Here is a 72,089-nt window from a genome sequence, read left to right on the forward strand (position 1 = left end):
AAATTTGTTCTTGTACTGTACATGTATGTGAACACCTTTTTGAAAATTTCTACATCACATTGGGCTTGCGTCACCCTACCAGTACTAGTACTAGTTTTACCATTATCATTTTTAGATTGCACATGCCATGTGGCATGGTGCAGTGTTACATGACGTGTATATCAGTGGAAATTAACTCATTTTGTGTTTTAATTGGATTATATTTCATGAAGTTGACAGGACCTATGACAGTCCTTAAGTACAAGTTTAAGTATAGAATAATAGATTGGGGTAAAATAAACCGAAATGCAAATGGTTAGGTTAAAGTTTAAAAAGGATCAAAGATCATCGGCAATCTCCTATGCAGAGTTGTCGTTCGTTTCTCTCTCAGACACTGAATGTATTTGCCGATGGTAGAGAGTGGATCATCGGATGCCACAATAAACGAATTTCACATTCTGAAGAGTTATCTCCCGTTGTCGACATTACATTCAGTTACAGGCACAGATCCGGGAATTTTTTTCCGGGGGGAGGTGGGGGGGGGGGTCCACACCTCGGTCCAAAAAATCCAGTCCAGAATTTCCTGAGGAGCAAAAACAAACAAACAAACAAACAAACAAAATAAAAATAATGATGGTGGTGTCCATGTTTTTAAAGGGGGAGGGCATCCAGAGTCATTTTTTATTTGCTTCTGTAAATCAGTATATAGACCTATTTATTTAACTCTGCAAATTCCAGGGGGGGGGGGGGGGTTCCAATCTCCCTAGCCGCTCCCTGTCCCTGAAATGACAAATGATCAAGTGACTCCTAAATAGTAAAAAACTTGATTTAAGGTTATGAACCCCTGGAGGTCATCCCCACTCTCTTAATGAACTGGAAAGTTCATAATATGACTACCTACATCAAATTAAATAAAAGTGCATCAATGATAAGATTACTTGACATTTCATTCATGAATTTGGGTCAACCCATGTACCCTCCTAGAATTAGGAATGAAAATCATTCAAAGAGATGGACCATTAAACTATTTGTATATATTCACATTTTTTTTTAATGTCAAACCAAAGTATTAGACTAGTTTGCATACATGAACAAACAGGGGTCTGGGAAGGGGAAGGGGCAAGGGGAAGGAGTTATCTCTTTACGTCTTAATTGTTGAAAATTACTAAAATGAATGTTAACCTCAAATCCGACTTGTACGTCTTCATTATTTTTAAGTGGTGGTGTCTCCGTATGAGTGAAAAATTCCCAAGAGGGACATTTAACAACAAACAAAAAAAACACAATATACATGTACATGTTTATTAGTCAACGGATATACTTCTGATCATATCTCTAGTTCTCCCTTGAATCAGAAATGATGATATAAATATTTCAAGAATGATTAAGAGTTGAAAAGGTCGTGCATTTTAAAATTGACTAAGCTCTGTGGTTGAATTAGCTATACCAGTTAAGCTTATTTTGCTACTCAAAGCACCTTGATTAACTATTTTTAATCATACTGTTTTCTGAAATGTGAAGTTTTTTCAACATGGATACAAGTCATACCTTTTCAGCTTCTGAAAACAATGCATGAAAAAAAAACTGCTTTTCAAATACTGTAACTCTTTCCAAGTACTTGTGATCATCAGTTTTTAGCTCACTTGAGTTTTCCTGGTTTTCTGATCACATTTTGTTTGTCATCCATCTGTCCACCTGTAAACTTTTCACATTTTTGTCTTCTTCACTAGAACCGCTGGGCCAATTTCAACCAACTCTGCCACAAAGCATCTTCGGGTAAAGGGGATTCAAGTTTGTTCAAGTGAAGGGTCACACTCTCTTTCAAGGGGGGGGGGGGATAATCAAGAATTAGTGAAAATTTTGTGGTATCATTTTAAAAAAGTCTTATCAAGAACCACTGACTGGGCCCAAAAAGTTTAAACTTTCTTTACATAGACTTAGTGTAGCTTCAAATTTGTTAAAATTATGACCCACTGGGGTAGGGTGGGGCCAGATATGGGGATCCAATGATTTACATAGAAAAATGCAGGGGATTTTTTCCATCATAAATCTTCTCAAGAACAGCAAGGGCATTATTGTCGTCCATTTTCACAAAAGTGACCTAGGGGACATTAAATCTCATTTGTCAGTCTGTCCGTCTGTCACAATAAATTTAACCTTGGTCATAACTTCTGAATAATAAGAGATAGGGCTTTCATATTTCACATGTACATTACCTACAAGAACTTTCTAAACATACCATGATTTTTGAACCCATGACCTTGAAGTTTGACCTACTTTTCAAAAAATTTAACATTATTTTAAATGATAATTTTGAAAGAGAAAAGATAGGGCGTTCATATTTTACATGTATATTACCTGTGACAAGACCTTTCTAAATATATCATGACTTTTGTCTCTGTAACATTGACCTTGAAGTTTAACCTACTTTTCAAAAATGTTATATTTCCTTATAACTTTTGATTGAGAAGAGATAGGACTTTTATATTTGACATGTACATTACCTGTAACAAGATGTTTCCAAGCATGCTATGATTTTTTTACCCCTTGACCTTGATGTTTTACCTAATTTTCAAAAATTTTAACTTTGGTGATTACTTTTGAATGACATATGATAAGGCCTGCATATTTGAAACAATATGTCATAAATAATGGCATCCCATCCACTAGGACACGAAAAGCAGGGGACCACAATTCTTTGAATTTGCTTGTTAGTCATTTTGATATGGAAACATCCTCATATAGTGTAGATTCAAGTTTTTTATGCCCTGTCATGAATATGGCCGAGGCATATAGTGTTTTCATGTCCGACTTTAATAAAACGTCATATGCTGATACATACTGATGTAAGCTTTTCAACTGCATCCAAATTTTTGACCTCGACTTTTCCTTTGACCTTGACCTTACTTTTCTTAAATTAGTGTCTAGATCAGTTTTGAATAAACAATTCAAGATATATTTATCAAACTTCATATGCTGATATATACTGCTGAAAGATATCAATTGCATAAACTTTTTTGACCTTGACTTTTCCTTTGACCTTGACCTCACTTTTTTTAAATTAGTGTTCATCTACGTTTAAATAAACCATTTCTGATATTTTTATTGAACTTCTATGCTAATAGTAAATACATACTGATATAAGCTTTTCAACTGCATCAGCATTTTGACCTCAACCTTTCCTTTGACCTTGACCTCTCTTTTCTCAAATAAGTGTTAAGCTCAGTTTTAATTAAATCATTCAAGATATTTTTATCAAACCTAATATGCTGATATGTATTAGTGAGAGCTATTCAACTGCATCAAAAACTTTTCACCTTGCACTTTCCTGTGACCTTGACCTCCTTTCTCTTTAATTTTTATTTTGCTTAGTTTTAAAGAAACAATCTAAGATATTTTTATGTAAGCATGCACTTATACATAATTTTGTGAGAATTTATCATCTATATCCATTTTTTTTAGATTTCAGTTTCAATTTTAAAGAAACTGTTCAAGATATTCTCATCAAACTTTATACACTCATACAAATTTTCATGTTGCGTAAGTAATATACATTCAGCGGGGCATTTATGTCCTATGGACAAATTTTTATAGTTTTCAAATCATGACCTCCGAGGATAGGGTCAGGCCACAATAAGGGATCAAAGTTTTATAGAGATTTAAAAGGAAAAAAAATCTTCAAAATTCTTCTTTTTAAGAACAACAAAAGCATGATTAATATGGAAACATTCCCAAGAAGTGTAGATTCAAGTTTGTACAAATTATGACCCCATGGGTTAGGGAGGGGCCATTTTTTTCCTGCCCCTATTTGCTATCCACATGGAAATGCAAATTTTAAAACCATTTTACACATCCACAGGACAAAATCATCTTCAAATGATCATGATTTAAGGCTAGTGCATAAAATATAAGGGAAGTTCTGGGAACCAGGATGTTTAAACATGTTAAATATTATTTTTAAAAAATTTGACACCCATTTGCCCCCAGGGGGAAAATAAGAATTCCGAAATCTTACTGCACATCTATAGGACACCACCAACCATCTCCCAAAAGATGATTAGGCTACTGTGTAAAATGTAAGAGGAGTTCAGGGAACCAGGGGCTTTTTGCATAAAAAACGTCATTTTTCGACCCCCAATGGACCCCTAGGGTGAAAATGAAAATTCCGAAACCTTACTGCACATCTACATGACACCACCAACCATCTCCTAAAAGATGATTAGGCTAGTGTGTAAAATGTAAGAGGAGTTCAGGGAACCAGGGGCTTTTTGCCTAAAAAACGTCATTTTTCGACCCTCATTTGACCCCCAGAGTGAAAATGAAAATTCCGAAACCATACTGCACATCTACATGACACCACCAACCATCTCCCAAAAGATGGTTTGGCTACTGTGCAAAATGTAAGAGGAGTTCAGGGAACCAGGGGCTTTTTGCATAAAAAACGTCATTTTTCGACCCCCATTTGACCCCCAGGGTGAAAATGAAAATTCCGAAACCTTACTGCACATCTACAGGACACCACTAACCATCTCCCAAAAGATGATTAGGCTACTGTGTAAAATGTAAGAGGAGTTCAGGGAACCAGGGGCTTTTTGCCTAAAAAACGTCATTTTTCGACCCCCATTGGACCCCCAGGGTGAAAATGAAAATTCCGAAACTTTACTGCACATCTACATGACACCACCAAACATCTCCCAAAAGATGATTAGGCTACTGTGTAAAATGTAAATGTGAGAAATAAGAGTGTGACAGACGGACGGACATGAGTAACAACAATATACCCGAACTTTCTTTAGAAAGTGCGGGTATAATCATGAGATATCTGTAGATACCAGTACCTTTCAATGACTCTTGCCATTAAGGCCCAATCACTGGCTAGTATCGTCAATGCAAAGTTTAATCAAGAACTTTTGGTTGATGTGCATAATTTGGTACCTGCGGTTTCAAAAACATTTTGAAGATACGTTTCACACGAAAATGGGCACAGACATGGATTCAAAGGATAAATCTTTAGAAGAAAAATTGTATATAAAATTTAAGTTTGATAATAGACAAATCTTGCATCCAATTTCTATTAAAAAAAAATTTAATATATTACAAAAGCATGGGATTTGCTATTGTTATATCTATGAATCGTTATGCATTATATACGTGTAAATAATGTATAACTGCCTGTTTATTTTATGCATAGTGTACACTTTCAAAATCACTTCTGAATGCACAATGAATTTTTATTTCAAGAATCCATTAACCTGGGACCACAAATGTCCATTTTGGAAGAGGCCCCTTGCTCATCATAAGAACATGTATGCACTTAGTTTATGTGCTTAATACATATGAACAAGATGAAGATTTTCAAAGTATTAATGTAGTTTCAATGAATTAAATTGACATTATCAACAGAGCCACTGATCCTTGGCAATGTAATTCATGATTTCAGAAAAAACTCCGAATTTCAGATCCTAGGGTAATGAATTTCACAATTTTTTTACAGGGCTCAATGCTTATTACAATTTTAAAAGTTTGTTTGCTTCATGTCCAGATGTTCAGAAGATTTTTGAAGACAGCTCTAATTTTGATTGTTTTCAGCCCAACCCCTTAGGCACCAAGGGCGGCGGAACTATGGAATTTAAATCCATTAACGGCTCAATGGTTCAAGAGAAGAAGCTGGATATTTTAAAAGGTATACGACCGACACACGAAACAGGTCGCATCACGACGGGGAAAAAAAAAAAACGGATAGGAATAGGTCAACTGAGTGACTCAGGTGACCTAAAAAAATCAGGAACTTTCAACTTTTGGAGAAATTATAGCAGAGAAAATAACTTTGAGATAAAATCCTACACCGTTTAGGAAAAAGAATACTTATTTAAACAGCAACTGTAGGCTTGAAAATAATTTACATTGTGCTCTAACGATTATCTTTTAATCATTTTAAAGACCCCTTTAAATCTTCAATATCCTTTAAGGAATAGAACATTTCCTGATCGCTTCACTGGTTAGGAAAATAATATGAATATATTTTTTAAAAATATTTCCTCTTTTTCAGAGGACTTTCTGTTATAAATAGTTTCCTCAGCACAGTCTACAAAAAAATATTATCATTATGATTTAAAGAAGTCATGTTTTCAGGGTGTTTTCAGGAATGTTAGGATATTTAGTATAAATGTTTTGTGTTTATTAATTTTATCTTGAGTGCTTTATCTTATTCTTGAATCTCTTTCTATATATGGTCTGAATTAAGTATAAGTGCAACTTTTAAAAGAAACATTTCATTAACCTTTCATCAGAAGAGACGAAGAAAGGCAGTACTCTAACCCTCCGATAAACCTTGTTTAGTCGTCTATATAAAAGGAACTTTTGTCAATCTATAGACCCGTGAATTTTACTGAAACAAGGGGTTTATACAGACTTTGGCAAAAATTTTACCAAATAGCTAAAAATAATTATCAAAACACATTAAGCATTTAGATTCAAGTGGATACTCCGGCGGAAATTTATGTTGTTGACCCCATCTTTGGACTCTGAACGATTTATTTACATTTAATTGCAGCTTTTTGTGCAAAGAAACGGAGAATTTTGATTTTTAAATGACTTTTATTAGGGGCAGAGATGATACCCTGTCCGAATCACTGTGCGTTGCTGTAGGCCTACAACATGGATACCTCAACTGAGAACACAATGTTCTCTATATTTATTTTTTTTTAATTATAGAAATAAAATGATAAATTAATACGTATGCAAATGAAAATAGTTGATAAACTCCATTCCACTGTATAAAGGCATTTATAATTTCGATAGTGGGTCTGTTTGTACTTGACTTTTAGCAAGGTCTATTTACCTCCGTCACTGTGGACATGGCTTCGAGGCATGTTATGCCTTTTAGACTGACAGCAATGAGAGAGTTATCGAAACGATTGAATGTTTTGATTTGTATTTTTTTTTAATTTAATAGATAGCATTTTAATGAAATAGGTTCATTGAATGAGTATACAAGTTTGTAACCTGCAACGAACGATTCTCCCCGAAATGTTACAAGTTTCGACTTCACACATGGATAAATTCTTTAAAAGTCATTGAAATATACAGCAAAGGAATGCGATGTGCTTAACACTTCATAATTGTTTTTTGCATCCCAGTTGAAAAAGGACATAAAAGTAATGAATCTATATATAGTTAACCCATATTAAAATCTTGTTTTGCTCTCTCTCTCTCTCTCTCTCTCCTTACCTTTGACGATTACTTCAATTACCATTAAATCGACTTATTTTCTAGGAATTTTCTGCTAAAATCAATCAAAACATTAAAATGTAGATGTGGTGGAACTTACGTACATGATCTGTTCATCACCTACCAGAGGGCATGCACTGTCAACATTTATAGTTTGTTTGTGTGTGTGTGTGTGTGCAGGTGTGAGTGTGTGTTTTATAAATCCACAATATCTATTTTGAAATCTCAAACCATACATGTGTTATTCGCTGAAAACGTAAAAATACTTTTAGTATACAATAAACTCTCAAACAATTTTGAAGGATGGATTTTAAAATTTTGTAGGTCACAGCTTCTTCTTATCTAGATATGAAAAACGGGGTGCAGTTTATTCATGAGATCACTTCCACGTGATTTACTTCTAATTAATATTCTTGTGACACGACTTTGGTGTTTTTGTATAGAAATTGACTGTGCTGTAACTGTGATACAGTACACTTTTGAGGGGCGTGTTTTATGCAAATATGGACAAAAGTGTACTGTATCTGCAAAATATCTCTGATACACCACGAACAATGTTTGGATCACTGCTAACATCTCGCGGAAATTTTAAAGAAAGAGACATGTGTAAATTTTTAAATGTTTAATGCAGCTATTTGGCACTGTCCTCTCCGATTTTGAACTGCTCGCACTGTAAACTGTGATGTTCATCGTATCCTCTTAATCCCAAGAGTTTGCATGCATAAAAAATACAGTATGTTGCAACTGCTCCGCGGTTTCTCTTCCAAACACGCCCTTTAGCCACAGCGTTTCCTCATCTTGGGGCAGAATAGCGTCCGCCTGCTTTAAGTCACATCCCAGCCCTTTGTCGATAAGGGATTTCATCCTTGCGTCAACCAATTTCCGGAATTCAGCAAATTCTCCGTTAGACTCATCGAGGAAATTCTTGTCGTATACTCCGTTGTTCTTTAAAAATCGCAAGAGTCCGCACAAAATCAGGTAGATTGATCTGGGTGGATATTCTGTACCATCTTTCTTTCGGGCCTCCATTACGAACCGTCCTAACCAGAAACTCATCTGTTCTGAAGTCATGTGACTTAGCTCTGGAATATCCCCTCCTCTACTGGCCCGCTATTTCTCAAACAGATTCATTGCCCATTTGGTGTTATTTTTCGTATTTACATTTTCTTGATCTTTTATCATATTCTTAATGTCATCATCACTGACCGGTTGAGCAAACCGACTTTCGCTTGAAGCAGTGTCCTTAATTTCGATTTCCATCATCGAGCTGTTGACATTGCCAGGGGATAGGGAGAGGTCCAGCAATCCCTCATATGCAGCATTTAAGAATTCTATCGTCTCACATACTTGCGATAATGTAATGTCATCGATTTCGTTGTTAAGGAATTCATCAAAAGACGGCAAGTCTAGCAAGTCAAAATTGCTACCCAGATAAAACTCTCCTAACGCGTCCACATGTTCCATCGCGCTGCTAAAATTTCCGCGCTCTCTAAACTTTTCTTTATATATTCCACAATGAAGAAATCTGATTGGTTGAACAGTGAAATACTGTTACCTGATTGGCTTGTTCAATCGAGGGAACATTTTAAAACACGAACTCCATTTAGGGGTCGTGTCACAAGTCATTTAGAGTACTCGTTTCCTACTGTATCAGAGATACAGGGCGGGGCGCGGCTCGAGCTGTCGCTCTCGCCTTAAGCCCCGCCCTTTATCTCTGATACAGTAGAAAACTCGTACTCTAAATATAACATAAGATCCTGCATAAACTCGAAATTCAATTTCAAATAATCATTTGATATTAAAATCAGTAGTCTGGTTCATTTATATTTTTCTTCAAGCCTCTGTATTAGTTATATGGGTAGAATTTAATATGATTAAAGTTGACAACTCATAATTCCCTTTTTGTAAAAAAATAAGTATGTCACAATGATGCAGGAAATTGTAGTTTTCAAATAAAAAAGGCGATCGTAACTATTCAAGAAATGATAAATCATCTGTAACTCATGAAAAAGCTTACTCCTGCACCTTTTAATCATTTCCTCATTAAAAATGATTAGTACACCAATTCTGTGCTCTTTCCATCCATAAAGCAATATATTTCGCTTCTAAATTTTCAAATCAAAAAGGCGGTCGCAATTTTCAATTTGGTTTCAATAATCCTGCATTTCCGGTAGAGTATAATAAGGAAAATCAAACCATCGGCGGTAGAACTTTATCCGAGATAGATAGTATATAATTATATATTTGTAAAAATTTATATTTTCTCCATATTAACCTTTACAGAATCTGTCGTAGTTTTAGCTCCAATATGGCCGATATGCAAATAAACAGAATAATCACCATTTCTCCCTATGAATTAAAAGTAATAAATACATTTAATAACTGTGTCAAAAAGTTAACTTGGAATTGAACTTGATAGGTCATTTCATCAAATCCTCCCAGATTAATCAGTTAGTCTGATCACTTACCAAGCATCAATGTTTAATTTTTTTTCAAATATCGTTATTAATTTCTTAAATAAACCTCAGGAAGATTCAGAATTTCTCCGAGGGGGGAAATGAGATTTTACTGTCAAAAAAGAGAGAGGATGTATTTTATAATTGTATAATTCATCTATTGCTCATCAGTCCCAGTGCTCCAAATTGTTAAAACATCATACTTTATTGTATGTATCGATTATAAATGTTTTGAGGCAAGTATGTACAATGATTGACCATGACGATCCGAGGAAAAAAAACTTATTCATGTGCAAAGATAGCATCACGTTTATCGAGGGTATTTCATTCATATTTCTTCAGCAAATGTGTATTTTCATACCTGTGTATCAATCTTATATATATTTTAAGCTTCTATTATAATTGGGGCTACGCATATTCATCTATTAACTATTTCTGTCAATTGAAACATTTTAGCAAATTCCTTTCCTTCATTTTCCTGCTCATTTTTCTGTCCCATTTTTCTTTCAAGGCGCATATTTTGGGAATAAACAGGTTTGTAAACATCATATTGAATGGCAGTAAAATAGGAAAAATAACACCGGGTCTATTTGGCTTTTTGATATATATAGTGCTTTAAGTGGCGTAAATTGTAGTGCTTTAAGTGGCGTAAATTGATTATCTGAACAGATACCACAAGCAGGGAATTTAATTCTTATTTCATTATGAAATTTATCGGTGAAAAACATCCCTTTACATTTAAACAGGCAAAATATTTTTTTTCAAATACTAGTTAATATGGTTTGACTTTTTTGTCTTCCAATACAGGTGTTGTTCCTGCTTTGGCATTTCATATTCAACTCTTTTTGATTTGTATAAAAGGAAAATCGAAGATCTGAATATTTCCTTAACGGAAGATAATATGTTGATGTTAAGCATGTACTATCCTTATCATATCAAATCTAAGTTAAGAAAGCAGTTTACTTTTTGCAATTAACTTTTCTTTTTTTAAATTTCCGACTTAATCTAAATTGGAACAGTTTTTTCTAAGAACTATTATTCCCAAAATAATACAACACGATTAGTAACTTCTTTAGATAAATTAAATTATCACAGTTAATTTGATTTTTTTCTCATGTGCTTAATGACATCAACAGAACTATCTGAGGCGCCATGTTTAACTCATAGCACAACATGTTTACTTTAACACAGATGTGCGTAATTTTTTTCTCTATCATTTTGAATTTACGCAAATAATGTAAATCGGTTCTCTTAAAAAAACGATGCAGTCAAGCGCTCGGCCCTCGAAAAGCTTTTCCGTAGAAAATTATAACGCAATATTTAATGACCCGGTCTGTACATACTTCCCCGTCATCAGTCCGATATAAAACCATAAAAAAATCCCTTGTACTTTTTGGTGAACTCCGATGTGGAGATGTTTGCGTTTTACGGTAAGATCAAAAATATTTTTAGTCTTTACTTTGAAATTTTGCATCTCGCGGAATTGAAATTTAAAAATAATGTTCCATATACTGTATTACACAGTTCTTATCGGGTGCATTACATGTCAAAATATTATACATTATCGCTACATGTATATGTATACGTTAATTACAGCGACAATGCCTCTCGCCATCATCTTAAGTATGTACATGTTTTAAGTTGAAAGTATTCACACTACGAAATTTGTAACCAAAAAATCCTCAGTATTTGTCACAATTTGTAATAAACCCTTTCATGAAAGTCATTTCCTTCAACTGATAAATTCTACGTGTACATAATTGTACTTAACTATGGGCAGAAATAAATTATATTGAATACAATTCATTATATTTCGACTTTATGGTGAGTAAATTTTATTGAATGGAACTCGTGTTCTGTGCCATAAGAACTTATGACACACCTTAAAGGAAGGCGTGTTTTTGTAATTGCTAATATACTTTTTGATAAAATGTAGCAGTAATGCACCCCCTAAAACCCTTTGGAAAAGAAGCTGTTGTGATTGGTAAGTCCTTGCAGTAAAGCGGTAAGGCTATCTTTAAAAAAATGGTTTGTTGCCTCCCTCCAGACCGACCGGATAAAAACTCAAAACGTTTTTTAACTTTTTTTTTTTTTTTTTTTTTTTGGAATTTAAAAATTAAGCATTGAAATTAAAATTTTCTGAGGAAAAAAATTCTCACCTACCTATCGACCCAATGTTTTCATCCTGAGTCGGGAGAGGGTAAACAAACAATATTTTAAAGTTGCATGGCCTTAAATGTTTCTATCCAATAAATCACATGATTTATTTAGAGTTGTGTTTTCGTTCGAACAAAACAATTTATTACAGAACTTATTTTGATACTCAACATTTTGCGTGTTTCAGTGGTTGCTGGATCTCTAATCTGGAATATTTGAATAGATGATCTGTGAACTATTGTTCAATATATGGAAATAACATATATCTCTGAAGATTAAAAGTTTACTTCTAGCTGAATAAACTAATGTTGAGAAACATATTTTTGTTCGTCAGGAATTTATATCTCAGCTGATAATCATTCCTTTAATACTGCGCAAATGTCTGACATTTACATGTAAACCGCGGAGGGTTTAGGTTTTACGGTCGAAAAACATTATGAAACGCGAAAGAAAGGTTAACATTAAGTTTGAAGTTTGATAACTCTAATTTATATTCATAAAAAAAGAATTATGTTTTAAAAGTATTTGAATGTCTTCTTATTTTTCTTGGACTGATTCTTTCATTTTATTTTGGGGGGTGGGGGGGGGGTAGGACTTCAGAAGAACAATTAGGTAAACAGAGATTCAGGATGATTTTTTTCCAGATATATAAATCATGTATTTTGAGATGTGATAACAATCTCCCTCCATGATATCTGCCGGCTAATTGAAAAAGTGTTATATGACCTACCTTCGTTTAAAATACCACAGAAGCTCCCAATACATGACTCTCAATGTTTATCGCAAAAACTGATACTCGACGCGATAAAGAATTAAAAAGATTTATATGTCTTCCTGATATTCTTGTTTAATTGAGGTTCATTTTATATTGAACAACAGGTTTGTCCTTAAATCAATGGACCGTGAGAGTTGCACTTATGAAGATTCCTTTACTTTCTGATAAGAGAGATAACTCTCAAAGGATTTAATGTCTAAAAATGAATTCTTGTTAAAATTATTAAGTTTATCATAAAGTTAAAAAGTTATTCTCTATAATTTTCCAAATAAAGGAATGCTGAAATTGTATCCATTTTATCTGAACATTTGATTTCTTTCGGTAAAAATCATTAGCGTAAATGTAATTTTTTTTATGAGTGATTTAGGGAACGCATGCAACTTAAGCTCTTTTTTAGCTCTACTGGTCAGAGACCAGAAGATCTTATGCGATAGTAAGGTGTCCGTCGTCCGTCCGTCTGTCTGTCTGTAAACAATTTTTCAAAACGCTACTCCTCCTACAGTTTTGGTCTGATTTCAATGTAACTTGGCACACAAGTAGACTACATTAAGATACATAACGTAGTGCATCGGTTTTTGATTTCAATGGACGGTGTTGCCATGGTTACTAAAAATAGCAATTTCTGTGAAATTCCTTTAAAACGCTACTCCTCCTACAGTTTTGGTCCGATTTCAATATAACTTGGCACACAAGTAGACTACACAAAGATACATAATTTAGTGCATCTTTTTTTAATTTCGATGGACGGTGTTGCAATGGTTACTAAAAATAGAAATTTCTGTGAAATTCCTTTAAAACGCTACTCCTCCTACAGTTTTGGTCCGATTTCAATATAACTTGGCACACAAGTAGACTACACAAAGATACATAATTTAGTGCATCGGTTTTTAATTTCGATGGACGGTGTTGCCATGGTTACTAAAAAAGAAATTTCTGTGAAATTCCTTTAAAACGCTACTCCTCCTACAGTTTTGGTCCGATTTCAATATAACTTGGCACACAAGTAGACTACACTAGGATACATAATTTAGTGCATTTGTTTTTGATTTCAATGAACGGTGTTGCCATGGTAACTAAAAATAGAAATGTTTGTGAAATTCCTTTAAAACGCTACTCCTCCTACAGTTTTGGTATGATTTCAGTATAACTTGGCACACAGTTAGAATACACTACGATACATAATATGTATTTCTGTTTGTTTTTTTTCGGTGAATGGTGTTGTCATGGTTACTAAAAATAGAAATTTCCGTGAAATACTTTCAAAACGCTACTCCTCCTACAGTTTTCATTTGATTTCAATATAACTTGGCACAGAAGTCGACTACATTAAGATACATAATTCTATTTATTGTTGCATGTTGCAAAGTTTCAAATCCAAGTGCTACTTTTCTTTTGTTATACATACAGACCAGTAGAGCTACAGTCTCATCAGAGACTTCTGGTTTCTGTAAAGCAAACATGCTCATCAAGGTTACCTGTCCAATTATTAGGACATGTATGTTTTTTCTTAAGTAAAAGGGTACATAGTATTGATCGAACGCAAACAAATTCTCGATAATCGACATTCACAATAAAATCTTTACACTGCATTAAGCTGAGAAAATGATTTTTTAAATGGAGCAGAAAAATCATAATTGAATTGTTAAAATTTATTGCAGCCTATGGATATTTAAACATATACATGTTATTTTAGTAAATTGCACCTTGGCGTATTTTTCAAATATTTAAGAAAGAGCAGAAAGAGAATTATGGTTACACAAATTTACTGATATTAATTTATTTTAACATAAGCTTGTTTTGTAATTGTAACTCTCAAGTTTAAAGCGTCCGGCGATGTTGTCTGAATACTAGTTTGAATCAAAATTTTCATATCAAATGAAAAATGAAAACCGTCATTTTTTTAAAAATATGAAATTCATACAAACCCACTTCCCTAACTGTTAAATATTATAGTTAAGGTAGAACATATGTCGGAAAAGTCTTTGTCACAAGATTTTCAAACTTTTCAAAATGATAAATTAGCACTCGCTTGTCAATCAGATAAAAATATATGGTATGTTTCCTTGTTATTAAATGTAGTACAGCCTGTGCAACTTGGATTGACAATTTACACTGCAACTACATATTTTCAGCCATTTTTAGGGGTACTTGTCATAATGAGAATATAGAAAATCACAACAATACTTCTTCAAACACCGTCGTTTATAGACTTTATCAACTGAACCGAATTAAGCAACATTATTCAAGAATAAATTCTTTTTTATTCAATTGACATAAAAAATGAATTCCACATTTCAACGAATATAGGCAAATGTGCTCAATATTTTTTGAGTCAATTTACCACTTAAATTTGTAAATATTTTTCAAAAGTCTCTGTCAGAATGTTTTCAATCGTTAATATGATGAAGAACATACCCAAATAATTACAAAAAGTGATTAAAATATATACCTTTACCCACAAACGAATGAGAGACACTCTATTTATCAATACTTATTTAGTTGACCTTTCTGCATTACATATATGTAACACAGGATTTAATTATTAAATGACTGTTTTGGGGTTACGTTCAGATTTACAATGTAAATATTTATCAAAAAATGTAAATTTTTTTTGAAAAAGATATTTTAGGGAAACATTTTTATTATACACCAACCATTATGAATAATTAACAAATAATTATGAAAGGGAATGCTCATTCATGATAGACATTACAAAATTTACACACAATTTCTAACAGATCTTTCACTCAGAGACATTTTTATCAAGATAATGTACTATTTAGATTTCTTAGGATTTTTGAGTTCCTTCAAAATAGTTGCATGCCATTCACATTATCACAGTTGTGAAACTTCATTATGAGAAAGTCTTGGAGAAAGTACGGGGAAAAGTAACATTAAATTAATTATGACGTCATAATGGATCTAGCATCAAAAAGACGATCTAAACTGATGTACTTGATATGACGTCATACGACGTAGGTTCTACGTTAAGTATAATTTGCTATAGTATCAAAGTTTTTACTACAATGTACATATAATAAATTAAAGTAATGTTCAAGGTGAATATCGATTAGTTCTAAATCATTTTCTCAATTCCTACATGTGAATTTTTGTATTAAAAATGGATATATTATTTGCATTCGAATCTTACATCGATATAACATGACTAGGAGATATTCAGGCTCTAAATCTCGAAAATGATAAAGAATAAACTTTCATAGTAAATCAAAGTATTAAAGTATTTTCTATAGTAACCCACTGTTAACTAATCCCAATTTTAATTAGGGTAATTTTACAACCTCAAACTTAATCCAATTATTAAAAAGAAAGATCTTCAGGAAATAGGATATTTGGTTGATTCGTGGTAAATAAAAAGAATTATTGTAAAAAAGAGCTTAAATCCGATGATAATCAAAGAAAACTAACTCGCTACTTTTTAATCTATTATGACAGAGTTTAGCTATATAACCTTTAGGTTGCAATATAGACAGAGGGACGGACAGATGGAATGTTGCACGTTTTACGTACATGATTCGTCCCTATTGTTGTACTAGCATTCAAAGAGTATTACATAAGCAATATTAGTTACCTACTGGCAAGTAAAATCTGGTTTCCTTCAAAAATGAAAAAAAAATCGTTATTCAGTCAGAATTTGTCGTATGGGAACCGAAGTTCAAAGTTGATCTTCAACTTGTCAATAGACTATCATGCATAAAACCAGAACAGTATCTACCTGCATGTAGAAAAAAAAACTCGGGGAAACGAACTGACCGACAGAAAAAGGAACAGAAGAGGAAGACGCCTATAATCCCCTATGGTTTAACTTATAAAACCATTAAAAGAATTAGTGGTAAATATAAGAGTAAGATTCAGAGATGTGATTGTATATGGAGAAATGAAATGGTGAATTAAGAATTATTCTATTAAACGTCTTGAAAACTTACAACGAACACTTGCACGGTGATTTTTGGGTATTTCCTATAATTTTTTCAGATAGAAGATGATGAATCTCAGAATCCTGCAGTTTCTTTTGTGTGCGACATGTACTTCCGCCTATGGTAAGAAACTTTGGATATATTAAGTGCATTATTTACGAGGGTTGTCCCAGAAATACGCGAACATTTTCAATATCCTTTGTTTCACTAATACTATAAAGTTAAAAATTGACATTTATCATGATCAACATTTTTTGAATAATGCATAAAAATTTCAATGAAATATTTCTATAAATAACATTTCCCTCCTAGGTAAACGAATCTTACAAATCAGTTGTCGGCGCAACACTGACGACGTCAAAACGTAGGTTGGCGTTTGAGAATTCTTTTAATAGACAATTTTTCAATCCCGATAATAAACCTAACAGTTCGCATTGTTTAACGACGGCCTTCACTTCGGCCTATGAGGTCCACCTCTTGATTTTCAGTTTGTCTTCATTTTTGTTGGTCTACAAAATGCCTCTTCTATCGGATAACCAATCAAGCCATCCTCAAACCTCTCCAACTAAGGATAAACCTGTGTCCGAGATTTATGTTTCTGTTTTTCTATCCTTAACATCTTTTTTATCGTATGGATAGGAGTCATATCCCGCTCAACACAGTACTGCTTAATAATTTGGTGCTCCACATTATCGCCATACGTCACCATTTTTGACAATATTTAATTAAAAGTGTATTGGCGTATAACGTTATATATTAGTCATTAATGATTTCAAATTAATGAATTTTTATACACGAGTACACCAGATCAAAGAGCATTTATGGAGGTAAATTTTGTGACACAATATTTCCTTAAAGCCTGGTAATAAAGAAAACTTCATTGACAATGCTTCTTTTAAAAGTAAAAAAATTGTCTTGCGCCGACCACCAATATTTAACACCCTTTAAATGCTATTTTATATACTTATGACATCACAAGCCTAAAATATTTTGTCAAAATACCAAAACTATAATTTTCCAACAACGTGCAAATAACTATTAGTTTTGGTTGAATAGTATCTGAAATATTAAAAAAGTTCGCGTTTTTCTGTTACACGCCTCGTAGATATGATATCTGATTAAATTGTATATTTTGTGAAAATATATTTTTTTTAATGCAAGGGCATAAATTTAGCTGTTTCGGTTTGTTAAGAAACCAAATACACATGCCTGGGCGACGTTACACTGAGGAGAAATATCAATCGAGAGACGTGACTATACTCATATCTAATGTTCGTAAAGATGAACACAATGACTATAAAGTGATATTAAGTTGAATTATGATCTATTCTATATAGCAAACATAGTTGTGTAATATTTCTTTTGGAGTTTATACAAAAATAATAAAACAAGTGATTTTTTTTATTTTAAACAATCCATTTACTCTATAAGATACAGCAGACAATGAAATAAACACTTCTTACCTTATTTAGCTATGTGGTCTCGTTGAGATAAAAAAAAAATAAGTGAAAACTTCCTGTTAATATTTCGATTATTTTGAAATATTGATTTATAAATCTCTTTGGTATTTTTTTTTAATGTGAAAGTTGATTTATCTCTAGATCGCCTGCACGAAAGGGTATGTTATTGTTTGTAACATACAGTTTAATTGGATTCTTATATAACCTGTACATATAAAATCAAAGTACCCAATCAAGGTGACATCTGTTGTGAATATGATACAAGTTTATTGGCAGACGCAAAAGCGTACATTGATGAAGATAAATGGAAAATCTTTGAATAGCTTTGTTTACTTCACCAAAATACATATGCTTACAAGCATACCTTGAGAAAAATTTTAGCAAAGAAAAACTTTTTATAAGGAGGGCTTTTTAAGTTTTCTCTGTGTGGAGCAGCCTTGTTTTTCCATGTTCTGGTATTATTGTTATCCTGGATATGAACCAAAATTTTCAATTTTCTCTATGGAAGAAAATAAGAATATACATATATGTAAAGTAATATCCCTGAAGTTGTATTTTAAAGTATTTTTGTTACTGATAATTTGTGTGTTCAAATTCAAAATTGAACGATTTACTTGCTTAGACAATTAACGAAAAATTGAGACAACATTGTGAAATTGCCCAAGTGCGAATGGAACACAGGGGAAATCTGATATAAGTGTACTAAACACAGGGGAAATCTGATATAAGTGTACTAAAGATTAGTTAGTACCCAAGGATAAATCTATACAGTTTAAAAATAGGTCCTTTATTCTGTTCTTAAGTCAATTTAGCTCTCGGGAAACCGGCCTGGCAGAAGAACAATTATCCAGGTAAAGGAATAGAATGGGGAGCATCGAAGGCAGTGGATGGACAGTTTTCTGACCGCTCAGCAGGAGGAAACCAGTGTACAATATCAGATGGACAACAGACAGCAGAATGGAGAGTAGATCTACAGGAAGTGGTCAGCATCAGTTATATCAACATCTACTACAGGACGGATAATAATCCTAGTTAGTTTGAAATCAATTTAAAATAGTTCTTTTCATTTTTGTTCATCATTATTATTCATAGCTCTATCAAATATAAAATTACGCAGATACATTTTAAATGCTTCAAATATAAACGTTGTATTCCTTGAATATGATATAGACTAATATGCCATTAAAATAAAAAAATATGTTTTTAACTGAAAGACGGTAACAATATTATTAAGCATTTTACAGAAGTTTAATCAATCCAAAGTGATTCTATAGATTTCTAATGTAAAAAAAACACCTTTAAATTAGTCCAAAAAGGTCTTTAAAAGGTTGCAAAATTGATATTCAAGTCAGAAAGTTTAAAGAGATGTAAAGGTATAAGAATATTCAAGAAGCCAAACATGTTAATAGGCAAAGAGTCCAAAGTAAAGGTCTCAATCGAACGTGTTTTTAATCCAGTAAACAGAGTGTTTTATACTCAAAGGGTATTCCAGTTCCGGATATAAAATCGATTTTTATTAGCTGTCTTTCCATTATCTTTACAAATACGCTGGTCTGTGGATCTGTCAGTTGATCAATAAACTACAAAATGGCAAAATCCTACCATCAAGGACAACACAAGATTGTAATATTTATAGGTTAAATCCATCTTGCAACCACAGGATGTCTCGGTCGCCCGAATGGTGCAGTGATTAGAGGGTGTGCTCTAGAGTCGTAGAATAAGGAATGTATCTTTTAGTCATAGGTTCTAACCTCTCTGCAGGGCATGCAGACCGGTCCTTCGGATGAGACCGTACAATCCGAGGTCCTATTTCGCGGTGGGTTCTGACACGTGAAACCGATCCTTCACTGCTCAAGGGCCGTGATTCATCGATTTGTTGATGTTTTACGTCCCATTCGAGAATATTTCAATCATATAGAGACGTTACCATATACCATAGACCTTTACTCGGCACTCAGGGCCGTTGAGCAGTGAGGGTTCTTTATCGCGTCAACGCCTACCGTGACAGGGGACCTAGATTTGTATGGTCCCATGCGGAAGACCCCTGATTTTCACTTCAAATGCCGGGCGCTTGGCGAAGGAACAATCATTACCTATGTTCACGTCTTAGGTGTGACGCGGGGCGGCAAACGAGAATCAAATCCGGGCCTCCCGATCACGAACCAAACGCCTTACCACTAGGCTACCATGACAGGTCATAAGGCCGTGAGTGGCGAGTACAGGTCTATTATTTGCAGCCTCCCACCGGCAGGTTGTGGTGTCTCAATTTGAGTGAGAAAACTCTCGAAGGGACTTTAAACAAAAACAAACAAACACACAAACTAACAAACTCAAGAGTTCTACATGTAGCTGTAAGCTCTATACACTTATTTTCTTCAGTTTACAGTCTAAATTCTCATTCTTAAATAACTAAATGCGTAATTTGCATTTCCTTTTAAATGTTATTACTTAGAATCGACGGTTTGATTGGTCTCATCGTATCAATTTCATTATTGAACAATTTGCAGTTACAGTTCATCATACCAACATCATATTCCAACATGTTCAATCAAGATAATTATAGATCAAGGAATTGTAATCCCTCTTTTATTTATCCGGTCATCTTATTTTGCAAACAATGTATACCCCTCCTAATTTAAAAGGCTCAAAAGTCCCTACTGAGTTTAACTAGTAATAAATTAATTGAGTATAGCTCACCATCACGTAGAGCATGTCATGGATTTAAGAAATGAATTATAATGTTCTGTTTGTAATAGGCATACATTTTGTACATGTATATAAATTAACTCATTTGCATATTTATGCCCCAAAATAGTCTAATTTTCTAGTAACGCATTTTCAATCAGACATCGTTTTACAATAGAATACATCGTAAATGTCCAGTATTGTTGGAAATACAGATTCTTGTGTTGTAGTGTTTGAGAACGCGAAGCGCCCAATATTTCCTCGCTCGAAAAAGTGTATATTAAATAGTTCGAGACTTCTATCTTAGCAGCTTGTTACATTTCTGATGCCATCTAGATTTCCATATTAGTGGACACTGTATATATCCAACACAAAACCTTATATGTAATCTGTATTTGAATTAAAAAGGAAAACAGTATTATTAGCTCACCCGAAGGCTCAAGTGAGCTTTTCTGATCGAAATTTGTCTCTTGTCTGTCGTTATTGTCGTCGTGGTTTTGGTAAACTTTTCACATTTTCATCTTCTCCTCCATAACCACTTGGCAAAATTCAACCGAACTTGGCACAAGGTATCCTCGGGTGAAGGGGATTCAAATTTATCAAATGAAGGGCCACCCCCTCTACCTAGGGGAGATAATAAAGAAATATTGAAAATTTGAAGGTATCTTTTAAAAATCTTTTCAAGAACCACTGAGCCAAAAAATTGAAACATATGTGAAACATTTTTTACATAGTGTAGATTTCGACTTATTCAAATCATGATCCCGGGGTTAAGGTGAGACCTCAATGAGGGATCAAAGTTTTACATAGGAATACATAGAAGAAATCTTTGTAAATCTTTTTCTCAAGAACAGCAAAGCCATGTTTAGTCATATCAATGTGGAATCACCCTCAGGTAGAGTAGATTTAAGTTTGTTCAAATCTTGACCCCCGGGGGTAGCGTGGGGCCACAATGGGGGAGCAAAGTTTTACATAGGAATGCATAGAATTATAGAACAAATCTTTGAAAATCTTCCCAGGAACAGCAAAGCCATGCTAAGTCATATCAATATGAAAGCACCCTCAGGTAGAATAGATTTAAGTTTGTTCAAATCATGACCCCCGGGGGTAGGGTGGGGCCACAATGGGGGATCAAAGTTTTACATAGGAATGTAAAGGAAAAAATCTTGAAAATCTTTAGGAATAGCAACGTCTCCTTGAGTTATATGAATATGGAAAAAAATCTTGAAAAGTTTTCTTCTCAAGAAGAGCAATAGCGGAACCACATTTATATTTAAACTTTTCAATACTGAACTGATTTCTGCTTTTTCCTAGCCAAAGTGCTCAGGTGAGCGATGTGGACCATTGGCCTCTTGTTTATTATAACCTTATTTAAAACTTACATCTGCGTTTGTGAATATGTACATTTATACAAGTATATTAATTGTTTGTGGTATGTGTCCTAATTTATGACCTTGAATTTTGGTAGGAATTATCTTCCTCTGTGTTTAATTAATAAAACAAATCAATTCTAAAAAAACTTATCTGAAAAAAAAAATGTCATTCTATTTCTAATGTTTTAATGCATCTTAACGCCATAGTATCTGTTGACATTATTATTATTTGAATTTCTATTGTTAAAAAATCGCTTGCCCCCATCAGCTTCTTCAACTCGACATTTCAAAATATTTCATTAATGAAAAATTTATTGTCATTCAAACTTTGATTTGACATGTCCCATTCAACTCGAAATTATAGACATCAACTGATTATTTATTAAACAATAAAGTAATATTATAATTACACGTATGTATATAAAACGGAAAATATACTGTTCAAAATTGGAGTAATATTACGTATGCAAACTATGTTCATTAAAAAGAATTACAATCAGTGTGCCCTCTTTATGGAAGTAACAGTTCTTGAATATTTTCTAGAAAGCTCTTTCTAAACTGAATTAGTTCTTTAAAGCAGTTAAAAATTTATTAAAAAAAAGTGCTAAACAAGGTTGTATAATGAACAACTTTACCCTATTCTCAAAAAAAAAACAAAAAAAAAAACAAAAAACAAAAACAAAAACAAAAAACTAACTTACCTACAGTTCATAAATTTTACCTTAATCTACGGCAAAACTTTGAGGTGCGTTTTCTTGTTAATTACGCATGAATTCTATAAAGTCTCCTTCTGGGCATATAAAACTGATGCTTCAAAACAAAGTGTCGCAAAATAAGTAAAGTTTTACAAAAGAAGTCTCAATTGTCACATATCTGCGACCTGTTTCTTTGATCATCCTGTTTTGACTTATCCAACATCACATATGCAATAATACTTTCCTATCCCCCCCCCTCCTTCATCTATTACTGCATGCACGAGACACCTATCGTGGGAAAAATTGTTACAATGTAAGAATGAATTTTAAAGCTACTTCAGTGATTCAATGTATCACAACAAAAGGAACTGAAGAAGAAAAAATTAAATAAATCGTATTTATCAAGCGCTTTGCTAAACAAAAATCATTGCAATTTTAGATTTCCAAACTGATATAATTCAATTCTATAACATTTGACGTATTCCATCACAACTTCTATAATGACTAAATTCAATCTCCTGACAGTCATCAGATATACTTCATAGTCATATGAATAGCTATATATACATCATAGTCGGGCGCTTTGTACACTACAAATCGAATTGTGCTAAAAAATTCCAAACTGATCTAATCCAATTGCATAACGTCCGACCTGTTCCCTTACAACTTCTAAAATGACTAGATATTTTACTCCTGGAACACGTGTCATCAAATATGTGACAAGTTGCTTACATCATAATACATCTCGTATTATTGTACATGTATATACAGACTCATTGGGCGTGGGAATCTCGGGTGCTCCGTTCCCTTGTTTTCCAAGCCTCATGAAACTGTATATTCAGTACCACTCGACATCTGTGATGTAACCTATACTTATTTGTTCAAGAAATTTTGAAGCTAATTTGCTAGTCCCTGCGGGCGAGAGCAGATGTATATTACTCGATACCTATTCATTTTTAACTTAAATCCGCCTCCTTCAACCCCAGAAGACATTTGGAACGTATAGACTGTGACGTCACATGACGTCGTATGTTCGTTGCACTACCTAAACAGAGTCTGAAAAGTACAAAATTTAAACAAATAACTACAACACACATGATATTAAAGTGAGTTTATTATTTGCTGAACATTTGTTGTTAACACGAGAACGTAGTTAGCTACAAGCTTCATTGGCATTGCATTGTTGGTCTCAAGGTTACTGCGGAAAAAAAAATAATTATTCTTTACGTAAATCCTTTCTAGATTATTAAATAAAATTCAAATGCCCAATTCCTTTTATATAGGAAAACATTTAAATACGATTGTTTTTTTCGGATTTTTAGCTTTAAAGATTTATTCATGAATAACCATCAATCCCATGTGTAAAAAAAAAATAGGAAAAGTATACCGGTGCAGGAAAAGGAACATAAACGGAGAAAAAATTCAATTAACACATTCCCATTTTTAGGTCCTGGTACCTACTACGGTCGATTTGCTGGATTTTTCCTCTACGTTTCTAATACCACGGTGAAGGACGATGGCTATCTTTGTTTTCATGAGATACAAACAGTAGACGGTACACCAACAGAGAACCAGACAATAAGCTGTCCTGTACATGGACGTTATGTCATATACTATAACGAGAGGAGACCGGATGTGACGTACCCAAGTTACTACTCTTTATATGCATACAGTGAATTGTGTGAATTAGAAGTTTATGGTGAGTTCAATAAAGAATCTTAAATGATTGGAATACAGAAAATCCAAATAACTTACTATAACTTAATTTTTTTCTATGTTGAGAATGACACAATGTTAATATATCTAAAACAGGTTGCTCCAATCCACAACTTTACGAAGAAGACTGTAATGAAACATGTCCTGAGAACTGCCAGGACGGGAGATGTAACATCACTACGGGAGACTGTCTGGGTTGTATACCGGGATATAAAGGTCCTAATTGTAGTCAAGGTAAGTGAAAAAAGCAACGTTGCATGGAATATGATCTCTCATTATTTCTGATATTTTTTATCCAAAAAAAAAATAAAGCAATCTTCTCCAAACACATTTAATTTTTAAATAATACATTTCAATGCAAGATTTAAATTGAAACTTATAGATTTGTTCCTCTAATGAACAATTTTTTTCATTGTACAATTTAAAATGATAATAGAGGGAGATTCATGACCTGATTTTAGTTATAAGGATTTGATATTATAACATCCTAGGGATTGTTCAACATTATTTGGAGTATATATAACGCGATTCCTCTTGACATGCAATTAAAACTTCATCTTGCGTTCATCTTCGTTCATCCTTCGTTCACCGTTCACTTTGCGCTCGCGTTCCGTTCGCGCTCTGCGTTCGCTCACCGTTCATCTACCGTTCACCAATTTGCGTTCAGCGTTCACACATCGTTCACTCACCGTTCGCTCTGCGTTCGTTCAGCGTTCGCTCACCGTTCAAGTGGGAAAGTAGAACGTTTCGGGGACTGTAACTGATTAAAAAAATACTGAGTACTTTTCATTCAAGCATGCATTCTTAAAAGAATTGATTTAGTGGCCATTAACACTTTTGTCTTTTGTTGTCAGGTAAATCAAAGTACCATTTAAAGAGCAATGTTTGAAGTACGATATATGCCTCATAAAGAGCTAGGTTCACTTTATGCATAAAATGGCCCTGTCCTTAGATCAATTAATTGACTATCACCCTCTGTCCCATATCATATATCAAAATAAAAAAGAGACTTTGTTCTTTCATTTCCTATAACAAAATTTCCTTTTGAGGATATAAGTATTGGATAACAGGCTTTGAGAAAATGCAATGTTCTTGAATTTTGCAGAAAACATGCGTATTTGACTATCTTCAGCAAAGAATTAAAATATGAGCACAGCCCACGATCCAAAAATTAAAACATGTTTTATAATCTTCAGAAACAGATCTTTCTGTATGTAATTGCATATATTGGATCAGAGGTTGTGCTCTATATGAAATATCGAAAAAATAATTCAATTTTGGGCCATTTTTAAAGGAATTTACAGGATATGGGGAAAATGACGCATTTTATGACGTCATAATGCATTGACTAGAGAGAAAATTACGTCATGTTCAATAGATACACGGTCACCAAGGGTTCAAGTGATAAATACTGCATTTTCAACCAAAACTGAGCAGTTTTGATTTTTCAGAAATTCTCAGGGCCAAAAAAGGTCCTAAGTGGCTCTTGCTCTTTTGTATGAAAAAATATCAGACAGTTTGAGGCCCTATAGCTCCTCAAACTGTCTGATATTTTTTCATACAGAACTGTATTCGGCATATATCCATTACTGAAAAATACAAATAATTGGTGATATTCCAATATGGTAGAAAGAGAGAGAGAGAGAGAGAGAGAGAGATTCCGTTTTAGCCCCCCCTCCTTTCCACAAATGCATGTATACCTGTATGAACAAAAATTCTTATTTTTTTATTTAAATATATCAGGCAGTGAAAGTAACTTTTTTTTAAATCAACAAACTCATTTTGTTTGACAATCATAATCGTTTGTTTTTATTTTACCGCTTCAAGTTCACAGGAAGTCCTGTCATAATAATAATAAATAAATTAAATACATTAGGCATAAACACTGAATTTGAAACATACTCCCTGGCCAATTTAAAATACCACCGACGGCACATGTATATTTTGAACTACTATTGTTTAATGACTTTTTTAGATGCATGTTTGTTTTGATACTGAAATTTGTGCTGCAAAACGCATTAACTTCTTTTTAAATAATAATAAAAATATACTGGAAATACTGACTAACCAACCGATTTAGGTGGAAAAGGGGGGGGGGATATAAAGTTATTGTGAAGGAAAGAATTTTTACTCTCTAAAAATAGACTCTATATATGTAAAGTAGAAAAAAAAATGTAATGTATTACATTTAAATAAATATCTTTTAACCACACTATCAATTTAATTCGCACCAAAGATATTTTATTAAGTGGATATCCTCAGTACTATTTTTAATACTCAGAACTAGTTCTATTATGTATTTCTATATTAATTGAAAAAACGTGTTAGAAATAAATATTTTCGTAAATGACATGGATTATAATCTCTCCATTAACGATTTGTCGTCTTTAACATAACAAAAAGTGGCAGTGCTTGAAGTATCCGTTTATTGCCCGTATTTAAATTTCATTTTTCAGCATCGTTCTACATCCATTCTTTCCAGAGTAATTTATTAAATAGCCTAAAAGCTAAGTTAGAATAATAATAAAACATATTGTAGATAATATTTTCCCATGAAATAATGATCCTTTAAACACGAAATATTAATGTTAATTATTAAATTTAAAATCTTGTAAATCCTTACTTATACAAAAGATAAGTCCTTTCACTTCGGAGTTCCGAATGACAGTGAAGACTGAACGGTAAGTGAACGCTGAACGCAAGGTGAACGCAAAATGAATGAACGGAGAGCGAACGCTGAACGCTTTGTGAGCGTTAAACGCGAGCACACGGTGAACGCATAACGCAAAACTGTGAACGGAGAGGGAACGGTGAACGCACGGTGAACGAACTGTGAGCGAACGGAAAAATGGGAAAGTAGAACGTTTCAGGGACTGTACACAATTATGGGTATTTGAAGTAATATAATTACTTGGAAATGGAGAGTAGGACTGAAATATCCTCAACTGAATGCATAGAGCTCGAAGAAGTGCATTGGAATATAATACAGACTGTCTAGTGAATGGGAAGGAAAATACAGATTAGAATTTTGATTTGAACTGAAAATAGAGAAAATGAAGCTGATGCTGAAGGTATATTAATTTTTAATTACTGGCATTGGGAATAACTTTACAGGTCCGTAGCAATGCTTTTTAAAGGGGAAACCCCCAAAAATAAACTGACAAGCACCCCCCCCCCCCCGAAAAAAACCCGTAAACTGTTTAAACCCGAAAAACCTATATGAGAAGGGGGAACCTTTTTTGTTTTCTACTTTTAGATACATTTTTCTAAAGAAAAATTCCGAAATTTGCCAGTGCTTAACCTTACAGCAACAGAAAGTGTGTATATGTGTGTGTGTGTGTGTGTGGGGGGGGGGGGGGGTTATGAAGATTTACTTTGAAAAAAAAAGAATTACATGTTTAATGGATAATTTTTCAATATAACCAGAAACAGAACTCCTCTGTGATTAAAATGAGAGATTTACCACAGTCAACTCTGCTGTATAAATATTCATTGGTTTCAACCCAGAATAAGAAAATTTCTGAATTTTTAACACTGGATGAAAACAGCACTTGAGGTCAAACATATTTATTACAAGTTCAGAGGGATCGTGTTTGAATCTTTAATTTATTTTATGCCTTCCTATTTCAGAATGAGTCATTTTTTAAATTTCCCAATTCTGTATGATCACTAAATAATATTCTGTTTGAAAAAAATTATGTGCACATACCGAAGATCAAACATTGGTGTTTGCTAAATAATCACACTTGAATTTCTTCTGTTCAGTAACAGTCCAATTTTGAAGGATAATGGTACTGAGACAGTCTGATATTACGATTAATATCAGACTGCTCACTATAATATCGGACTGCCACAGGTAAATTTTTAGACTGCAAGAACAAAAGAATGACATCACAGCAATGTTTTAATTATAATATTGTAAATGTTTCTTTACAAATGTAATTTTCTGTCACTTGTTATCATTTGAATATTTACGTGCAGGAATGGGTTAATAATGGTGATTATTATATAATCTATAAATAGTCCCTATGTAATCTATACAAACGCAAACAGTTCATTAAACTACATATTAACTGGATTTGAAGATGTATTCACCGGAGGGTAAGTGCGCGTGCAGCGGCATTGTTACGTCACAATCACTACCTCTAACAACGTTGAAATCAATGGTTACAACGGCCAGAGCCAGCTGTATTTTTCAACTGAGCAGAAAAATTGTTAGGCAAGTCTATCGCAGGATTATTTTATATAACATTTCAATGTCTTACATGTACACACAGCGAAAGGAAAACACGGAAGTTATAAGCAGTAATCTGGATATTTTATTTATTTTTCTACGACAGAATATCGTTAATGAAAAGGGAATCGTCAAGCAGCGTCAAATGTCTTATTCATTCAAATCCCACCTATATAAGAAAACAATTATGGATTCTTTCGGTGCTGAATATGGTTTGTTATTCACCAGAAAAATATCAATGGTGAATATTCAACATTTAGAAATATGAAATTAAAAAAATATATTTAAATGAATAAAATGGGACCTGAAAAGTAATCTCATGTAAAATTGATTTCCTTACATATAATTTTTCTTTGTAAAAACATCAGTTTATTATTTTATATTATATGTCTAATTGTCTATGCGAATAAAATCAACTATTAAAATTAACTATTTTTGAAAATATTCAAAAATATTTTTTTTATTGTTTTTTTATACGAAAAAAACCCAAAAACAGACAGACATATAAATAAATAAATAAATAAAATAAATAGAAATTAATAAAAAAAAAATAATAATAACATTAAACAGGGATCAATCCAATAAGTTTTAACATTTAAACATGATTACAATTAGAAAATGTTCACCTTGAAGCAATTTGAAAGCCTAATAGAAATGTGGGTTGAATTCAGTTCAGTTAAAAACAAATTAATAAATACACAAATGCTCTATGTGGATGTTATTATCATTATCTTATGACATATGAAGATAACGAGCAGTAATCAAGCTCACAAATCCATTTGAACACAGAGGTGGGATCAGGTCCAACAGAAGAGTAATCACTCCTATTTGATAAAAATATTTCTCGACTTCCCCCTGCATCTTCTCTGAATACGCCGTAAAATAAACGTATATTAGAAACTGAAAGAAAACTACAGTTGTGCGAGTGTTTCCAATGAAGCGAGATGTCCCGACATACCTTGTTTAAAAACTCCACTCAGTGTACAAATAGATATATGAGACTTTTTTTTTATTTACAAGTGCAATGCAACTGGACGGTGTAAAACCTAACCGCAACCATTACAAAATTGCAATGCAGATATTTTAATTATTAAATTAATGGCATCCTGCCTTGTTCGTTTGACTGTACAAGTAGACTCAAAACATCAAACCGTTTAAATTTCTTTGAATATTTGAAATATAATTTTAGCTTGTGATGAACAAATGTATGGTCTTGAGTGCATGTATCCTTGTGGCAACTGTAGTGACGGAGAATCCTGTCACCATGTCAACGGCACATGTCCCAGAGGTTGTACTGAGGGGGTGGAAGGCACAACATGTCAAAATGGTAAGACATTATGGAATTTTCGTTGTGTTTATTGAACTTAAAATTATGCTATCTTAACTTTCTTATTATGTTTTCGAAATATACAAAAAGATTGACTTATTTCAGCAAACGTGTTTGTAAAATTTATTTAGAATTATAGGACAAAATGCACATATACCATGTTTCACTACTAAATATGCTCTTCTAATGCTTGGATTATAACCCTGGACTTATGATTCTTACAATTTTGTGAGAAAACAGTATCATTACTATATTCATTTCGCTTGTCTCCTTGAAGTTTTAAAAAGAAATATATTAAAAGATGCATTTGAAATATATGATCAATAAGCCCAACCTGATTTTTGGTGTCCACCATTTTAAGGAAGGGCTTATATATAGTATAAGATATGTAAATGACAAAACAGGCATATAAGTAAATGATAACTGCAATGATTAAATGATGCGATCTCATTAAGCAGTCTATGCTATCTTACTTGTTTACATTTGCTTAAGTCCTAGTCAAATGCAAGGAGAGAAGCAGGGTGAAGTGTAATCATTTGATAGAAATGCGTGAAAATCGTGCTCATAGGTTTTATAAAGGAATGGATTTTCATTTTCGTCTTTGAAATTGTGTCCTTTATGTACTAATAAAAACTCATTAAAAACCCAGAAAAACATGACTGGGTATGCCTTGTTTGCCCATAGAAAAGCGTGTTAGGGCAGTTGGTATGCACGCAGCTAGGTTAAGGACTCCCATATAGACGTCAGCCTATGCAGAGGTTTGGGAGAGCTATGATGACGTCACGTTTAAACAATACAAATGAATCTCGATGAATAAATACTATAATGTTCTTTTTAAAACACACGAAATACTTTCGTTTCTAATAAATGTTATAAAAATAAATGGATGTGCAACGTATCTTGCCATAATAGCACTTAGCGTATGCAGAATGAAAGCCAGCTTGATCTCGCTGTACTTACTGAGATGACGTCATTTCTTAGTTTGACACGCAGTTTCTCTGTATTTGAGGCGTGGATCAAACTTTTATCGTGGCTTGTAAAAATAAAAATAAATACGAAACATGCGTAGTCAGACAAAAAGAGAGACATATTCTGAAATATATTAATCCACATTTTATTGTCAAACTAAATTGATAATGTGTAGACTTTATATATAGCCGTAGGGAGCACATTTGTACAGTAACGTGCTAGAATGAGGGGCCCAGCCCCTCGAAAATATCAAAAGTTCAACGATATCTGTTTTACTATAAATTCTGAATTTTTAAACACGTATAGCCATTATTACTACTATTCTGAAAAGTGCTGGGAGCTGGTTGTACATTGTTTATTTATTCCGTAATCTAACATTATTCCAATGCGTATTACATTTTTGTCTGGAGTTTATAGAAAGACAGCTAAATTTTAAACAATTCTCAAGCATGAGGAAGTTGCTCCCAGCACTTTCCGGGTTAAGGAATTTGTCTCAAAGAAAACAAAATAATTTTTATAGCGGAAGAATGCCCGTATATCATTGAACTTTTACGATCTTTGTAGTAGTACATATATGGTCCAATTTTAAACCTGTCACGTGACAAACAGCTGACGTAAGCGATGTCACTTAGGCCGAACTCAGCAGAGACCCGATATATACAAATGCAATCACCACAATTCACATTTATCAAAACTACTGCTGTTAAAAAAATATTAAAATTGTATTCATTTTTCCTGAATATATAAAGGCGTATATTTCATGGGTGTCCTTAACCTAGCTGCATGATGTTTTCATGATGTTCCTTTGGAGATGTTTGCTTAAGAAATGAAACACTCAAAAAATGTTTTTTTATTGATTGAAAAGTACTTTGTCTAGATAAAAGAATGTTAAAATGTCCGCTGTGGGTAAATACGACATTTAATAGGCACCACACGACTTTTGCAAGATTGAACCGTAAAATCGTGGCAATCAGAAGTGTGACGGATCGGGTACGGATGCCAAAGCACTAAATGACTAATAAGCGACACCTTAGACATTTTGCTTGATACCGTTCGAGATACAGGGTCACCATCGCTGTTGCTGCATCTCTGACAACTATCTTTAACTGCCAATCTTATATCAGCACACAAAAGGTGCGCAATCGGCTTCGGAAATAGATTGCGCGCAAAGGGGTCATTTGAGGGTGTTTTGTTGAAATATTTACATTCCACATGTATTTTACTTATAAATTGTTTGGAAAGCTACGACATTAAAAATATCATACATTTTACATGAACGGGGAGGTCAAAAGGTTAAACTATGATTTATTTTGATGTCAAAAAAACAATGAACGCCGTTTAAGTGCAACGTCATAAGTAAAAATCAAAACCTTCGCTCACATTGAACATTTTAAGGGTAGAAGCTGTTCCATAAATTGTAAATTACCTGTAGAATTATACAGAGAATTTGAAATATTACTCAATTTGCAGACAAGCCAGAAAGTTAAAAAATGTAAATATAAGCATTGAATTATTATTATAATTTTTTTTTTAGAAAGATGTAGTCTCATTGCTGCAACGATGTGTGCAGACAAATTTTTATAACGCGCTAACACGCGTTTCTCATTTTCTTTGCTCACACCTTTGCAGTTGCAGTATGAGACTACATTTTTCAAAAAATAAGTTTGTTTGTTTGTTTGTCTGTTGTTTAACGTCCCTCTCGAGGATTTCTCACTCATATAGAGACGCCTCCACTTGCCGGTGGAGAGCTGCAAATTTTGTCCTATATCCGGCACTTACGGTCATTGAGCAGTGAGGGATCTTTTTCGTGCCAGCACCTACTGCAACACGGGACCTCGGTTTATACGGTCTCATCCGAAGGACCGGTCTCCACGTCCCACAGTGGGATTCGAACCCGCGACGTAAGGATTAACTCCTTACGCCGCGACTCTAGAGCAGACGCTCTAACCACTGCGCCACGCGGGCGTCAAAAATAACAAGTCAATGCTTAGATAAGACATCGGAAAATTCAACTGTAATAGGCAAGATGGCAATTCAGATTTACTCAGGCAGATGTCGTACTTGCAAATGAAAATACTGAGTGGTGCGTTAGCAATTTTGTCCAGTGTATAAAATGAGATATAAATGGGATAAGTAATCCATGTGTATTGTGTGTAAATAATTTAAATTATATTCTTAACACATTAGAACTTTGTAATATTCGATCAAATTTTTCATAGTATTAGGAGGAGGATTCATACTTTACTACACCAAAAACTCAACGATCAGATTACTCAAAAATGGTTTAGAAAAACTAATAATTCCGTAAAGGTATAACATACAGATTTTTTTTTGGAAAAAAATTCAATACATCTATTTTTCTCCTTTTTGGAAATCATGTATATTTTCCTTTTGATTCTTATGAAATAGAAAAAAATAGTGATGAGGAAGAAAGTACATACAATGTTAATACAATACATTGATGGAAATGCATTGAAAAATTTGTTCTTTCACAATGTTTTTCTATATTTGAAGTGACAGATTGCTTTCGAAACCTGGTTGAACTATTTAAGAAGTAAAGCATTGTTTTTGCTGTAAATGATAGAAATAAGGTTTTTGTAAATATTCAGTGGATGTTGATATAAATTGATACTCTCTCAAGCATGCCAGTCAGGTTACTATGGTAAGAACTGCAGTCAAGAATGCAGTATTAACTGTGGAGTGACCAGCAGATGTAACAGGTTTACTGGGAAGTGTGACGAAGGTTGCAAGCAGGGATGGAGGGAGGACCTATGTGATAAAAGTAGGTTTTTATCTTTGCATGACTTTTATTAAATTTGTCAATAGGATAGAATAGAAACTTGGTTAATGTTATGTTCGTATTTAATTGCTTGCAATATGTAAGATATGGGAAATCAATGAAATGAAAGATTTTGCGTTTCTTTATAAGTATGTGCCCTTTTTCTGTTTTCGTCTTTTTTTCATTTAAAGTTAGACAGTTATTTACTTTTCTCTTTGGATGTACATTAAAGGAGTGGTGATTTATTATCATTATCTTAGTAGTACGTTCTTGATAACTATAAATAATATTCTTAAGAATGTGACAATGGAACCTACGGAATGAATTGTACCAAACTATGTGGAGATTGTCGGAATGATACACAGTGCCATCATGTTGACGGTTCATGTTTAGAAGGGTGTTCTGAAGGACACAAGGGATCTCGTTGTGACCGGAGTAAGAACATTTCTTTTGTTCATAAAAAATACAGTAAACCAATTCACTCTTTTTTTTCTCTAAGGAATTTCAGCTTGAAAAAAGGTTTATTTTCAATCAATCACTGTACATGTACAAATGCAAAACTTTCCTTTATCTTATAAATGGATATGAAAACAAATTTCGTTCTTTTAAGTCATCTTTTGTTATTTAAAGAAAACGTTAAGATCATTGATAGGAAGGAATCGTTTTATCTATAGCACAGATATGCTGATGAATGAATTGTTCAATTTTTAGCTCACCTGAGCCGAAGGCTCAAGTGAGCTTTTCTGATCACATTTTGTCCGTAGTCCGTCTGTCTGTCTGTCCGTCTGTAAGCTTTTCACATTTTCGACTTCTTCTCCAGAACCACTTGGCCAATTTCAACCAAACTTGCCACAAAGTATCCTTGGGTAAAGGGGATTCAAGTTTGTTCAAATGAAGGGCCACGCCTTCTTCCAAGGGGAGATAATTATGAATTCGTGAAAAATTAATGGCATCATTAAAAAATCTTCTTCTCAAGAACCACTGTGCTTGAAAATATGAAACTTATGTGAAAGCATCCTCAGGTAGTGTAGATTCAAATTTGTTCAAATCATGACCTCCGTGGGTCGGGTGGGGCCACAATGGGCGATCAAAGTTTTTACATAGGAATATATAGGAAAAATCTTTAAAAATCTTCTTCTCAAGAACAGGAAAGCCATGACTGGTCATATTTACATGAAAGCATCCTCAGGTAGTGTAGATTCAAGTTTGTTCAAATCATGACCCCCGGGGATCGGGTGGGGCCACAATGGGCGATCAAAGTTTTTACATAGGAATATATAAGAAAAATTTTTAAAAATCTTCTTCTCAAGAACAGGAAGGCCATGACTGGTCATATTTACATGGAAGCATCCTCAGATAGTGTACATTCAAGTTTGTTCGAATCATGACCCCCGGGGGTCGAATGGGGCCACAATGGGCGATCAAAGTTTTACATAGGAAAATATAGGAAAACTCTTTAAAAATCTTCTCAAGAATAGCAAAGCTATGATTGGGCATATTTACATGGAAGCATCCTCAGATAATGAAGAGTCAAGTTTCTTCAAATCATGACCCCCGGGGGTCTGGTGGGGCCAAAATGGGCGATCAAAGTTTTTACATAGGGATATATAAGAAAAATCTTTAAAAATCTTCTTCTCAAGAACAGGAAAGCCATGATTGGTCATATTTATATGGTAACATCCTCAGGTAGAGTAGATTCAATTTTGTTCAAATCATGACCCCTGGGGGTCAGTGGGGCCACAATGGACGATCAAAATTTTACAAAGGAATATATAGGAAAAATCTTTAAAATCTTCTTCTCAAGAACAGCAAAGCCATGATTTATCATATTTGCATAGAAGCATCCTCAGATAGTGTACATTCAAGTTTGTTCAAATCATGACCCCCCGGGAATAGGGTGGGACCACAATGGGCGATTCCAAGTTTTACATAGGAATACATAATAAAAATCTTTAAAAAAAACTATATTTCTTAAGAACAGCAAAGCCATGTTTGGTCATATTTTACATAGGAATACATAATAAAAATCTTTTTAAAAAACTCTATTTCTTAAGAACAGCAAAGCCATGATTGGTCATATTTATATGGAAGCATTCGTAGATAGTGTAGATTCAAGTTTGTTCAAACATGACCCCCAGGGGTAAGGGTGAGGCCACAATGGGTGATCAAAGTTTTACATAGGAATACATAGGAAAAATCTTTAAAAATCTTCTACTCAAGAACAGCAAAGCCATGATTGGTCATATTTAAATGGAAGCATCCTTAGGTAAAGTAGATTTAAATTTGTGCAATTCATGCCCCCCCCCCTCCCCGAACCACTTTTATATTTAAACTTTTCAACCTTTCAAGACTGAACTGATATCTGCTTTTTCCTAGCCATAGTGCTCAGGTGAGCGATGTGGCCCCTGGGCCTCTTGTTAAACCTATGCAAGCTGTTAAACAGATATCAAGAAACCAAATGAAGGTCAACTTGTTTGCAAATTCTACGGTCGTTATAATGACCTTGTTTTTAAACACCACCTGTTGTTTTGTCCTATTTTCTCCGACATGTTTTATACCATTTGTATTTTATATGACTACAGAGTAGCCCGTCTATCTGAACATGTATAGAGGTCACGATGGGTGGGAAAGGGAATGCTTACTCTTCCCCGGCATTTGATCCCCTCTCTGGTGTTCCCAGGGGTCCCACAGTAATGTTAAGGCAGCACCCTGATCATTATACGGCAAATTCCCACTTTTTTAGCTCTACTGGTCAGAGACCAGAAGAGCTTATGCGATAGTAAGGTGTCCGGCGTCCGTCCGTCTGTCTGTCTGTCTGTCTGTCTGTCTGTCTGTCTGTCCGTCTGTCTGTAAACAATTTTTCAAAATGCTACTCCTCCTACAGTTTTGGTCCGATTTCAATATAACTTGGCACACAAGTAGACTACACTAAGATACATAATTTAGTGCATCGGTTTTTGATTTCGATGGACGGTGTTGCCATGGTTACTAAAAATAGAAATTTCTGTGAAATTCCTTTAAAACGCTACTCCTCCTACAGTTTTGGTCCGATTTCAATATAACTTGGCACACAAGTAGACTACACTAAGATACATAATTTAGTGCATCGGTTTTTGATTTTGATGGACGGTGTTGCCATGGTTACTAAAAATAGGAATTTCTGTGAAATTCCTTTAAAACGCTACTCCTCCTACAGTTTTGGTCCAATTTCAATATAGCTTGGCACACAAGTAGACTACACTAAGATACATAATTTAGTGCATCGGTTTTTGATTTTGATGGACGGTGTTGCCATGGTTACTAAAAATAGGAATTTCTGTGAAATTCCTTTAAAACGCTACTCCTCCTACAGTTTTGGTCCAATTTCAATATGTCTTGGCACACAAGTAGACTACACTAAGATACATAATTTAGTGCATCAATTTTTGATTTCGATGGACGGTGTTGCCATGGTTACTAAAAATAGAAATTTCTGTGAAATTCCTTTAAAACGCTACTTCTCCTACAGTTTTGGTTCGATTTCAATATAACTTGGCTTACAAGTAGACAACACTAAGATACATAATTTAGTGCATCGGTTTTTGATTTCAATGGACGGTGTTGCCATGGTTACTAAAAATAGAAATTTCTGTGAAATTCCTTTAAAACGCTACTCCTCCTACAGTTTTGGTCCGATTTCAATATAACTTGGCACACAAGTAGACTACACTAAGATACATAATTTAGTGCATCGGTTTTTGATTTTGATGGACGGTGTTGCCATGGTTACTAAAAATAGGAATTTCTGTGAAATTCCTTTAAAACGCTACTCCTCCTACAGTTTTGGTCCAATTTCAATATAGCTTGGCACACAAGTAGACTACACTAAGATACATAATTTAGTGCATCGGTTTTTGATTTTGATGGACGGTGTTGCCATGGTTACTAAAAATAGGAATTTCTGTGAAATTCCTTTAAAACGCTACTCCTCCTACAGTTTTGGTCCAATTTCAATATGTCTTGGCACACAAGTAGACTACACTAAGATACATAATTTAGTGCATCAATTTTTGATTTCGATGGACGGTGTTGCCATGGTTACTAAAAATAGAAATTTCTGTGAAATTCCTTTAAAACGCTACTTCTCCTACAGTTTTGGTTCGATTTCAATATAACTTGGCTTACAAGTAGACAACACTAAGATACATAATTTAGTGCATCGGTTTTTGATTTCAATGGACGGTGTTGCCATGGTTACTAAAAATAGAAATTTCTGTGAAATTCCTTTAAAACGCTACTTCTCCTACAGTTTTGGTTCGATTTCAATATAACTTGGCTTACAAGTAGACAACACTAAGATACATAATTTATTGCATCGGTTTTTGATTTCAATGGACGGTGTTGCCATGGTTACTAAAAATAGAAATTTCTGTGAAATTCCTTTAAAACGCTACTCCTCCTACAGTTTTGGTCCGATTTCAATATAACTTGGCTTACATGTAGACAACACTAAGATACATAATTTAGTGCATCGGTTTTTGATTTCGTTGGACATTGTTGCCATGGTTACTAAAAATAGAAATTTCTGTGAAATTCCTTTAAAACACTACTCCTCCTACAGTTTTGGTCCGATTTCAATATAATTAGGCATACAAGAAGACTATACTAAGATACATAATTTATTGCATCGGTTTTTGAATTCAATGGACGGTGTTGCCATGGTTACTAAAAATAGAAATTTCTGTGAAATTCCTTTTAAACACTACTCCTGCTTCAGTTTTAGTCTGCTTCTAATATAATTAGGCATACAAGAAGACTATACTAAGATACATAATTTATTGCATTGGTTTTTGAATTCGATGGACAGTGTTGCCATGGTTACTTAAAATAGAAATTTTTGTGAAATTCCCATTAAACGTTACTCCTCCTACAATTTTGGTCTGATTTCAATCTAATTTGGCACACAGTTAGAATACACTACGATACATAATATGTATTTCTGTTTTTTTTATTTGGGTGAGTGGTGTTGTCATGGTTACTAAAAATAGAAATTTCCGTGAAATACTTTCAAAACGCTACTCCTCCTACAGTTTTTATTGGATTTCAATATAACTTGGCACAGAAGTAGACTACATTAAAATACATAATTCTATTCATTGTTGCATGTTGCAATGTTTCAAATCCAAGTGCTACTTTTCTTTTGTTATACAAACAGACCAGTAGAGCTACAGTCTCATCAGAGACTTCTGGTTGTAAAATGTAGCATTAATAAATTAGATAAACTACGGATAAAACATTTACTATTATTTTCCATTGTATAGTCGTAAATGAGTCTTAGAATTAAAGAAACATTCCGCAACGACGTCATCATGTGACGTCTATAAATAGAAAAATATGTATTGATAACGAGTAACAGCTCAACACTACCCCGGGATATTTCATATCTGTAAAAAGAATCATGAAAAAAAATCTCTGAGCCATGAAACGAACTGATAGAATCCTACTCTCTTGTCACAGAAATAATTATTCCACACTTTCGCATAAAACCTTACCATTTTTTTTTTTACATTTTGTACAAATAATCCAAGAATTGTCACAATTTATGCATATGTTAACCATACGATTTTAGCAACACTTCCCAAATACTTAAGAACACAATGTATCGATATCGACGTAATTTATATTTCAAAGTATGCGGCATAATGTTAAACTTTTGATATCTTTCATGTTAAGAATGAAAGAAAAAAAAGGCTGATCGGGATTTCAAACATTGCCTATCTTCATTGTAAGAAATCAATGAGTATATATCTGATTCTTAACTTTTAATTCCTAATGAATCACACGTTCATATTCACTATAAATGCCTTTAAACCCACAATTCATATATTGTATAAATTCTCGTTCCGTGTCATTTCACTCGGAGAATGATCAATTGTTATGACGTCATGGGTTAGGTATTTAACCTCGTTGACAATTACTTCGTTTTTTATACCATTTAAAATGTCCAGATTTAGTTATACATGTATTATGATTCGCATGTTTCAATCTATTTCTATGACTTGAAATAAATCTTTGAATACGAATGTTAAGAATTTGATATCTATACAGCTCACGTCATATAGCTTATTATGACGTCATATTGTATATCACATACTTGCGGGCTGTATTATTGCTCGTTTTGTTTACTGGATTTCTTAGATCAGTAACTGTTCGTTATCTTCACCTTTTATACATTGACACCAGCTCTGTGAAAACAGAGCTGAGTTTATTTAAGAAATAAATTTTAAGTTTTATTAAGAAATAAAGCTAAAAATTATTAAAGTTTAACAACTATAATCAGGGTTTTGTGAGGTTATGATTTAAATTTTAAAAATGCTTGTAACACTGTTCCGTCAACGTTTTACACGGACAAATCATACTTAGGTGAATTTTCAATTAATTCCTTATAATTTAATTTTTACCATTTAGCAAAGAAAATGAACGATTTGTACTTAATAATGACATTAAAATACACAGATTTCTAACATAATGTCAAGCAGATAGGTACTTCTATGACGCAAATAATATAATGACATAGATTAGATAGATCACAGGATTCAAATTATTAAATAGTGCTTACAACCACAATTGCATTATTAACAAATATAATCTGTACGATGTCGTTTATTTAGAATGTGACGACGGAATGTACGGTCACCGTGATAATTGTACTCAAATCTGTGGCAGCTGTCTTTATGAGTCACAGTGTGACGATATCAACGGTACATGTTCTGACGGGTGCTCTGTTGGATACAAGGAGCCTCTCTGTATAGGTAATTATTACTGATGACTATTATGACTAATTTTTATATCACTGAATAAGAAAAATGTTCGGCACACTGTCATTGTTTTTTAACATGAAACTTGTGTGTCTTATCCTGATGTTGTGAATTCCGAAGTCTTGTCTAATACGATGTACACTTTAAGTCTTCTTCAATGAATTCAATTGTAATCCAGAATGTTGTCTAATTCGGCCAGGTCTATGAAACCCGTTGTTTCCTGATTAGACAAGTTCCCCTGTATTTAAAGTAAAATTGGACGACTTGAATAAAAATGAATGTAATACATTTGTTTTCATTCGCCTTAATACATAAATTACAGAATAACATAATTCATCTTTTCATTATAACCGTTCACGGTAGCTCAGTCGGTAGAGCGCTCGCTTCGTGATCAGGAGGTCGTGAGTTCGAATCTCGGCCGCGACAGACCCAAGTCGATAAAATGGGTAGCAACTGTTCCTTCGCCATGCGCTCGGCACTTTGAAGTGAAAGTTGCGGGTCTTTCGGATGAGACCTTAAAAACCGAGGCCCCGTGTCACGGCAGGCGTTGGCACGATAAAGATCCCTCACTGCTCAATGGCCCTGAGTGCCGAGTAAAGGTCAAAATGTGAAGCCCTTCACCGTTATATGGTAACGTCTCTATATGAGTGAAAAATTCTCGAATGGGACGTAAAACAACATACAATCAATCAATCAATCTTTTCATTATTTTCTGAAGGTGTTTTACATCAGTGGACACTATCTTACCAAATATACCTTGTATTGAAAACAAGACAATTAAGGGAATCATACGTTAATGAATTATTTTTTAAAGAATGTGACGATGGGATGTACGGAGAAAACTGCACCCAGACCTGTGGTCACTGTTATAATAAAACACAGTGTCACCCTGTCAATGGAAGCTGTTTTGAGGGATGTTCTGCGGGTTACACGGGATCACGATGTGACAAAGGTACTGGTGTTTAATTTTTTGAGCCAAATGTTTGACTGATCTTTTTTATCAGTATTTTTTTCTAACTTAAAACAGACATTATAATCCTCTCCTAATATTACTTGTAATTATATAAAATATGATACCAAAATAAAGTCATATATATTTCTATGATAGAATGAACGAGGATTGTGACAACTGCTTTCATTTCTCTAATAATCGAATGTTGTCAACAGAATTTTACATACCAATATCCTTATCCAGTTTGATATTTGCCTTAAATTTGAATTAAATTATATAATTATAACACTTTTTAAAATATTAAGATAAACGTCTTTTTTTCATCCACAAATCTTTATAACCTCTCACACCTTCTATGTAATAATTTTTATTGTCATTCTGCTGTAAAGCGTCTTGTTTTGAGTTTCACATTATTTTTTATGCCCGAGTATCGAAGACTCGGGGGTATATAGTTTTTGCCCTGTCCGTCCGTCTGTGTGTCTGTTTGTCTGTTTATACTGTTTGTCTGTTAAAACTTTAACCCTGCCCATAACTTTTGATTGGTTGGAGCTATGATTTTCATTTTTAACGTGTATTCCTTGTGACAAGACCTTTCTTTGGGTATCATATTTGACCCACTTTTGCAAAATTTTGGAGACTTTAACCTTGGTTGTAACTTTTGACAAGTTGGTGCTTGGGGTTTCAAACTTCACATGTGTATTTCTTGTGACAGGACCTTCCTTTAGATACCAACAACTTTGATCTTTTGACTTTGGGGTTTGACCTACTTGTGAAAAACTTTAACCTTTGCCATAACTTTTGAACTTTTGGAGCTAGTGCTTTTATATTTAAAAGGTATATTCCTTGTAAAAAGACTTTCCTTTGGATACCAACCACTTAAACCCTTTGACCTTGACCTAGGGGTTGATCTTCTTTTGAAAAACTTTAACCTTGGCCATAACTTTTGAATGGTTAGTGCTAGAGCTTTCATATTTCACATATGTAATCCTTGTGTCAAGTCTTTCCTTTGAATGCCAACAACTTTGACCTTTTGTGCTTACCTTGGAGTTTGACCTACTTTTGAAAAACTTTAATCTTGGCCTTACTTTTAAAACATTTTTGTTGCTATGGCTTTCATACTTCACACGTGCATTCTTTCCTTGGATACCAACAAATTTGGCATTGACCTTGACCTTGGTGTTTCACCTACTTTTAAAAAAAAACTTTAACCTTGGCCATAACGTGTGAACGTTTGGTTCTAGGGCTTTCACATTTCATGAACATGTGTATCACTTGTGACAAGACCTTTCCTTGGGGCCTCATTTAACTTTGACCTTGAAGTTTCACTTACTTTTGAAAGTAAGTTAAACCTTCGCTATAACTTTTGAACAGTTTCAGCTAGGACTTTCAAATTTCACAGGTATATTTCTCAAGAAAAGACCTTTCTTTGGCTACCAACATTTTTGATCTCTTGACATGGAGTTTTCATCTCAATTAAGAAACTTTAACCTTCGTCATAAGCTGCCATACGTGGGCATCAGTGTTTCAAACACATCTTGTTTCTTTTTAACTTCGTCCAAATGTTTTTTTTTTAATTTATTTTGCGTATATCCTATGAATCGTCAGATTCAACAGTAAGAACCTTTAGAAGTTGATAAATCGTCCATTTACTTCTCCCTCCTAAGTGAATGTTGCAAAGGTTAATATCTTGATTTAACACCGGATTTGACGTGACGTCAATTGACAACTAATGAAGGAAATAATTAATATGCCAAAGGTACAAAAGATGCCTAAAATACCATTGTAAATAGAAGTCAAAAGACTGACAGATGCTTAGAAGAGGAAAGTATTTTCCATGACACTTCCTCTTGAATCGACCGCCACGCTAGATCTACCGGTAAATGTACATGTACGCACAACGGAATGGATAAGCAAATACAATTTGGAAAGTTAAAATATTTTTTTTTTGAAATGGATCAAAACTGGGCATTCTAACACAAGTTGGGAGTGCACATAAAATAAAAAATTAGTGAGAAATTTTTAAATGATTTATGATAATAGATTACCTGAAAACGGGTGCCGAAAATAACGACGTCGGTAACGTTATATTTTAAGATGACCCTTAAGTTCCTTGGGCCTATTGTTTCAAGATACGAATTATTAAAGTTTATGTCGAGTTAGATGATTTCTGTTGAATCAAAATTACTTAAATATCTTTGAAGTACATAACCTAAATGATATGTAGATTTAAAAAGGTTTCTAACGAAATCTTAGTGAAAAATATGATATCTAATTTTTTTTTCATTTTCATGATTTACAAGTATTCAATATACAGGTTGCATGCATGTGTCACAAGTTTTTCCAAGTTCTTTAACAGATATAAATTTATCCCTTAGAAACAAACGGAATTTAAGCTGTCGAATATTAAAAGCAAAGTCCAAATCAATTTTAAGAAAATTACCCCTCTTCGTGCCTTTTTCTCATTTTTATTTGTAATTGACAAGTATTAATGAAAAAATGAATGAATCTTTTTTTTGTGATTTAAAGAATGTGACATCGGAAAGTACGGTGATAATTGCAGTCAAATATGCGGCCACTGCTACAATATTACACAATGTCACAATGTTAATGGTAAATGTTTAGAAGGGTGTTCGATTGGATACGATGGGTCGCTTTGTATCAACGGTAAGAATGATTCATCTCTTCAGAAAACATCAGCTTACAATGATTTCTATTTATAACGCTAAAAGGTAAAACAAAGGTATTTTGTGACTTGTTAAAAATACAACCATTTTTCAGAAAAAAGACATCAACAAATAACATATTGTCTGTCCTTTTTTTTGGGGGGGGGGGGGTTAACATAACAAGTATTTCATATATTTTCTATTGCTTTTAATACAGTAATTATGTATTAAAATACATCAATTATGTCATTTAATAGTTTCAAATGAATATAATTAGAGATTATTGTGATTGCCTCTATTTTTCAATCGATTTGATTTCAATCTAAATGTCAGTTGTTTAACCAAAGTTGCAAGACAGCTTTTCTCGTTAAAGTTTGTCCTTGGTTTGTCCTGTCTGTATGTAAAAAGTTTATATCCTTGACTTCTCCTGATGCAGCCAATTGTAACTAAAGGTAAATCAGAGTATACTTATGTGAAGATGTCTACAGCTGAAGGACCATACATCATTCTAGGAGTAAATGATTTTAAAAAGAAGAAACTATATTGGTTCATTTAAAAAACTTGAGAAGTTGTGAACTATAGTTAAAGTTCGAGTTCGTTCAATATCAAAGTCCCCTTGGTACGGACTCGGTTACAAGCACCAGGGTAGACAAAAATCCCCATGAAGTGCGACTTCAAGTTTGTTACATTATTGTCCTTGGTGGGGCAAGAGACAAATACGGGGTCAAATATTTTTATGGGAGTATATAGGAAAAAAAATGTCAAAAGAACAGTATGTCCATCATTTGTGATATTTACATACAGGCATCTTATACTGAGATTTTGCAGACTCAGATTTGTTCAAACCATGGCTACTGTATAGAACATTTACATAAGATTCTCTTAAAGGTTAATTCTGGAATCTGAAAATGTTCTTTTCAAGAAGAGTATGGTCACAAAATATATCACATTGTTAAGCATTGATGCAAAGTCTAGATTTAAAAAAAAAATTATTTAAACAATGACCGAATATAAGGTGAAACCACAAAAATTGGATGAAACGTTCTGTTATGAAATATATAAGTAAAAATACATATAAAAGAGTTTGAAAAGCCTCTTCTAAAATAGCAATGAACAAATACTTACACCATTATAAATAAATCATATTTATTAACAAATGTACCTTACCATGATCTAGGAATAGGATTTTATTGGTATTGGGAACTAAAAAAAATGGAGAGTAGCAGGACTACATTTCATCTTTTTTGATATGCAAACATACTAAATTATTTAACTGGAGCAAGGTCGAGGTTAATATTTGGGATGAATTCTTTAAAAAACTTGCTCAAGAAGACCAAAGCCCCAATTTCACACTTAAAGCTTCTAAAGTTGAGACAAAGGAACGACCTCTATGATCAGTTTCATGATATCAAATTAAAAGGGAAAAAAAAACATTAATATTTGTCTAAAAATATGACAGAGGTGACTCGGGGGAGGGAAGGGGAGCTTTGGCCCTTTGGTCTTACCTTTCCTTAATAATATTCTGTAAAATTATATTCACATTATGATAACTTTCATAAGATACATTTATGAACAAAATGAATCTTTTTGTAGTGTGTACTGAAATGAGTCCGGACTCCAGATCGTGTTCGAAATCTTCTGAGGTTGGCTTTGACATATACTTTAATAAATCAATGGATAATTATCAATTGAGGAATAAATAATTTTATTTTTTTTAGTATAAATGTTTATCATTTTAGACAACATCGTCGATTCCTGTAATTGCTGGAGTAATTACTGCTGTTGTCTTCTTTCTGGTCGTATTTGCAGCCATTTTAGTAAGACGGTAAGTCAAACTTTGACAAAGCAAGTGTCATACTGAAAAAAAAGCATTTTTTTCGTAAAAATTCTTAATTAAAATTTTATTAAAATTTAAATGTTTTTATATCCCCGCTCCGAAGGAGAGGGGGGTATACTGTTTTACCCTTGTGTGTCTGTCTGTCTGTCTGTCCGTCTGTGTGTCTGTCTGTCTGTCTGTCCGTAACAAATTTTGGTCGCAGTTTTCTCAGCAACTACTCATTGCAGATGCTTGAAATTTTAGCACACTCTTTGTGTATGCCATATGGTGGGATTCATTTTTTTACAATTCCGATGTCAACTTCCTGTTTATCCTTGCGTCTGTCCGTACCATACATAAATTTTGGTCGCAGTTTTCTCAGCAACTACTCATCGCAGATGCTTGAAATTTTAGCACAGTCTTTGTATAGGCATGCTATATGGTGGGATTCATTTTTGTACGAATCCAATGTCAACTTCCTGTTGATCCGTGCATCTGTCCGTACCATACATAACAAATTTTGGTCGCAGTTTTCTCAGCAACTGCTCATCGCAAATGCTTGAAAATATAGCACACCCTTTGTTTAGGCATGCCATATGGTGGGATTCATTTTGTATGAATCCGATGTCAACTTCCTGTTTATCCGTGCGTCTGTCCGTACCATACATAATAAATTTTGGTCGCAGTTTTCTCAGCAACTAATAGAAGATGCTTGAAATTTTAGCACACCCTTTGTTTAGGCATGCCATATGGTGTGATTAATTTTTGTACGAATCTGATGTCAACTTCCTGTTTATCTGTGCATCTGTCCATACCATACATAACAAATTTTGGGTGGCAGTTTTTCAGCAACTACTCATCGCAGATGCTTGAAATTTTAACACACTCTTTGTTTAGGCATGCTATATGTTGGGATTCATTTTTGTACGAATCTGATGTCAATTTTGCTGATTATCACTGTGTCTGTCCATAACTGAACTTGTGTATTCACATCAGGGCGGGGGTATTATTAGTGAGCAGTGGCTCACAGACTTCTTGTTTTTTCTTTTGAGATAAACAAAACAAAACGAAAACTAAATAATCTTCAAACAATTTTTATTCTTTCACCTGAAACCATTTGAGTAATAATATTTTTTACATGTACTATCTCCTGTTGAGTTTATGCTATTTTTCCAAAGTATACATCAAACATGACCAATTATAAGTCGAAAGATCGATTTGTATACAATGTAAATACCGTAGGAACGAGTTGAAAGATCAGCATTAATTCTCTTCAAAAGATTACCATGCGTTTCTTTTTTTCCTTCAAATAAATATTTAAATTTCAGCCATGAAATATTTTTACATCGATTTTGTCGTCATACAATTGTCAGCCCGTCATAAAAAAAACTGAGTGGAAATATAGAACTAAGATTCAAAAAGAATTATTTTTGTTATAAGAATTAGAAAAAAAAATCGTCGTTTTTTCAAATAGGCATTCACAGTAGATAATAGTAGATTTGTTAGTTATTAAAATGTTAGTAAGAAAACAACACCGTTGGAAGAAAAATCATCAAATTTAAATGTTTATGGATTGTATTTCTGTTTGCAGATCGCGAGATTCGAAAAGAAATGACGAGAAAGAAAAGATACGAAGCACAGGTTAAGAGATATATTTATATATTTTATATATTGTGAATAAAACAATTGTTTTTGGAGAGAAACAAACATATTTAAGGCTTAAATTGTTATAAAAATTTATGATCAGTAGAGATAAATTTTCTTGAAATTGGACGTGTACATTGCCTGTCAGTTCCTAGAATCAAAGTTAATTACGAATTTTCTATAGTATCACTTAAATTAAGTTTACCCCCCCCCCAACAATTTCATATCTTTTTTCTCATTAGAAAGTGCTTCAAGAGCAGAAAAAGCGACTTTCACGAATATCTTTTATAACACAGATGAAGATGAAGAATTCTCAAAGAAAAGTGGATCTCGACATACACATAGAAAAGATAATCAGAGTTATGAACTATACAAAGAAACTAATGAGCGGGAAGGTGAGATCGACAATGATGAAAAAATGCATAAAGAAAACCCATACGGATATCTCTCTATGAATGAAGAAAAGATTCCAGATATTGATATAGAAAACTTGGAGAAGGTTATAAAGGAAAAACGGAAAAATGAAGATGATGGCTTTAAAAGGGAGTATGCGGTAACTTTTTTTTCAATCAAAAGTAATTGAAGTTTTCAGAAATCTGCTATATGTTTAATTGTTGAATTGTTCCGATTTCTACGGTAGACAATGCCATACGGTGAAAAATACCCTTGTAACGCTGGAAAACAACCAGAAAACATACCTAAGAACAGATATAAGAACACGTTGCCATGTAAGTCCTGCTTGAGAAGTGTTTATAATAGAAAAAAAAATATTAAATTATCGTTGCTCACATTTATTTTGCAAATTTACATTGTAACTGAAATGATTTTTATTGCAAATCTGCATTATTATCAGTTTAAAGTATAATTTTCTTTCTTGATATAACATGCATCTGTCAAGAAAGTTTTGCGTCAAAACAATCTTAAGCGAAAAGTGAGCAAAATAGATAAAAAAGGAATAACAGTTATTTTAAAAATATACCAGTTCTTGGGAGAGAGTATTGAGGGCAATTATAATGCTTTTGTGGAATACAAAAAATGGAAAAATAAATACTTTCAGACGACCATTCCAGAATCAAATTGTTGAACAGCCAATCAGACTATATCAACGCTAATTTTATTGACGTAAGTAGTTTTCAACAGAAGCCTTTATAAATGTGATGTATGTTTGGTATTGCTATCCATTTTGGTAGGGAAGGGAAACAACAATAAAAGTTATTTGTTTTCTCCTCTTAATTACTTAACAGAATTATTTTAACTGTATCTGTCTTTACAAAATGCTTAAAGTGTGAAGCAATACGGAACGTGACTTCAAAAAGGCTGTGAATCTGTTTAAGGATAGACGTTCTTAAAAAGTATATAATTTTTTCTAAGATTTTATCATCGAAGTATTGCTACTTTAATATGTTTATAGGGCTGTCACGGTTCCAAAATTTTTCGGGTCGGGTCGGGTCTGTAAATTTTCGGTTCGGTTTCGGGTTTTTCGGGTCGGGTATTTACATCTATTTTAAACCTTAATTTAATGAATTTAACATGAAAAATCTTTATTTGTTACATTAAATTTACATTGAAAACGTCTAGACATCGGTTACTTGGCCTACTATTAGTCACAACCTGACCACTCCTGCTCGTTTTGATAATTATCTAACACTTCCGTGACAAGTGTTTTGTCATGGAATGAAGTAAATTTCAGTTGTGACGTTTATTTATCACTGTTATCGTCATCATTCCTTTGATTTCGACGCCATTTTTTGTATTGAACAGACTCTAATATATAAACCAGACCCGAACCGAAATCCGGAAAAATGGAACCGGAACCGAACCGAACAACTTGGACCGCGGTTCTCGGTTATTTCGGGTACTCGTGACAGCCCTACATGTTTACTCACAAAAAATTGAGGCACCTGACCAGACATTTGTGCAAGATACCAGGTGGTTGTTTTCTAATATAATCCTTTTGGAAATTACCAATACAAAAAAAATAACATTTTGATTGTTTAAAGACAATTAGAAACCAGTTTAGAAATCATAAGGTTATCATAATTTTACATTATTTTTAAACGTTACGAAGATATACAAAACACATATCTGAGTAACTTATCGTTTGACCATAATTATTATACTATTTAGCAATGGATCTTTTGTACCATACGTTTGTATAGTGTATTTATCATGAAAAAAGTTTTCCTTTTTATTTTCAGGGCATCGGTAATTCGAATGAATATATTGCCACACAAGGTATCAGTGTTTCTTTCTATTCATTGTAAATTTATTCTCTTTTACTAAACACACTATAATGTTAACAGTCAGTTAGTAAAAAGTTACTTAATAGATTTGTCTCTCTGTAACAGGACCACGTAAGAATACGGTGACAGATTTCTGGTCCATGATTTGGCAAGAGAATGCCCACCAAATTGTTACACTCACAAACCTCAAAGAAGGAAAACAGGTAACCTAAGTTTAATTCGCAGTACAGTTAAGGTGACAAATGGAAATATCGGAGAATTTTTTATATAGAAAATACATTCTTTACAAGGATGGGCGATTCTTTTAAGGACTTTACTATTGTCGGACAAATGTAATGTGGTTGAAAACTACATGTTAGGGACGATAAGATTTCTTATCTAGACTTGTGACGTAATGTGGCAGTCACGTGATTTTAGCAAATATACCTGCAGTATTGAGGTCATCTATAAATTCCAATATTGCAAGGGCATAACCAAGTTAAAAATCTAAGTTTAGTTTATAATTATTTTCAACACTCTTTGTAGTTTGTGAGAAGGGTGCGAACCTATATAGACTCTACTATATTATTGCTAAAATTACGTTTGTTAAACTGTATGTTGAATATTTTGCTGGTCAAGTACATTAAATATAGATATAATTAATTCATTTGCAAGATTTCATCACGTTCGGCGCACTTTTCAAATATCTTCATACCTCTTGAGTTTATGTGTGAAAGCTTGTCATAATTCATTGAGGGTATGCCCTTGCAATATATCGATTTATTACGACCCTTCTATTACCCTTCATTGAATCTGCATACAAATATTCGGCAGTATCACTTGTCTAGGAAATGTACGGGAAGTATATGAATAAAATCATTAAATAGACAACGCATCCAAGTTAATGACCTCTTATATATCTGTAAATATATTTTATTTAATTACAAAATACATTTTTCATTGTATAAAATATAACTTGATCCGCCTCTCACTGCATATAAACTGCATCAAATTTTACGATATGACGTCACATTGACAAGTGCATTGCGATCAGTGAAAATATTTATATTTTGCTTTGTGGTATTTAACCAACGACAAAAATACATGCAATAGTAAGTATTGATGTAGTTTAAAGCTATCCAACAGTTTAAAATAGCATATTATTTCTTTTTATGGTAATTTGAAGAACATCTAATTTTGTGTGATGTCATAGTAAGCATTTCCCGTAAAAATTAGGCCCCGCCTCCTTATTGCAGCCTTAACTGTGCTGCGTTTTCGAAAGTACTGAGAGTGAAACATTGAGGGGAATCTGATAACTCAAATGTCCAAAAAAATTGACATTACTGTAGAGAGATTGGTTGCCTCGAAACATTCGTTTGAAAATATTTCCCTCATGCTGGGATGCCACCAATGGCATGAAAGCCTATACACTTTTACGTACGTTCAACACTTATTGCAAAAGGTAGTAAGAAATTAGTTTCGTGCCATAATGTAGTGCTACATTGCCCCTCGATTTCTGCGGTCCTATCCGAAGAACCTTTGTCAGCGTCCCACAGTGGGATTCAAGACCCACGACGTAAAAATGAATAACTAACTACGCACTTTTAGAATTAAACTTCCTAAAACAATGTACTGTTCTATGAAGATGAATTGTAGGATATGTATTTGCCACAAGATATAAAAGTACAAAAATGTAACATTCGGCTGTATAAAAGCAGTAAAACCCCAAATCAAAAGTCATTTTTTTTCACTTCAAATAGAAGCAGTGACTAAAAAATACCCAATCTTTGATAACTTGATGTTAACTTTACAGTCAAAATGTGTCAGATACTGGCCAGATTTACATCAAATTAGTACATTTGGTGTGATCTCCCTCAGCTTGGACGAAGAGGAAAGCTATGCAAATTATAAAATCAGGAAATTTAGTGTAATTAACAAAGGGGTAAGTAAAAAATACATTTCCAGTAATCATTATTATGTACAAAAGATACAAACAAACTTTCTTTGAAAATCAAAAAGATAGAGCCAAGACCATGATTATATTAGCAAAATGATTACGTCATCATGGTAAGTTTTGATTTTTCATTTGAAGTTTCACAGTAATTTTCGTGTGATATGGCTAAACGGTTGTCTCAAAACCGGAACTTAGTAAAAATGATTTGAAACTCCAGTTCCTTACAGCATTGTACCACTTTAAAATTAGAGAAAAAAAATAAAGGAACTCCATTTTGAGGAAAAATACGGTCACCAACTTGCACTTGTTATGGAACTAAGATATCTTCAATTTTTATTAACAGACATCTCGAATTGTAACACAATACCATTATACCGCCTGGCCGGACCATGGCATACCGGAACCGCTCTGTCTTGTACTTTTCCATGATCACGTGACAAGGACAATTGATCAACAAAATAGTGGTCCAATTTTAGTACACTGCAGGTTATTCAAAGAGCACATTCAATCATATACTCTTCCAAAATATTATAGGTTTCATGCTGAACATTTATAAATTTCTTCTTCATAATTTGTTGAATTGCATTTTTTTAAAATATACACAATATACAAGGCTCTAAGAAAGTGTCTTCTTTTTCTATTTTAAAATTTATTTCTTTTATTTTTCAAGTAATGAGTGCAGATTGACATACTCTAATATGTTTTCTAATTTACATATTATTACCAAAAACTTGTTTTTATTCCCTGATAATCCTAGTGCAGGGATAGGGCGTACAGGTACATATATCGCTATAGACGCTTTATATAAGGCGGGCAAAACAAACAAGAAAATCAACATTGCCGAATACGTGAAGAAAATGAGAGAAAACAGAATGAATATGGTTCAGACATATGTGAGTTTATCATTAGTTGATTGAATTGGAGCGTTATAATATAAATTGCATACAGTTAATTAAAATATTTTTTTTTGGTCATCGAATATAAATTTTGCATTATCTTCTCTGTATAAAAAAATATTTTTTCCAAGCATTTTGATTTCAAAAGTTGCGCTTCTCTAGATCAACTGATCTACATGTAACAAAATATATTTGAAGAAAAATACCACATTAACAAAGACTTAAAGCTCGAACCATTCATGAAAGACGTTTAAAAACATTTTAAAAATCCTGAAATTTAACAATCATTGTATAATGTGGTTTGGTTCTTTAAAATTTCAGGAGCAGTATATGACTATATTTCTGGCACTTGATGCCATGTTCAAAGCTCCAACATGTGTACTATTCAAACCTGAATTCTTAAGGAAAGCAGAGTTAATGACACGAGATAAACAATCCAATAAGAGTCAATTAACAAAAGAATTTCAGGTAATATTTGATATTGAGAAATTGATGAGACAATTATTAATATCAAGATAAATCATATTTTTTGAAATGACTGAATAAATCCTAGCTCACTGATTTGTTTAAATGGTTCTCGTGGAAAGATATGTTCAACTGCATTGATCTTCCAGATAAACACAATGTTTGAATATTGTGTACAAAAGACCAAATAAAGATATGGAAACTTTCAAATCGATACTTTTTGTTGTCCTTTATATTTGTATCAATGAAATCACTGCATCACATTAAGACTTCAGCAAGTATTACTTAATCATATAACCAAATAATTAAAATAATATATGTTAATTACGTTTTCATTGTCAAGATAACAATTTAGCAATCCCCCAAAAAATTTTGACTGAAGATGTTTTGTAGGTAAATCATCTTATTGACATAGAAATAGAAAGTGCTGAAAAATGTTATTATTATGTGGAACTTTCCTGACTTTTATTTTTGCAACAAAATATTGTTTTTACACACAGGTGAGTTAAGGCTAGGTATAGGCATTTCTATGCAATTAATCTATTAAAACTTACTGTCTAATTCATACTTGGTACCCACGACATAAAAATTTTCATATTTTGACGTCATTGTTCTTTAATACAAGATTATAATGGATATCAACAAAAATACTTCGGCGCAAGGGCATGCTCTATTTTATTTAACCGAAACAAGGTATATTTAGAAGCAAAGTATTCCAAAGTTTGCTGGTATTGCTGCACAAATATCAACAGCTCAGTTGTGTAATTTCTAATTGTAAAGTTTTAAGTTGAATAAGGGTAAAAATGTACAGTCCGCTTAAGTTTCCTCAAATTCCGATTAAATGAGAAATTGCCTAGGATTTGTGCAGCAGTTTTATTGACATATAGAATATTCTTCTTCGCATTATACAATTTTTATGTGAAAATAAATAGGGTAATCCCTTGCGCCGAAGCTGTTTTGTTGATGTGTTTTGTTACCTCCAGTAGGTAAGATCAGTGACGTCATAATGTGTACTGGCTATAACATATCGTGGGTACTAAGTATGCATAAGAAAATAGCTCAAAACTTTCTCTGAATAATAAATATACAACTTATGCGTTTTTATTAACTCATTTGCATAGAAACGCCTAAATCTAGCCTTAACTCACATACGCATGTTTTCAAATCAGATAAATTATGAAGAAAAAAGTATCCATATATTCATCTGATTTAAACAAAATTAAGAGAAATAAGATTTCACCGTTTAGACTCTTCTAAGAGTACGGCCGTCCTACACAGAAGAGGATTATAAGCTTGCTGTGGAGAGCGGGGATAACAAATCAGTTCTCCCACGTAAGCCATTCTACATCTGTTAAATCACTGATGAATATTAATTCAATAATGATAAATATTTTACTTAACTAAGGAAAGGGCACTCTTTCGTCTTCTTTTTTATTGAAATATTAAGTCTGTTACATTACTTGTGTCAAAAATATTAAAAAGTTTTCCCTCTTTTTTTTTTTTAATTCAGCTTCACAGTTTGTTCATCTACCTACTTAAAATTTCTTTATGTTTATAATGCTGATTTTTCAAAGCTATTTTACTGGAGACAAAGTTTTTAAAAATATTGTTACAGATCGTCGTATTTTGTGCACATTCTGGCTCTAAAATGAGATAGACTTTTCTAGTTGACAAGTACAGTATGTTCCTGTCTCCAAGTGTAACAAAGCGTGGAAATTACATCAATGCCGTTTCTATTCCTGTACGTACGAAAAAAGGTTTTGATAGGTAACTGTTAGGAGATGTTTTATAATTGTTTTTGAATTTTTTTGAATTTAAAACTAGAGAATCTGCGGTTTGTATTTATTAAATACAATGGAATCTGAAAAAAGGAATTATATTCATTCAAAAAATCAAATTATACAAAACGCTTATATGAAAGAAATCAGAACCAAGTAGGTTTTGCAGACAAATTAATAGGGTAAATACAATAATCATTTGACTCTGATATTATCCAAAATTCGTTGAAATACACACATACAATTCTTTATTTAAGTCTTACCTCAACGTCGGAGCCTTCTTAATAACACACTATCCTCCGGCAGAAGACGCTGTGGATTTCCTGCGCCTGCTCACTGATCACGAATCAAATGTAGTGATTTGTATGGATCCTGTGAGAGATGTTGAATCAGTCAGTAGATATCAAGTATTTTAATTGTACTTTTATTTGATTCTTTAACCCCAGAAAATTCAAGTAAAAAATAAAGATATTTATTTGATTTTTTGTAATTTAGACAAATAAGTGGATGCCATCTGCCAATAATTCAAAATCCGTACCCCCATTCACCATTATCTGCGAGCATGAGTCGGTCTCCGAAATGAAATGTACCACATTCAACATTTATCAGAATGGGGTAAGTATATCTTGCCCTGGAAATAGAATTGAGATACTTTTTAAAATCGGTTAGTTTTACATTGTTTATGTCTCCACTGAAAATGGATACTCCAATGTCATTGCTGTCTTATAGGAGAAATAGCATGTAACAGTTTACTGCAATTGATAAATAGATGACCTGATTTTATTTATATTGGGATTTCAAACGTCAACTTATTTCTTATTTCATCGATGTGTAAAGAATTTTTTTGAGTAAAAATCCTCAAACATTCTACCTTGGCTGGCTAGAATAGGCAGATCACGGGTAATTCATTCAAAGCTCAGAGGTTTTGTTTAGTATTGATTCGTTAGAGCAATATATATATATATATATATATATATATATTAGAAATAATTTATAAGCAAGAAATCATTTTGATTTAAAGGTTGGTTAACCGTATAAAATTTATCAGTATTCGAAGGAAAATGATATTTTTTTTGTCTTATTCTGCTCCATGTTTAAAATAAGTATTAAGACATTAAGATTTCTATGTGTATAGGCATCTCAGATGCAATATATGGAGTAACAAACAGTATTCAAGCTCAAAAACCCATTAAACATTACAAATTTTAGAGCAGAGCAAACACAGACCTCTAAAACATCAGAGGTGGGATCAGAGGAGTGAGCATCCCCTGCCAACCGGTCACCCCCGCGTGTGCTCCTTGTAATGATCGGATAATAGCGGAAATATCTGTCGACAATTCAGTGTGTAAATAATGGCCAACAATTAGTATGACTTAATTATAAATTGTATTTGCTGACAAGGTCATTGTATTGACTATAGAACTTACGAAATGACGACTTTAAATGAGACTGCTGATATTCTTGTTTCATCAACTTGTTTGTCAAAAATTTACCTCGTTTTAAAAAATACGTAGAGCATGCTCTTGCGTATTGAATCAACTGAGAGATATAAACCCCATATGCAGGTGATGAAGGTATATTGCTACATAAGTAAGGGAAGTTGACGATTGAAAAGTTTAAGTCATCACGTTTATCATAAAGCTTGGTTGTTAGATTACCATTAACGTCTTTTTCTAGTAAAATATCTAAATATGGGTCAGATATGATTTACAAATCGTGAGACATACGTATTCAAGTCACTTCTCTTAATCAATCTGCTTGTAGATAAATACATTGCAAACGAATGACATTTTTTTCTGCACAGATAAAGCTTCCTCAAAAAAGTGTTAGTTTAATTTTTTTATTTTGATTCAATTGCCTATTACACAGATGTATATATTCTCTAACTAACAGATAACGCATAAAAGTTTGTTTATGTTTATTTTTGAAATGACAAATATATCAATTGTCCTACACAAAGAAGATTTCTTTGCCTTAAAACCCTTTTATTTTCAGGAAAACAGTCAAAGACATTCAATTTCGATTATAGAGCCAAAGGGAAGCTTGAAAAATAAAGAACCTGCTCAGGTTGCAGCGGTGATTTTACGTTTGGTTGTATTTGCCTTGCAGAGTAACACAGAGGTCCCCATTACAGTAGTCAGCAGGTATTTTAGATGAAAGGAATTATTAACATTAAAACTTTTATGGGACACCCAATTCTCGACTCTTCAGTTCGGCAAAGAAGTGACTTGTGTATGTTGTTCTCGTGTCTAAGATTATCAAAGAATAATGTCACTAGGTTTCTTTAATTTTATAATACGATAATACGTTCTTATACTCAGTTGAAAACCCTGTAGTGTTCCTGATATATATAATTTATTGTTTTAAAAGTAGCGTCTTATGTTAAGAAAACATCATATAACATGTATTAATATAATAACTTATCCTTATGAAACGTGGTATAGACATTAGTCAAAATTGCTATAGAGACTTAAATTTAAAATCCAATCCATGGTACAGTGTCTTAAAACATAATTCATTTTAATAATATATTGAGACTTTATAAAAAGTTTAACCTTTAAAAGAGTCTTCATGATCCCCTTTTAATTTTATGTTGATCCAAATGTATGGTGTGCGTTCATAATATTTATAACTGCAAAACACAGGTAAAAAGATCTTTTATTAGCTTTTCTTAGCATTAAGCCTATAATGATAGTCAAATTTATTTGATGTTTTTCTCATGAGTTTTATTATAAGTGACGGAGCAGTGCTTTGTGGTGTGTTTTGTTCTGTATATAACATACTACAACAGTTGTCTATGGATATTAATATTTTTATTATCAGTGACGGAGCAGTCCTGTGTGGTGTATTATGTGCTGTATATAACACACTACAACAGTTGTCTGTGGACGGAGAGGTGGACATTTTCTCTGCTGTCCGTCAGTTACAGATAAGACGTCCAGAACTGTGCTCCACAATGGTAATTTTATTATCAAAAACCCTCATATATGCATGTATTCTAGTAAATTGATAATTGCTTTTTTGAATACTACTTTCCATTTAGATAATAATTCCTTATTTAGTATGTAAGAAAGGACGACCAGAACCGTGTTCATCAACATTAACTTCTCTCATAAATACAATATATACATACATTAAATCAGTGCATTTATTTCCTATGCGTGTCTTCTTTGTGCGATGTAAGGTAAGTTATAAACTTCCTTTTATTTAATTTTTGATGTAGGAGGAGTACATATTGATTCACGATGCAGTGTATGACTTCATCCGGGCACAAGAGGACTCCACTGAGGAAAATACTTACACCAACCTGTGAAGGCGTTCTCCTATGAATGTGCAAACGTTATTGTGGAGAGAAACCTTATGAAATAATTAAAGAAAAATATCTTACCTAAAATTATTACAATTATATAAACTTCTGTAAGCTGTGTTAATTAATTAATCATTCTCTTACTTTCTCTTAATGAAAAAGAAAATGTTTCCATCATATTAAACTATAGGAATTTACTAAGTATTATTAATATTATTTAACTGCCTATAAGAGAATTATATACAGATTTTTTTCATAAAATAAATCTTTAATCCAGTAATCATTTATATATTTGAAGCTGAATGCAGAAACAACAAAATAATTGTACTTGAAACTGCATCTGGCTACATATAAAAGCATTAAAGTATGCGATGTAGGTTAAAGTTATTCTATTCAAATTAGTTTAAAGAAATTATGCAAAATGTCGATAATCTTTTACAGAAATGTATAGGGTCACTGATTTTGAAATAAAACCTGTTATCTAGCTGTTCTTTACTAAAAATGAAAATACTGCGATGCAATGGGTTTGCTTTGGGATTGTTGGCAATTTTTTTTAAAGCCACATTCTAATCTAGAGATTAAGATTTGTTGTCATATCTCAGAAACAAAATTTGAAATTCAGTGACCAATGAAAAATTCATGAAGAATACATTACATAATTTGTAAGTGCTTAAACATTGATAGTAGGCTTTTTGGAATTTTTTCTAAAACTAAAAATGATGCCTGAATGTCTTTTTTCTTTACTAAATGATATTGTATACTATTTTTGTTACGTGCTGGCTGTTCTGTGATATATAATTCATATTTTTAAGTTTCTGCTTTATTTCATAACGTAGTTCCATTAAGGACATACGCAACGTAGTTTGAACTTTATTGTCTTTTTCCCTGGAGTTGAAGAGTTCCAATACTTAAAGGAACTGTGTGCTACATTTAAATGTCTATATATGCTATTGTACACTTCTTCTAAAACAAGTTTGGATAAACAAAACATCTAGAATATATCCTTAGTAATTTTTGTATATTTTTCTTTGAATTATACAAGAATTTTCATCAGTTGATATCTTTTCAAAACCCCTGGTAATGCATGCTGATTTTTTGTCTACGAACATCTGATGCCACTATAATCTTAAATTAAGAATATCTTGAAAAATAATCAGTAGGTAAGGTATGTTGCGTATGTCCTTAATGCAATATATATATAAGGTATCGCACATGTTAAAGTGCGAATAAAACTTAATTTTCAATATTTATTGCTATTAATATCTGTGAGTTTCTTTGTGAAATGATTAACCTTGAGACATAATTGTTATTCTGTACCTCTATTTAATAATAATAATAATATGTACTCGGCAAACTGAGACTTATTTATTGCTTGTTGATGAAAAAATTAAATTCTTAATATTCACTTATTTGATGTCTTCCCAATTTGGAGTGATGATGTTTGTTTTGCGAAAAGCCTGAGGGAGCTGAATTAAACAAGCTCTAAAACCTCTGCTCTATTTTTATCGCTATCTTTTTATGCCGACATTTTCTTTGGTCTCCTACTTATGGTTAAGGAAATTCTACTGTGGAGAAAGCACACCGTGTTTATTTTGCTGATTCGCGGGCATGATAATGTTTCCCATAGAATATTAAAGTGCGTCACTGAAACTTTGAGGAGAGTGTCATAAAGTTTAAATTTTAAATAACTTTTGTAAATCCGTGTGTCTAATTTGAAGTCAAAATATAATGCCACTGTTATATAATGAAATATTTTAAAAATGCTTCTTTTCATAATGCTTGATTGATATTCAGCATGTTTAATACGATTACAAAAAATATACTATTTAAAGCAATATGAGCTGAAACTTTGATGTCGGAAATTTTTGTTGCAAAATTGTAATAAACTACTTCAATTACAGGAAAAAAGTACGTTTTTAAACTTCTCTTGTTCATATTTGCGATGGAAGAACTATTTTTAATCTTTGGTTGAAGCAGAATTACATAATTGTCGTCCTGTAAAATATTGATTCCTTATATAATACCATATATTCGATTGTACAGAAATCTTTCTTCTGAAACAATTTCATACTTTATTTAAGTCAAATTGATCAAAAAGGTTCAAATTACATGAAAATTTATGAAAACACATTTTAACAGAGAAATTAAATTCTCAAAAATGCAGCTCATATTGCTTTAAAGTGTACACTAGTACTGTAACATGCGTAAGTCTGGCGCAGGTGACGAATAAGAGTTTTTGTGGACCCATAAAAGAAATTCTGTTCTAACTGAATCTTTCTTTCGAAAATGTGTAATAGCTTCTTGTTAATAAAACTTACGATACCGAGTGGTAAATTCTCTCCATTAGACCAATGTGACGGTAAATTGAAGTTGTTATGAAATATATCGTATACAAATAATACTATGACATACTCCAAGCTCATTTTAGTGCACTATGACACGACAAATTTATCTGTATAACAAAAAGTCAATAATGTTTGTTTTATTTACCTGCAACGAAGCATATTTTTTTTTTTACAATACTTGAAAAAATCATAATTAACCGTCATATAATAAAGGAAGTCCTGTGATATAACAATGGATGTATGACCTGGAGTATTAAACAGCTACTGGCTTAGACAGTCGGGTGTTTTCATAAATTATTTATAATGAAATATATCATCGAATAACTGTAAGGTGTAAGGTTTCATGAATACAATATACGCACTCATTTGCGCCTTAACCTTATGTGGGCAGGATACATTTTTTTCAAATGCGGGTTAATAAAATTCAATTTTATTTATCTAGGTGGGGCACTGATATAAAGTGATATATAATTAATTTAACGAAGAATGGATAAACAAACAAGATAAATCATTTTTAACATTTTTACGGAAAAAAAATTAAACACACTGTACTCAAAATCCATTGATTCCAGTACCTAAGTACTGAGAGCTAAACAGGATTGGTCAGGAGATAGAGGAATAAAATAAATTTCTTCCTGCATATTTACTAAACATCTGTTTTATAAAGCTACATGTAAATAATATTTGAATCCCATTCAGACCTTGTCTAGATTGCAGATCTTGTCTTAACCTATAGATGTTGGAGTGAAGTATACCTTTCAAAAGGCTAGATTGTCTAAGGGTTAATAAAATCTTACTTTTTCGCTTACTGTCAGATGGATTGCTTATGAAAGAAAAATATTTAAGGTACGTTTGTTATTTCTGTCAAAGATTCAGTTCTGAAAAGTTAAAATAATTGTTCACTGTGGATATTTGGAGTCATTGTATGGGATGTAATTTTATGTATATTTATCCTGTCGGTCATGTTTTAAGATTATCCTATTGGAATTAACCTGTGTTAATTTGTATATAATGTTTATTCTTTGAGCTAAGCCATTTGTCAAAAAGTGCAATCATTTCAGATGAAATGTATGGCGATAACGAACAGTATTCAAGATCAAGGTCCATTAAACAATACAGATTTTGGAGCGGAGCAAACACGGACCTCGAAAACATCAGAGGTGGGATCAGGTGCCATGGAGTAGTGAGCATCCCCCGCCGACCGGTCACACCCACAGTGTGAGATGATAACGGTAACATTATCTTTTGGAAAGCCTGAATACAAGACAGTCATACGAGAGCACAATATGGTGGAAGAAGGATTATATTAATTAGTATGAGTATTGGTATTCGTATGTTTTTTTAAGGAAATACAGAACACAGAAAAATCATATAAAAATTGAATTAAATATCTTCCACACAAATATTTGCTCCCACTATTAAAGCATCAAATGTAATTAATACGTACGATAATATATATGCTTTTATTATCCAATAATAGTACGCAATGTGAGCAGGAATTGGTGTTATATAATTGGTGCGAGTTCATTTTACTAGACAGAGAAACGTTTAATTATTTAGCAAAGTAACACTTGCAATCCCTTTAATAAAATGGAGTTACGTTTTCTTTCAGAATAACTTTTTAAAACATTTTTAACGATCTTGAGGCGGAGAAAAATATTTTCTATACGGAACGATCATTTATCAAAGGCAAAAATGGATTATTGCTAAGCAGTAAAAAAAAGTATGTTCTCCAAATGAATTATGAGCGCTGTTTCATCTTTTTCTCCTTCTTCTTCCCCGGCCCTTTTTCTCGAGTGTTGTATAGAATTAGACCTATACTCGGCACTTAGGGCCTTTGAATAATGAGGGTTCTTTATTGTGCCAACACCTATTTTGACACGGGACCTCCGTTTTTAAGGTCTAATCCGAAAGACCCGTGACCTTCACTTCTGGTGCTGGGCGCTTGGCAAAGGAACAGTCACTACCTGTTTACATCTTAGGTTTGACGCGGCACTGCATACGAGATTCGAACCCGGTCCTCCCTGTGTATTACGTATATTAAATTATGTGCATTACGTGTGTATTACGTATATTATGTATATATTAAAGGTATTGTTATTCACAAGTGCACGTGGGGCGAGAGAACCCACTGATAAACAAAAACAAACATAACAATGCTTTTTCCACCTTGACCCAATATGACCATTTTACCTGCTGTACCCAACTACTATATACATAATACAACATTGATCAGTTTTTGAGTTGTAGTACACTCAGTGTTCTTAAGGACTTAAGAATTTCATGCATACAACCCTGTTCCCACCTCTGGAATTTCCGGGGGGCATGATTTATGCCCTGTTTACAGATAGGAATTGTGTGTAGTATTTTTTTTAAAGATCGATCAGTGTTAGGTATTTTCACCTACTTCATTAGTAAGGGAGGCTGTTGCAGACAAAAACTAAATCATGTCTCAATATTGCCTCACAAAAGTTTTGTTACCTGCTAATTTATCGATTAATTCAATAATTAATAAATCTTTTACAGTCCATTGAAAATTTGACTTGAATCTAAGTATCTTTCATGATCCTGGGGCCAGGAACTTTAAGTGATCGAATTTTGATTGATTGTATGTTGTTTAACGTCCCATTCGAGAATTTTTCACTCACATAGAAACGTCACCATATACCGGTGAAGGGCTTCAAATTTTGACCTTTACTCGGCACTCCGGGCCAGGAACTTCAAGTGATCGAATTTTGATCGAGCAGTGAGGGATCTTTATCGTGCCAACGCCTGCTGTGACACGGGGCCTCGGTTTTTATGGTCTCATCCGAAGGACCCGCAACTTTCACTTCAAAGTGCTGAGCGCATGGCGAAGGAACAGTTGCTACCCATTTTTTATCGACTTGGGTCAGTCGTGTCCGAGATTCGAACTCACGACCTCCCAATCACGAAGCGAGCGCTCTACCGACTGAGCTATCGTGAACAGTGATCGAATTTTGAGTCATCTAGAAGTACCTGTGTAAAGAAAGAAAATAAACTTGTAAACATCAATTCACATATATTAAAATGCTGAATGTACCATTGCACTACACTGTTGTAATATTATGTGTTGCCTTTAAGAGATAATTCAAATTTCAGAGCAGAGCAATGTTACAATGATTTTAGTCATTGTTCAGTTACTTCCGTGTTTGACACTTGCTCAGGCTTACGGTAAGATTTAGAGATATCTTATTTTTTTCTTTCAATAACGGATAAAGGTGTACATATATATATTTTAAAGCATTACATTTATGAATTCTATACATAATGTCTAACATGTCTATAACATAAAAAAAGCTATATACAGTTGTTTTTAGATAATACTAGACTTTGACCCGTGCGTGCACGGGTTGACATTGTTATGAATGCATCCATGTGCATATCGGACATTTACAAAATAGATACATCGACACATTCATATTGTAAGGTATTTTTTAAATAAACAATGAATGTTAATATAATTCTTTTTTTTTGTTTTTTGTTTTTTTTTTTGTTGTTTTGTTTTGTTTTGTTTTGTTTTTTTTTTAATTGTTGCGTAACGGCGTAGCGTAGAATGGGTTTGACCACCAGTTAGCTATAAATCAAGTCTTGAGTTCGAATCACGCCGGAGCTTATATAAATTTCACCCTTCCAAACAAATTTAATAAAAGAAATTATGGATGTTCATTGAAAATATGACAACAGCAAAGAGTTGAGCACACCTCTGATACATATCAAGCAAAGTAATGAAATGAAGAAATGTGCTAAGCTGGTATTTTTACACAATCAGTTATTAAAGTAAAGGTGTAAAAAATTTTGTAACAATTTTAACACTGCAGGTCTCAACTTGTTCAAAATATGACCTCAACAATAAAAGAGTTAAGCACGGCTAATACATATACTTTATATATACACAAGTAATAGACAGGTATATAATCTGTAAAAGACTGTCTGTTTTGATAAAAATTAATGTAATATCCTTGAATTAGTACATAGAAAAAGTAATAAAAATAGAAGCTTAATTGAGAAAAAATAAAAACAAATTGGTAATCTTCAACTACCAATGATGTTTAAAATATATAAAACAAAAGACAGTATTCTTCCGATTTATCGGTATTAAAGGCCAAAAATTCGAGTCTATAATTTTTATATAGTAGTTATTATTGTAATTTTTGGCGGAAAAAGAATGCCTACTTCATTAAGATGTGATTCTAACTGGAGTTGTAACCCCCCCCCCTTTCAGTTCCCCTCAAAAAAAGCATAAAAGAAAGGAGGGATAAAATAAATTGGGTAGTTACATTAATGTTGCTCCTACGATCATGAGCTTTTTGCCTCCGTTGAGATGGCCAGAGATATAAATAACATATAATAAATGTATCTCCGAGATGGCGAATGATTACCCACGTGGCCACAATATCATATTTGTATCGATATAAACTCAGAAACGATTACGATAATACAAATATAGGCGTCAGAAGCAAATTGAAAGTGGGGTGGCTATTTGAAAGTTGGGGGGGGCTATACCAACGAAAAAAGGTAAGCCCCAATTTTCAATGCCTATATTATGTCTATCTTTCCAAAAAAAGGGGGGCTAAGCCCCCCTAGCCCCCCCCCCCCCCGGTTCCGACCCCATGACAAATATGTGTAAATTTTCATTGGAAATTTGCTATATATTCTGTTCATATATATTACTGATTTCTTATTAGAGAAATTATACAATAAAAAATATATATCTACTTAGTATTTACTTTTGTCTTCTCTGATTTGAACACACTCTCCACCAACGGCTCATACATTCGTGTATGAGAGAGAAAGAACGACAACTCTGCAAGTGAGATCGATTTGAACACCGTGATTTAGCGTGAATGTAATGCGCACGCGCAAGATTGTAAAATCCAAAAAACCCAGATGATTTCCGGAATTTTTTGAGGAATTTTCGTTGATTATTAATAAGCGAAGCTTAATTGAGAAAAAATAAAAACAAATTGGTAATCTTCAAGTACCAATGATGTTTAAAATATATCAAACAAAAGACAGTACTCTTCCGATTTATCGGTATTAAAGGCCAAAAATTCGAGTCTATTATTTTTATATAGTAGTATAGATTAAAACGTAACTGGTAAGCAAAATAAATAAAGAAAGCTAGAATTAAGATTGAAATATTTAAAATTTTAAAGTCAAATATGGAGAAAAGATTTTGAAAAACAAAAATTTATATTGATATGGTTTACAATACGCTGTTTATTTATCGTTTCTTTTCATACTTAATTTTCATTCACAAATTTTACAAACAAAGACAAAAAATATTCTTGAAGAATTTGCAAGGAATATTGGTTTATGAGAAAAATCATATTTACTGCGCATTTTTTGTATTATGCACCAATAAATTTAGCATTAGGGAGATCCTGCCTGGCAGGAGAGCAGCCTTCAATGATGGAACACAGGTGAAATCTGATTAATGTGTACTTATCAATACCCAAGGATAAATCTATGCAGTTTAAAAATAGGTCCTTTATTCTGTTCATAAGTCAATTTAGCTCTCGGGAAACCGGCCTGGCAGAAGAACAATTATCAAGGTACGGAAATAGAATGGGGAGCAGCGAAGGCAGTGGATGGACACTTTTCTGACCGCTCAGCAGGAGGAAATCAGTGTACAATATCAGATGGACAACAGACAGCAGAGTGGAGAGTAGATCTAGAGAGAGTGGTCAGCATCAGTTATATCAACATCTACTACAGGACTGATAATGCACCTAGTTAGTTTGAAATCAATTTAAAATATTTCTACTCATTATTATTATTATTATTATTATTATTATGGCACTATTACATACAGAATAATGCCGACACATTTTAAATACAATTTAAATTGTATGTTTTATTTAAATAAAATAAAAACGTCATTTTTCTGGAGAAAAAAATATAATGAGATTTGAGTTGTACCATCTCAACAGACGGCATGCAAAGTTGAATTATTCTTTTATCTGATATTTAAACAAATAACTGTAACTATAGACAGTGTGATTGAATTATAAACACTTGACTCGATACCAAGTGAAAAAAAACCACGAAACGTAAAAACTTAAAACGGTCATGGTCATGAAATGAGTTTTCAATAAGACATAGTACTTATACTCACTATATTTAAATGATGATATATATTTTTAACAGAATTACAAACATCAAGATGTACATTTAATGCATACTTGACATCAATTCATAGATTTTTTAATGATGATTTTCAAAAAAGGCATATATATATTGGTTTGAATTTTATATGATAAGCAGAAGTAAGCTACTACATATACACAGTGCTTGACTGAGAACCAGAGAAAAAAGTCTAAGAATGCATTCACTAGACAAAATTGGTAATGTGCCACTCATCATTTTCATATGTAAACTAAACTTTTTCTTAATATGCACAAAATTGGTAATGTGCCACTCATCATTTTCATATGTAAACTAAACTTTTTCTTAATATGCACGAGTAAGTGCAGTATTCCATTTTGCCTATTGCAGTCGAATTTTTTAATACCCTCAAGTGGCCAACTTTCCAAAGCCGATTATGCACGGTTTAGGCACTGACATGAAATTGGTGGTAGCCAATGGTGGTTAGTGAGGTTGTAACAGCGATGTCATGCCTCTCTCGTAGATAGCGTGAAATATATAATAAACGTAGTCACCCGGTGCTACGGAGTCCCTGTCCGGCCCACCACAGTTAGAAACAAAAGGTACAAACTTGCAATAGTCGTGGAGTGAATACTGTATGTGTATTTAATAAAGCGGGCTTCATATTTCATGATTACGCCAACTACTCCAAACCCATTAATTGCGCTAAATTTTGAAAACGCAAATTTCTGTACACGTACAGTAGTAGTCAACACAGTGGCCACGAAAGAAGACAGTTTTGTATTTATTGAACCAACGGCATCTTCTTTTTTTAACTTAAAGAAACAACAATTTTTAAATTGTTTTTATCTTTTAAAAAATCTCTTCAGAGGAACATACTATAGACATCATACGACTCCTTTTCATGTTTTTTTCTATGGTCAAATACCGCATACCCGTTAACTTTTTTTTTCTGAGTTATTAAATTTACAAATGCAAGCCAAAAAAAAAAAATAAATAACAAAAACAAAAACAAAAAGAAAAAACATCTTTTTTTTCAATTCCAAAAAGGGTAAGCGTTATATTGATGCATTTTTTTGGAATGGCTGCATTTCACATTTACATTTAACATTGTATTCATTTATTAAATTGGGCATTTAAATGTTTTACTTTAAGCTTTGGTAATATTTTTATACAGAAAATACGTCTTAAGGACAGATGATACAAACAAATTTCTTAAAAAATTCTAAGAAATAACAACTAAACCATGTTTTTATAAAGTGAAATGAATATTAACCGTCCAGATTTTAATTTTTATTCAAGGTTTCACAATTATGTCCAACAAAGCGTTGGAAATTTGTACAGATTTATGATGACAGCAAACGGGTAGAATAGTGAACATCGTTAAAGTCTACAATTGCTTAATAATTTAGTAATTTGATATTTCTATCATTTACAAAATATATAGGTCCAAAAATATATATCAGTCCAGGCATCCAATTTTTGTTCCTATTCCTATGCAAAGGTCAATTTATTTTTTTTTTTTTTTTACATATTTAAACTCCGTTAATTTAAAATATTTATCTCTGTTCGTATCAGACAGGAAAAAGAACAGAATATTTTATCTGAAAAATGACATTTTGTCTTTTTGATTTCATTACATAAAGATTAAACAAGAACATAGAATTCCGTTGCAAGTTTTATTAAATCAAAAGCCTTTTCACATATAGCTATTAAATTTCATTTTAGGTCCTGGGGCCTACTACGGTCGATTTGCTGGATTTTTCCTCTACGTTTCTAATACCACTCTTAAGGACGATGGCTATCTTTGTTTCCATGAGATACAAACAGTAGACGGTACACCAACAGAGAACCAGACAATAAGCTGTCCTGTACATGGACGTTATGTTATATACTACAACGAGAGGAGGGCGGGCGTGACGTATCCAAGTTATTACTCTCAATATGTATACAGTGAATTGTGTGAATTGGAAGTTTATGGTAAGTTGAAAACCTTCTTAGTGATTTGAAGACAGGAAATTCCAATTACGAGTGTTAAATGACTTCGTTTTCTCATTAATTGAAAATAACATATTGTTTCAATATTTAATTGACTTTAAACAGGATGCCCTAACCAAGGATATAACGGAGAATATTGTAACCAATCATGTCCCCAGAACTGTCAGGAGTCAAGATGTAACATCACCACAGGATATTGCCTGAGTTGTATGCCGGGATATAAAGGTCCTCTGTGTAATCAAAGTAAGTGAATTATAAAACATTTTACATTTAGCACAGATTAAACATTGACAGATTGCAAGAAGGATACTTGACTAAGTGATTGTATAATTCAACTAATATCATTCTGTCTTCTCTTATAACTTTGCCAGTGGATTTAAAACATCAATCCATCATAATTTGTCTCACTGTCTCTAATTCATAGCTTGTGATGACGGAACATATGGACTTGAGTGTACTTATTTGTGTGGTAACTGTAGTGACGGAGAAACCTGTCACCATGTCAACGGCACGTGTCTTAATGGGTGCAATGACGGGGTGGAGGGGCAGGAATGTCAAAATGGTGAGTCTGATTTTTTTTGGAAACTGTAGAAAGTATTGTTCTTCCGCCTTTCTTCAAGTCAATTTTTAGATCATCTGAGTCACTCAGGTGACCTATTGCTATCTGTTTTCGTCCGTCGTCGTGCGTCGTGTGTTAACATTTGAACATTTTCAGCTTCTCCTCTGAAACCGCTGAACCAATTTCAGCCAATTTTAGCATATGGCATCTGTGTGTGAAGGGGAACAAAATTTGTGAATTTCATGGCCCCTGCCCCCCTGGGGCGTGAGAAGTGTGGCTAAAACCACCAAAATTAATGCAATCTTTAAAAATCTTCTTCTTTACTCCTGGACATCAAGCAGTCAAACTGTTGGCATGATTGTAATTAGCATTGAGCCCTCTACCAAAATTGTGAAATTCATGGCCCCAGGGTCAGGGGTTCTGGTGCTAGGGTGGGGCTATATAGATCATATAGTGAAAAGTGCATTATTTCTTTGAAAATCTTCTTCTCTACTCCTGGGTATTATTGAAACAAATTGAAAACATAGTTATGATAAGCAAGAGTGACTCTACCAAAATTGTGAAATTCATGGCCCCAGGGTCAGGGGTCTGGTGCTAGGGTGAGGCTATATAGATCATATATTGAAAGTGCATTATTTCTTTGAAAATCTTCTTCTCTACTCTTGGGTATTATTGAAACAAATTGAATACATAGTTATGATAAGCAAGAGTGACTCTACCAAATTTGTGAAATTCATGGCCCCAGGGTCAAGGGTTCTCGTGCTAGGGCGGGGCTATATAGATCATATAGTGAAAGTGCATTATTTCTTTGAAAATCTTCTCTACTCCTGGGTATTATTGAAACAAATTAAATACATAGTTATGATAAGTAAGAGTGACTCTACCAAAATTGTGAAATCCATGGCCCCAGGGTCAGGGGTCCTGGTGCTAGGGAGGGGGGGGGGGGCTATATAGATCATATAGTGAAAGTGCATTATTTCTTTGAAAATCTTCTTCTCTACTCCTGGGTATTATTTAAACAAACTTGTACAAAGTACATTGTAATGATATGCAAGGATGCCCCTTCCAAAATTGTGAATTTCATGGCCCCAGGATCAAGGGTTCTTGTGAAAAAGGGGGGTTCTATTGATTATGTAGTGATAAAGCAAAATTTCTTTGAAACTATTCTTTTCTGCTTCTGGTTAAAAAGAAAAGAAGCTAAGTATATGGTTATGATAAGCAAGAATGCTTCTTCCAGAATAGTGAATTGCATGACCCCTGGGTCAGATGTGCTGGTATAAGGGTGGGCTCTTGATAATATAGTGAAAATGCATTAATTCTATCAAATAATCCTGTTGGCTCCTTAGTGTTACGCAGATAAGCAAAGTGATTACTTATGATGAGCAAACCTCTGGTCCCAGGGTGAGTGGTTCTGGTGTTTCTCGGTGGGGAGGGAGGGGGGGGGGGCTCTATTGATAATATAGTGAATCTGTAATAAAAATGCATTATTTCTTTAAAAATCTTCTCTGCACCTGGCATATCAGAGGCAAAAAGAGTAAAAGTTTTAATAAGGAAGGGTATTTTTACCAGATTTTTGAACATCTGGACCATTTGGTCAAGTGTTCTGGTCCTGGCCAAGGCTCTATTAATTGGTATTCTACTGAGAGGAGTTATTTCCCTTTGCCATTTACTTTTGATAATTAATCATTGCAAATGATATACTTGAAAGGTTAATAGAATGTGAGAATTATGGAAGAATTTTTATTGTATAAAACAAAAAGTACTTCCATACTTTTAATGATCAGGTGGACTTGTAAGTAATAGATAAATAAAAATGAGACAAAAATAACTTGTCTTATTAAATGTTCATCAAAGACCAAGAGAGGCCAATGTAAAAAATTTCAACAAGGAATAAAAATGGTACAGAAGCACCGATAATTTGTTAATGTACTATATGGTGAAAGTGATAAATGGGGAACAGATTAGAACCTAATTTATGAACTGTTAATGAATACTAGACTAATTATTTTGTTGATCCTGATCACCCTATTTTTCTTGCTTTTGGTCAACAAAGCTTCACTTTCAGTTCATTTTATACTCTATGGATCCTCTAAATTGTTGTGATATACTCAGTTGACCGTTAAGGCCCTTGTGCCTCTTTTTGAAATTTAGAATTTTAAATATGTTTATATTGATAAAGACACTCATATGAATTTTCACAAAATATAATTTATGTAGCAAAACAAAGAAAGACAATTCTATAATTTTGGTAAAACATGTGTAATTCACTGTAAAAATCAAGGGAAAACGGAAAGTATCTTAAAACATGTTTATTCCCTATAAAAAAAATAGAACCTCTTTATATGGTTTATGGATTGTTATACATATATAACAATTCTAATTCATACCCAAGCTTTTGTTTTACGTACTGGGTGGGGGATGTATATGTCTACAGACAACAACATAAAAGCGAAAATGTTCATTTTAATACCAATTTCAAAAAGAATTAAACTACAGAATTGCACTCTATCTTAAGTGCTAAATTTTACATGAGCTAAAACTACGGAAAGATTCAAGATCATTTATCCATATCCATGGGGATCTGAAAACCGATAATGTTTTAAATTCTAATTCCAATGGATAACATCGTCTACCACTCTTATAAAGAGTTATAATAAAGGACAATTAACTATTTGGCACTGGTACATGTATTAAAATATTTAATAAATTACTATTAAAATAATTAATAATTTACTATTCCACTCTTCTTTGCATTCAATAAAAAATGTTGAATTAATTCAATAATAAATGTTGA

The 72,089-nt window shown here is 33.1% G+C and overlaps 1 protein-coding gene and 2 pseudogenes across 1 annotated transcript in view; 2 read left to right on the forward strand and 1 right to left on the reverse strand.

Moving 5' to 3' along the window:
- Positions 1 to 7,840: 7,840 nt before the first annotated feature.
- Positions 7,841 to 8,673, reverse strand: LOC133175161 (uncharacterized protein KIAA1958-like; annotated as a pseudogene).
- Positions 8,674 to 11,606: 2,933 nt separating this feature from the next.
- Positions 11,607 to 58,448, forward strand: LOC133175163 (receptor-type tyrosine-protein phosphatase epsilon-like; annotated as a pseudogene).
- A 5,298-nt stretch (positions 58,449 to 63,746) lies between these two features.
- Positions 63,747 to 72,089, forward strand: part of LOC133175164 (angiopoietin-1 receptor-like) — a 23,181-nt gene continuing 14,838 nt past the window's right edge. Inside the window, exons 1-6 of the mRNA XM_061310281.1 lie at positions 63,747 to 63,801; positions 66,138 to 66,365; positions 66,901 to 66,919; positions 68,483 to 68,718; positions 68,842 to 68,979; positions 69,161 to 69,298. Of these exons, the coding sequence (XP_061166265.1) occupies positions 63,747 to 63,801; positions 66,138 to 66,365; positions 66,901 to 66,919; positions 68,483 to 68,718; positions 68,842 to 68,979; positions 69,161 to 69,298 (814 nt within the window). The remainder of the gene's footprint in view (positions 63,802 to 66,137; positions 66,366 to 66,900; positions 66,920 to 68,482; positions 68,719 to 68,841; positions 68,980 to 69,160; positions 69,299 to 72,089) is intronic.

This window comes from Saccostrea echinata, unplaced genomic scaffold, assembly GCF_033153115.1.
Source record: "Saccostrea echinata isolate AGI-Se365-2 ecotype Australia unplaced genomic scaffold, CSIRO_AGI_Sech_v1 ptg000061l, whole genome shotgun sequence".
NCBI classification, from domain to species: domain Eukaryota; kingdom Metazoa; phylum Mollusca; class Bivalvia; order Ostreida; family Ostreidae; genus Saccostrea; species Saccostrea echinata.